Source organism: Prionailurus viverrinus, chromosome A2 (genome assembly GCF_022837055.1).
Source record: "Prionailurus viverrinus isolate Anna chromosome A2, UM_Priviv_1.0, whole genome shotgun sequence".
Lineage (NCBI taxonomy): Eukaryota > Metazoa > Chordata > Mammalia > Carnivora > Felidae > Prionailurus > Prionailurus viverrinus.
The window spans coordinates 72,999,981-73,072,069 of NC_062562.1; positions in this window are offsets into that span (position 1 = coordinate 72,999,981).

Consider the following 72,089-nt stretch of genomic DNA (forward strand, 5'->3'; position numbering starts at 1 on the left):
GAGTTTTGGATTCTGAGACCTCGAGATATGATAAAGTACTGTGTTTGAAATCTTCAAAAAGAAAAAGTAGAAAAAAGTGGGGATCCAAACAAGGGAGAGGGCACAGAGAGTGGGATAACAAAAAGCAAAACATGATACTTGTTCACTAGCCAGCTTCTAAGTATAGAGCTCCAAGTTAATTTCAGAAGCTAATTGCAAGCATAACTATTGTGATCTTTGTAGGGAAATCCAATAAAGCTGTCAAAGGGCTTCAGGATTAAGTGCTCTGTGGTTGAGGAGATATCAATTTGTTTGCTTTTGGATTCCTTTGTGCCTTCAGTCTTCCAGGTGCCCTTTTCGTCATGATAAGTTGGCTGTTTTGCATAAATATAGCCCTTTTCTCATTACTTAAGCAAAAGAAATAGTTATAGTTTCTACACCTTTGGGTAGATAGGATCTGCAGAGAAGAGTACACCCATTATCTTCCTTTAATTTTCTCCGCAGTCTGTAACTGTATCCTTTTAACTTCCCTCCAGAAGTATTTCAGGTTGGGAGCACAGCAACCAGTGTGTGTGTGTGTGTGTGTGTGTGTGTGTGTGTGTGTATGTGTGCGTGCACATGTGCATGCTTGGAGAGTGATGGATACTTCTTACAATAAGGTTCTCCTCCATCCCTGATTTAATTCTCACCCTGCGAGTACAATATGTTTTCCTAAAGTTGTAGCAGCCACACCAAAAATGGGGACAGGTGCCAGGTCAGAATGGCAGGGATCAAATCCCATGATGCCAACAAGCAAAGAAAGAAGAGATCTCAAAATCAAAGTCTTTATTTGGGGCCAACATTAAGGATTGTGGAAAAAGAAGGGAGTCCTTTTGGGAAAGCACTTTTCTTTTTTCTTTCTGCTTAGGAGAAAAGGGGACATGCCAGATCTTTCCATGTACGCAGAACATGTGGCTGCACGTGCTGGCCGCTCGAGAGGACAGCAGCAGGGTCTGCTGATATTCTTATTCCAGGCCAGCATTCCATTTGACTTTCTTTAGGGGTTTTCAAAACCGTTAAAGAGAAAAAAAATGGAATTCTGTTTTTCTATATTATTTATGTCAATTTCTACATGGACTCTACTTTTAAGTATTTGGCTTTGCCCTTGTGTTGTGGACACACCCTTTGAACACTGCCTCCAAAAATTTTCATTACGTATGTCCTATGTGATCATTATATACTGTATAAGTAGTCAGCTGTTGAATAGAAAACAAATGCTTTTTTCCTAGTGTATGAGATAGATCAGTGCTAGTTCAGATACTTAAACACTGTGCATGAGACTTACATTTTACTAGAAGGTGGAAATCACAGCCACTGGGATTAGACTATCCAGCCCAATGTCACAAGCAGCCAGACACTAATTATAATGTTGGTGAGTGAGTGCCCAGAGTATGTAAAATGATTTTGATTTAAATTTAAACTCCTAGAAATGAAACACCAATACTTTAAGGAAAAGCAATATTCAAGTACGTTTCAAAAAGAAACTCCTTTACTTTTCATCATTCAGTGGTTTCTTGGTTCACCACTCTAGTGGAAATCTCTTGTCCATTGCCCAGTATCCATTACGCTTCTTTTGGTAACACCCCCATTTCCTTGGGGGACTATCTACCCCCACAGCCCCCCCCACTCTCTCCACAGCCCTTTCCACCCCTAGCCACTGTGTGGTTTGAGGGTAACTGTCTCCCCCTCTGGCTGCCAAGATGGGCTTGTGACCCAGGATTGAGCAAAAAGAGTGTTTATCCCACTGGCCATAGTCATTGGTTCATGAATGAACGTAAAACCCAGTCAAAGCAAGTCAATCCCAGCACAGGGCTCTGCAGGAAAGACTAAAGTATGCTGAGGGAATTGACCATAGAATGGGTTTTGAGCTTTTGGAAGCCATCTTGCCATCAAAGTAGAAGGATGTAAAGAAGTGGAAAGTTTCAGGATATTTTTTGGAGGTGGAGCCAACACAACTTGCTGAGTTGACAGGATATTCTTGAGACTTGGATGTAGGTGAGGAGAGAAGGGAGGACTCTTGAATATGTCCTAGATGTTTGGCTGAAAAACTTGGGTAGATGGTGTTGCCATTTACTGAGCAGAGGAAAGATTGAATAAGACACAAGATCGAGGGGGAAAAAAATCAAGTGTTCTACTGCTGTCAAGTTAAGTTTGAAACGTCTTTTAGACGTTCCAATGGAGATGCCAATCTGGAAATCTGGGCAAGAGGCAGGTTTGAATAGATAGTTTCGGGGGCCGTCAGCACTTGGTCGGCATTTAAAGCCATTGACTTGGAATGAGATAGCTAGGCTGAGCTCTCGGATTGCCCACATTTGTGTCCAGGATGAGAAGGAGGATCTGACAGACAAACCGAGAAGTGGTTCCCGCTGAAATACTTTAATGGCTCCTGCTGGCTCTCAGAATAAAATCCAAACTTCTTTACATTTTAAACAATTCATGATCTGTTCCTTGGTATCTTTCCAACCTCTTCTCTCGCTACTGCCTCCCTGTAGCCTCCTTCCGCACGCTTCGACTCCTTGTAAGCCATGGACCGGGCTGGCTCGCATTTTCCCAGGATGCTGGATTACCCGCCTTGTCTGTTGGCAAGTGTCCTTCCATCTCACACAATGCACCCTGGGTGTCCCACAGCTTAACTTAGAAGTCACACCCCTTTTCATGACTCTCCCTGCGAATTTGGATTCGGTCTCACTTAGGTGTTCCTCTTGCTGGTCTGTTATTATTGTCAGTCTACTTGTCTGTCTCTTCTACTAGATCATATACTCGTTGGGATCAAGGGCTCTGTGATTTGTTCGTCCTCTCATCTCTGAAACCCTTAAGGATAACTATCTCCTAGTTTAGTGCTTGAACAGTATGGACCAGTCTGTGCATAACTGACCATTGATTTACTGCCATACTGATTTGTTTCACCTGAGGCAGCCCCATGCTATGGAAGAGATTTGTGTGGTTCTCAAACATTAGCATACCTCAGAACTACTTGGAAGATTTATTAAAATGCAGGCACCTGCACTCCACCCCTGGAGTTTTCTTTGAAGTTTATTTATTTATTTTGAGAAGAATAGAGAGAGGGAGCACAAGCAGGGGAGGGGCAGAGAGAGAAAGAGAAAATCCCAAGCAGGGTCCGCGCTGTCAGTGCAGAGCCCAATGGGGGGCTCGAACCCACAAACTGTGAGATCATGACCTGAGCTGAAACCAAGAGTAGGACGCTCAACTGACTGAACCACCCAGGCACCCCGCCCCTAGAATTTCTGATTCAGTAGGTCTGGGGTGGGAACAGATAATCTGCATTTTTTTAATGTTTATTTAGTTTTGAGAGACAGAGAGAGACAGAGAGAGAGAGACAGACAGAATTGAGTGGGGAAGGGGCAAAGAGAGGGAGACACAGAATCTGAAGCAGGCTCCAAGCTCTGAGTTGTCAGTATAGAGCCCTACGTGGAGCTCAAACTCATGACCCGAGCTGAAGTCAGACACCGAACTGACTGAGTTACCCAGGCGCCCGGAGAATTTGCATTTTTAACAAGTTACGCCTAAGTAAAATTTACCTCCTTTATGAAAAACTCTTTAATCCTCCCCCATGTAACACTGCTCCAGAGCATTCCTTTGGCCAAGACTGGATAAATACACAATTTTCCTATGTTGTGCAAAGAGGTACCCGGTGCTAAACCTTGGGTTGTTTGACTGGTCAGCATGTGAATCAGAGACTTCCAAAGACAAGTTCTCAGCAAATAAATGACCATGTCATAGATGGAAGTATTACTTGCTTGGAATTTAATGAGTATCTGATACCTCATGTACGCACCTTAAATCCCCTCAGCCCCACTTCTTGAGCCAGCCACTGCTGCAGTGACCATTTTGTGCAGGCTTCAACCAGCTTTGTGCAGACGCAATCTGAATGGGCCAGATCTCTGTTTCTCTGGAGCTTTGCTGACCCTATGGTGGGGGCACCCACAGGATGGGATTCTGTATTCATGCCTGGACAACCCTGAGGTTCAGAGATCCGATGGATAAACACACTCCCCCCTCTGTCCTGGGACACCCATTTCCTCAGGTTCCTTAGAAAGTCCCTTGAGACTGAGCACTAGCCGCAGGAAGTGTCAGCTTGCTCATGTATCCCTGAATTGGCCTTCCCTCCTTCCATTATCCTTTCTGAACCCTTATCCTGTTCCCTGAGATTACATCCTCAAATAAAATACTGTCAAGGAAATTAGTTGTCTCAAAGTTCAGCAGAAATCCAGGCTAAGTTATAACTTAAAGCAAAAAATTGTATTAAGAAGGTGGATAAGTTGGTTAAGTGTCCAACTCTCGATTTTGGCTCAGGTCATGATCTGACCATTAGGTTGGTGAGGTTGAGCCCTGCGTTGGCAGTGCAGAGCCTGCTTGGGATTCTCTCTCTCTCTCTCTCTCTCTCTCTCTCTCTCTGCCCCTCTCCTGCTGGCTGGTGCTCTCTCTTTCTTTCTCTCAAAATAAATAAATAAATAAACTTAAAAAAATTGTGGGGCACCTGGGTGGCTCAGTTGGTTGAGTGTCCGACTTTGGCTAAGGTCATGATCTCACTGTTCTCGGGTTTGAGCCCCACATTGGGCTCTGTGCTGACAGCTCAGAGCCTGGAGCCTGTTTCAGATTCTGTGACTCCCTGTCTCTCTGACCCTCCCCAACTCTCTCTCTCTCTCTCTCTCTCAAAAATAAATAAACATTAAGTCACCTTTAAAAAATTAATTAATTAATTAATTAATTAATTAATTAAAAGTTGTATTAAGAAATGAAGGTTTTGCACTCAGATACCACCTACGCCAGTCCAAGTGGCTAAAATGAACAAATCAAGAGACTATAGATGCTGGAGAGGATGTGGAGAAACAGGAACTCTCTTGCACTGTTGGTGGGAATGAAAACTGGTGCAGCCGCTCTGGAAAACAGTGTGGAGGTTCCTCAAAAAAGTTAAAATAGATCTACCCTATGACCCAGCAATAGCCCTGGTAGGAATTTACCCAAGGGATACAGAGTGCTGATGCATAGGGGCACTTGTACCCCAATGTTTATAGCAGCACTCTCAACAATAGCCAAATTATGGAAAGAGCTTAAATGTCCATCCACTGATGAATGAATAAAGAAATTGTGGCTCATATACACAATGGAATACTACGTGGCAATGAGAAAGAATGAAATATGGCCTTTTGTAGCAACGTGGATGGAACTGGAGAGTGTTATGCTAAGTGAAATAAGTCATACAGAGAAAGACAGATACCATATGTTTTCACTCTTATGCGGATCCTGAGAAACTTAACAGAAGACCATGGGGAAGGGGAAGGAAAAAAAAGTTAGAGAGGGAGGGAGCCAAACCATAAGAGACTGTTAAAAACTGAGAACAAACTGAGGGTTGATGGGGGGTGGGAGGGCGGGGAGGGTGGGTGATGGGTATTGAGGAGGGCACCTGTTGGGATGAGCACTGGGTACTGTCTGGAAATCAATTTGACAACAAATTTCATATTAAAAAAAAAAGAAATGAAGGTTTTGCTTCAGGAAATCTCTGTGCATCACAAAGCTGCACCACAGCGAAATGTAAGATAGAAGTAGATTAACTGCTTTTTACTTAACTACACAATTGGTATTCTCTGATATAAGGGGTTCGAAAGCTTTGCAAGTAATCCTCTGTGCAGCTTTAGAGCTCCGTTCAGGAAATTGTCTTGGTTTGAGAGGACATGCGACTAATTTTCTGGACAGAGAGAAAAGAAAATCATCCTTTTGTGAAATTGGGAACTTTGGGACAATAAAAAGTGTCCATATCTAGAAAATGTGGGCATTTTTAATGGTAATAAAAATAATATTATTTAGCGCTACATACTTTGGCTGAAGTTTGAAGGACTTTCTCACTTAAATCGTGAATAACAGTAATAATTATGATTTCGTTCATTCGTATAACAATCTGTACGACCCCAAACTTTCCGAAAGCGTGCTGAAGTTTTGGTTGACTTTCTCAGCCAGTTTGGGGGTTGGATACAGCAAGTCTTAGTTTTATAATCTAGAAAATGAAGTAGATAAATTTGAACGACCTTAACCACTCCATGACATACCTCCCAGCGAGGTTCCTTAGTTTCTAAAATTTTACGATTTTTTAAAAAATATTTTTTTCTCTTTTTTTTTTCCAATATATGAAATTTATTGTCAAGTTGGTTTCCATATTAAAAAATATTTTTCATGTTTATTTTTAGAGATAGAGACAGTGTGAGTGGGGAAAGGGTGAAAAGAGGGGGAGACACGGAATCCAAAGCAGGCTCCAGACTCTGAGCTGTCAGCGTAGAGCCTGACGCGGGGCTTGAGCTCACGAACCTGGGAGATCATGACCTGAGAGCCAAAGTCAGACAGTTAACCAACTGAGGCACCCAGGTGCTCCTAGATTTCTATGATTTTAAGAGTAAGGAAATTCAGAAGCTAAGAGCTTACCTAAAGTCACAGAGCCAGTTAAGGTGGAGAAGAACGAGAATCCGGGTCTTCTGTCTCCCAGGTTAGCCATCTTTTAAAACTACCACTCCAGGCAATAGGTTGACAACAGCCACGTTGCCCTTGGGCCACCGCCCAACAGTGAGGATTCCTGGGGCTCACTGCTTTCTCCAGGGCTTCAAGGGAACGTGTCTTGCCTCCACAAAATATTGGTGCAGTAATTGTAAATCAGCACAACAGATCGTCTAGAACTGCTAGATTAAATACTACTACTAATAAAGCAAGGAAGAAACATCCAAAAGTTTAGGTTAAATGTTTGCCTCTCTTGAAAATTATTTTACACGGGTGGAAGATTATTTATTTGGCTGTAATGAGTTTCTAAAGTAAACACAGCCTGTGAACGAGATTTATCACAATGCTCTTTTCTAATTGGCTTTATTTCCATGGCAGCCAGCTCTCCCACGTGTAGGACATGCCCTCCTGCTTACACTGGAGGGCACACAAAATACGGTTCCCACATGGGGTGACCAGATGTCCTGGATTAACCAGAATGACACAGGCGCTAGAGCCACTGTCTGCCCTGCCGGGTTGTGCGCAGACATTCTGGAGGGGAGTGTCCTTCAGAGCAAGGTTCTTGGAACCCTTTGAAGGGGAGACACTCATGCCTTTCACCATTCTGGTCTCAAGAGGATAAGGAATGAATCTCTCTGGCCCAGCCCTGGGGAGTACTTGATTGCTTTTGTTTGAAAGGAAATGTTTCCAGTTCTATAAAGAGCTTTCCTTTATTCCTAAGAAGAAAGGAATGATACAAGCTTACACATTTTGTGAGACTCCTAAAGGGGGCATTCCTGAAAGTTTGCCACTTCGGATAGATTACTGAGAGATTCCAGGGAAAGGAGGAGAGAGGGAGGCAGAGACAATAGGTGCTGGCCCAGAGGAGATATTGTCTTGCGCACATTAACGCAGGACAGAGTTCTCAGAAAGCAGGAGGGGAGATTTGGGACTGGGGCAGAAATTCCAGCGTATGGCTAGAGTGCCATCTACTTACACTTCCACAGGACTCAGAAGGTGCTCTTGAAGTCCTCATTAATCACTGCTTCTCTTTCCGAAGAACAAATGTGTTTTCTATAAGCCGGTTCTTATGAATAGGGCTGATTACAAAGCTGTAAAAGTCAGACATGAATTAGTGTACAGAGTCCCCAAAGTCCCTGAATGCCACACCAAGGCAGGGCTTTTAAGTGCAATTATAACTTCTGGAACCAGCATAACACGATGTTCTGCATTTGAAAATCTGGGAAAGTATCTGCATGAATTTCTTATTCCATTTGCTATTTGCATACTTGCAAAATGTAAAAACCTGCTTTGGCATATGTCAGAAAAAACTATAAAATCCCTTTCAGAATAATGGGAGTAAAAAAAACGTAAAAGGCAGTGTAAATATTTGTGTCAAAGCCTTGATCAGGGCAGTGACACCTTTGTTTTGCCTTTTTATAATAGTTTCTTGCTCTTCTCTGGACAGTCATTCCAATGGACAAGAATTGGGGAGAGAAAGTGTCAATTACCTTAACTTATTGGGGAGATACTGCCCTAATTAAACAGTAGGGACAAGACTTTGCTTTAGCCAATCAGATCTGAGCACTGGTTAAACTCCTATGGGGTTGCCATGCAACCCAGTTATTCCTCAACTGAAAAATCAAGTCCTGTCACTGCCCAACCCCCCACCCCCCACTGAAGACCCCAGCCCCTTTCCCCAGCAGCCCCTGAATTGCTGTGGGTGATTTCTTCCAGGTTTCTGTTTATGAAGGACAAGAGACCCCTTTTGCTTTTTTGTACTTTGAGGTCCCAGTGTTGGAGATTTGTCTACAACCCGTGACACACAGGAGCGCTTAAAGTGCCCTTGGGTAGCAAGCACAGTTAGCTGGATTTTGACCTTTGTGCTTCTTTTTGAATTAAATTTCCAGGCATATCCACGTAAACTCCCTGAGAACAAAGTCCAGGTCTCTTCTGTGCACCTAGAGAAGAGCGCCAAGCAATAACATTTGAATGGCTACCCCGGGATGAATGAATGCAGTGGAAGACTAGGAAGCCCCCTTGAGCAATGCCTCCTGGGACCTTTGCAGATGGTTCTTTACTGGGCGGATGGGTCTCACGGTGCCTCCTATCTGCCGGGCCCTGCATCGAGCACAGTGGATAAGAAGGTGAATCAAACACAGCTCCTGTATTTGAGAAGCTAAGTACCCCTTGAGGGCAAAAGACACAACATGGTTCCAATGCTGGCCATTGGGGACCGTAACGGAAGGGTGGGTGAGAAACATGGGGCCGTTCCTCAGGGCCCCAGCTCAGTGCTAAGCAGTTGGTCAGCAAGGAGGTTGGCTTCTAGCAATAGGGCTCTGGCTTCTGCTCTCAGGAAACACTGGCCTTTTTGAGGGACAAGGACTGACTTGTCGAGCTCCTGAATCCAGGACTTTCATAATAGGCAGGGTCATAGTCTACTCACACTATTTTTAAAATAACCTATTTTTAAAATAACCTTTCCCTTAATTACAAATGTAATGGCATACAGGTTCACTGTAGAGACCTTGAGGTCGCCCAGCTGGTACCACCTGACTGTGCTATTCCCACTAGTCCGCTTTATAAGCTTTAGCAATTATTATGAACAGGTCTGATTGGGCAAAGCATGTGCCCAATCTATGGACTAAGCCGTTGTCCTATGAGGTCTGGTGCCAAAGCTCAGCCCAGTTAGAGATGGTGATGATTAACTGGAGAGGAATTTGACCTGTAGAGGGTTGACTGGTGACAGCCAGGGCAGAGGCTGAGAAACACACAGGGAGAAGATGAGGCCAGAGATTAGCCGGGCCAGTATAATGGGAGAGCATAAAAAAAGGAATTAATAACATTTAGGAGAGTGGAAATTTATGGAATGTCTATTATATGATATGCCAGGCACCACTCTAAGTGTGCTCGATGTCAATTATCATGCTTAAATCTCACAGCAAATCTAACGGTTGGAATTATTTTCTCCATTTTCCCGATGAAGAGATGGAGGAACAGAGAGGTTAGTTAACTTGCCCAAAGTGACATGGATGGGAAGTGGCATAGCTGAGCTATAAACCCAAATTAGTCTGGCTCCAGAGGCTAAGCTCTTAGTATACCCAGTGCCCCACAGTGGAACACATGTATAGGTATGTATGTACGCACGTATATGTCTGCATATATGCGTGTGTGAAAGTATATGCATATATTGCCATTGATATAACAGGACTGGAGACTGGCTGTGGAGAGGGTGACCAGTTGGTCTCAGTCGGTAGATCCAGAAAACTCTTCAGGTTCCTCAGTCACGTCTCCTGGTCTGGGTAGCAGCTACTGTTCCCGCCCACGTCTTGGGTAGATGTGCAAGCATCCCGGTTGCTCAGGATGTTCCCAGTTTCACCACTTAATATCCCCTGTTTGGTTGGATTCTGGTCTTCCTCATTTCTCTTCACTCTCACAATAAGATCTTGCTATTTAGACCAGCCTGACCGTCTTCCTTCTTTGTAACCTTAAAACGCCCGACTAACATTTGTGCTTCTAGTTGCTGGGCTCCCTTTGCAAATCTTCTCGCCTCAGAATGTCACCTTGTCCTTCTGATGGTACTGGCCAGGTAAAAATGAGACTCCCCTCTCTCCACCTCCTCACTCTCTGAAGGATCCACTCAGGCTTTGTGACAACACTGTCACCACTTGGTGACAACACTGATTGACCGCACAGTGGCATAACGCTTTCTTCATAGGTCACCTCACCGATCCCCTTTGAGTCACTGAGAAAGGTGGGGGATGGGCACCCATTTGGAGAATAAACCTAAGGATGTGTTGATTTTCCCTTCCCACACAAAGCAGAAATTCCCTCATCTCCTGCTCCTCGCTTCCAGCCCTTATATGTTGAATTGTTCTTTTTATTTTCCACAGCTTTAATTTTTAGAAAGTTCTCCCTTCTGTTAATGTGAAATATGACAATTCCCAGTTTTTTTTTCTAAAGCCACTGAGAATAAAGCTTGTACCAGTCGAATAAAGGTCTCCTCTAAGGAAGCAGAGATCATACACTAGGATGAAGGATGAAGCTAGTGGCCCATGTGACCCACAGATGGATATGTAGAAATGGAGGGTGTGTTGTCAGAAGCAAGGTGGGAGCCTCAGAGAAAGCTATAGACAGCGGGGAAACATGCAAGAGGTCAACACTCAAGTTTGCACATGAGCTGTCTGAGGTCCAGGGAAAGAACAAGACTTACATCTAGCTCATGATGGCCCTAGTGGGGAGTAATGCACACGCAGCATGGAATGTGGGCAATGGATAAAGTGAGTTGGAGACTGAAGTCAGTTTGAACAATCACAGAGAACTGTTGAAAAGGCACTCATGACCAGAAGGCAGCGTTGTAATCTACACTTTCTATGAAACCAACTGGGGGTCAATTCCAACCTTCATAGCACCAGCAGGAGGGTGCCCATGTGATCGGGCAGCACACACTGGGGTGTGCCCAGTGGACAAAAAGGGAATTTTGAAATTGTCCCCAGACCCCTTTATACCTGCTTTGCAAAAATTACAATGGAGTAACAATTTTTAAAGTTTCTTTTTCAATTCACAGAAAAAGACATTTATTTTCAATCAAATGGATGATGTTTTCCTCTTGTCCCTTAATCCTCAATGTTTGCTTGAATCTTTTTTTTTAAGTTTATTTATCTGTTTTGAGAGAGAGAGAGAGGAGAAGGAGCAGAGAGAGAAGAGAGGGAATCCCAAGCAGGCTCGGCATTGTCAGCACAGAGCCTGGCATGGGGCTTGAACTCATAAACCGTGAGTTCAACCATGAGCCAAAATCAAGAGTTGGACGCTCAACCAACTGAGCCACCCAGGAGACAACCCCCCCTGATTTTTTTGTTTTGTTTTGTTTTGTTTTTTTAATTCTTCCACATACCCACTTCTTGCTACTTTGGTTCTTTCCTGCTCAGGTCCCTTCATTTGTACTTTACAGTTTTTCTCATGTAAATTTGTACAATGGATAATATTGTTCAGTTTGGATAGAAAGCATGGAGAATTAAAAAAAAGATAGCTGAAATTCAGATTGAAGAGATTTATTTCTGTGTAAAGTTATTTAAATCTCTGTATTATATAAAAGGCAAAAATTCTATGTACTTGATGTGAATATGCGAATACTGCTATAATAAAGATTGACTGCATGGAAAAAAAAAGCTTGTTTACTTTTGAAAAGAAAAAGTATATTTGTTCATTATTGTTTTGGTGCTTAAAAACTTTGAAAAATATTAAAATGTTGAGAGAAAAGTTACCTTTTCTACCCATTAACCCTTCATTTAAAATTGTCCAAGTGGTTTTCATGCCATGCATATTTTTTTAAAGTTGAGGTCACACTGCGCATGCAAGGTTTTGCCTTATTTTTTATCCTCAACTTTATAGTATTTGAATTTCCTCATATCCTTGAAAACTCTTCACAAACAATGTTAACAATCAGTATAGTATTGCATTATCTGGATAATCCACAATTTACTCATCATTCCTTTATTAGCATTTGTGTTGTTTCCAGTAATTAACTTGATGACGCTGAGATGAAAATAATTATACATTGATATTTATTTGCTGTTTGTGAATAATTTCCTTGGTATATATTCTAAAAATAGGATTACTGGGTCAGAGAATGTGATTGCTTTAAGTTTTTTTTTTTTAATAAAATTACAAAAAAAAAACTTCAGAAAAATTGTAAAAATTAACACTGCCATGGCACTGCACGTAAATATCCCTTTGGTATGACTTTTGCTTACAAAAGGCATTATCAGAGGGGCGCCTGGTGGCTCATTCGGTTGAGCATCCGACTTCAGCTCAGGTCATGATCTCGCAGTCCATGAGTTCGAGCCCTGCACCGTGCTCTGTGCTGGCAGCTCAGAGCCTGGGGCCTGCTTCAGATTCTGTTTCCCTTTCTCTCTGCCCCTGCCCCACTCATGCTCTGTCTCTCTCTCTGTCTCAAAAATAAATAAACATTAAAAAATAAAAAATAAACATTAAAGAATTTCAAAAGCCATTATCATATTAAAGATGTGCTAATTTTGTAGATGTGGCTCTTGCTGTAGTTTTCAGTTCATTATAAATGAAGTTGAAAATCACAATATGTAAAAACAAATGTCATGCGAGAAGTAGAAAGCCTAAGAAAACAATCACATAAACACGAGTTTGAAATTTTCCAAACTACTCAATTTCTCCTTCTGCTCTCAAAAGACTCTGTGTACCCATTACTCAGAAGGATAGGCAGGTTCTTTTAAATATTCACAGGAAAAATATTCTAATGCTTTGTCAATTGTGTAAGAGCACAAAATTTAAGGGAAGAGTCACATTATAACTCATTTTTTTTTAATTTTTTTTTCAACGTTTATTTATTTGTGGGACAGAGAGAGACAGAGCATGAACGGGGGAGGGGCAGAGAGAGAGGGAGACACAGAATCGGAAACAGGCTCCAGGCTCTGAGCCATCAGCCCAGAGCCTGACGCGGGGCTCGAACCCACAGACCGCGAGATTGTGACCTGGCTGAAGTCGGACGCTTAACCGACTGCGCCACCCAGGCGCCCCATAACTCATTTTTTTTTATACTAGCAGAGACATGATACAAACACCTGAAAAATATACCATGCACCAAAAGAAGAGAACTGAAGGTAATTTTACTTATCAACACAGACATTATGTGTATTATTAAAAAAAAATCCCAAGTGTAGCTACATTGCTTTTAATACATTTTAAAAGTAGAATGCTCCTAAATCAAATAGGATATATGCAAGAAGGCAAGGGAAATTAATAGTGAGAATTTTGTGAATTTAATTAGATTACTCAGCCAATAGAGAAGAGTCATATGATTATCTGAATTGATTCTGAGAAGGCATTTGGTTGAGTTGAACATCAATTTTTTTCAATCGTCAATTAGGAACATAAGAATACATTGATAGCATGACAAAGAATATGTATGTCAAATTCACATGCAATTAAAAAATTAGTGATGAGCGGAGCCCATTTCGGATCCTGTCTCCCTCTCTCTCTGCCCCTCCCCTGCACTCTCTCTCTCTCTCTCTCTCAAAAATAAATAAACATTAGGAGAATTAGTGACAAAATATTCAAAATGCGACCAGAAAGGGGAGAAAAGAAATTGTTCACTTACTACCTTTAATTTGACAACAAATGCAAATCAAATTGGAAGTACTAGAAAGAAGGCCACAAGTGTATTATGAGTCCTGGACAGCATGACTGTCTACATAGAAAATCTAATGGAATAATGTGAAAAAACAATGAACCAAACATTAACATGAGCAAGATACGTAAATGAGATGGCCGGGTTATTTTGCCTGTTAGGTTTCTTGAGGACCAGAAGAAGTCTCAGGTGGCCTGGGCTCTGGGTTTTGTGAAACTGTATCCGTGTGTATTGAAGAGTATCCAGTCCTCACCACCATGCCACTTTTTTTGTGGCTGTGACAATAGTTTAGTGGCTCAATAGCCACTCTACTGACTCATTGGTTCTTCTGGTGGTTGCCTCCTCGCAGTTTGCAACTATATAGATTTGCAGCCTATATAGATTTTGCTCCAGTTCCTTGACCAGTGAATAGCCTAGTGGGGACGAAACGGTCTTATTTACAACAGTGACAAAACATATAGAACACCAAAGCCTAAACTTAAGATATGTAAAGGGTGTATACATTTGAAACTTTAGTTAACATAGAGGGCTATGTTTTTTTTATTACGTATAGGGAAATCTTTTATTTGACAAAAACAAATGGTAAGGAGATGTAGAAAATGTTCTGAATATGACAATGGAAATGACAGAATTCTCCAGGGCTGAAATCTTTTAAGTAGGAGATCTTGATGACGAAATGTACAATGGAATTTCCAGTTCTGAAAATGGTATTAAGCTCGCACATTTGCCAAGCCCGCAATGGTCACACCACAACACCATGTGGGTGGTAAGGAGAGGGCTAGATATGCTTCAGTGTGGGCAAAGGGAAAGACATGAATTTAGATGAAAGTCATCTAAATTTGACTCATAAAGTAATAAATACCAAACTATCAAGTATAAACCAGAGAAAGAATGTAAGAATACTGGACTTCTTCCTACATTCAACGACTTGTGTGTTGAAGCCACACACAAAGGTCGGCACAATTCTGGGCATCTCTGGGAAGGGTGCAAGAAAATAAATGGAAAGTACACATTCACTGCACAAATATTCAGCAAACATCTAGTGAATGTCTACACTATGTTAGGTGAGCCTCTGTAGAAACAGGCCACTGGAGTAACAAACAGTAATAGAAGAATCAAATCAAAGAACACCCTTGGTTATCAGGAGAGACCAAAACAAATTAAGACTCATGGAGGAGAAAGTCAGTACATAAAACAAGTATGCTATGTGATTTATCATAAGCTATTCGGTGCTTGGCAGAAAAGTAGAGCAAAGAGAGGGAAATAAGTGAGGGGAAGAGCAGGATTGGAAGGCTGCAAAGAGGCTGGATTCTGGGAATATTTTAAAAAGTGGAATCAAAGGGATGTGCTGATGTTTTGATGTAAGGTGTGAAAGAAGAGAGGAATCAAGGATGACTAAACTTTTTGGTCTGAGCAACTAAGAATGGAACTGGCTGTGGGTGAGACGGAGAGGTCTGAGGAGGGAACAGGTTTGGGAGCAGATCAGGAGTTCCCTTTGGGGCATGTTGAGTTTGAAATGGAATTGAATAACCAACGGAGATACCAAGTAGGCAGTTGCATATATGAGTCTAGAATTCAGGGGGGAAGTCTGGGCTGAAGATATGAATGTTGGAGTAACTTGCACCAGAGTAGGTTACCAGAAGAAAGTGCAAAGTCCTGGGCGCTCCATCATGAAGATGTCAGAAGACAGGGAGGAACTGACAAGAGACTGGGAAGAAGGGGTTGTAGAGGAAGGAGGGAAAACAGGCAAATACACATTCTGTAGGCCAAACAAAGACAGTTTCAAGGAGGAGACAGTCATCCACTCTGTCAAATTCTGCTTGTAGGTCACCTAAGATGAGATGATAGAGGACAGTTGATTGGATTTAACAAACTGGAAGTCATCTGTCCTTCTGATAAAAGAAGTTTCAGAGGAGTGGTTGGGGTGATAGCCAAACTGGACTCGGTTTAAAAGAGAAAGGGAGGAGAAAAACTGGACCCATCAACAGACAACTCTTTCAAGGACTCTCGATGTGAAAGGAAGGCCAGAAATAGGGCAACAGATGGAGGGCGAAGTGGGGTCAAGGGAACATTTTCTTTAAGATGTAGAGAAACGAGAAGCAGTTTGTATGCTCCGGAATAGTCTGAAAGGGGAAGTCTGCTGACACAGGAGAGGCAGAAGAAATGCCTGGAGAGATGTCTTCGAGCAAGTAACGGAAGGGAAGGTGGCATCCAGTGCACCAATGGGAAAGATGGTTTAATCCAGGGACATGGACAGTTCATCTCTGCAAACAGAAGGGACAGGCAGAGCAAAGCTTCAACTAGTGTAGGGGAGCAGATACAAAGGAGCTCATAGAAGTTCTCTCTCCATTGCGTCTATTTCCCCAGTAGAGTAGAAAGCAAGATTCTCAGTGCAGAGTGAATATGGAGGAGGGTGCTAGAAGTCTGAGGGAAGGAGGAAATACAAAATAGAGGTCTAGTAAGTGGGAGAGGAAGTGTACTGGGAAGCAAGGTATGATAGGGAGAGTCAGGCTTCACATGAGGTTCATGGTCATGAATTACATGTTACCGTGGGGGTGTGTGCTCCTGCTCAGAGCACTCGGATGACTCCATCGTCTTCAAAAGCTATTAAAGATCCATAATATGACTGATGTGGGTCTTTAAGACCCTGCTGGGCATTCTCCTTAAGCACACCACCTCTCCACACTCTCCAGATCACACTATATTTTTCTAGCTGTTTTCCCAAGTGCTACTACTTGGTACTTGGATCACCCTCTCCCTCAACTACTTCTCATTCAAGATTTATTCTTCCATCATCTCCACAGCTAGGCTTCTCTAGAAATCTTTCAATGGGCTAGGTGTCACTCGTGAAACCTAATCACTGTTCCATCTTGTGAGCTAGGTATTATCACCATCATCTTCATTTTATGGATGACAAAGAGGAGGTACAGAAACATTGACTAGCTTGATGGTCTCCTACAAGTAGGACAAGTCAAGGCTGGGAATTGAATGGCAACAGATCAGATCCGGAGTTCATGCTCTTAACCATAGGCCATGCTATCTCTTTTGTTTTAGGTCATTGCAACAAAGGGAGACTGAGCCAGTTGAATCCATACTATGTAGCCAATGCAGATCGTCTACAAAAACATTGAATCTTATGTTATTTTATGTTATGTTATGTTATGAGAACCAACAAATCACCAATGAGTTTGGTACTCTTCTTTCTTGTTTCTTTTGAGATGGTGTTATGTTCACTGGAGGTGATGGGACCCATGAGATTTTAATGTGCTTTGGTGCCATTCTATTTACAAGTAAGAATTTGCCTGTTGATATTCTCTTGTAAGGTTATTGCAGAAATGTATATTCTGCCTACATGTTTTGATTAAGAAATGAGTATTCAAATCATGCATTCTGAGTAGTTCCCCATGAAAATTCCTGAGGATGGATGTTCAGACTCCTTCTGGCAGCGGCGACCTAATTTTCTAAGCTTATGTAGAAAGAAAAGTTTTTAAGGGCAAATAATATTCTCTCATAGTTAAAATCACAACGGCAGACAAGAGAGCCAGCATACTTGACACCGATACTTACAGGATTTACTTCTTGGAAAGGAGGAAGCTTTTCTTAAAAGCTTTATCCAAAGGCATGCCTGACAATAGTGAATATAAACTATTTGGCTTCCTCAGGCAACTTTTTCTTAACATATTGTCTAATGGCATTCCACTCTGTCTGCCCAGCCCCTGGGTTTTCAGCACAGCAAAAGCTGCATGTAGCACTGACTTGTTGTTCACAGCTGTGTCCTATTAGTAAGTTCACCTACAAAACTGCCATGCCTCCCCACAAGCCACAAGCCTGCCAGTGAGTATGTGACTCTAAAGTCATTGGAATCTCTAGGATGTATAATCAATGAAAGCACTGGCTTTCAGTTGAAGCCACTAGAAAGAGAAGAGCAAGATGGTTGGATCAGTATGCTTGTTGCATGGGATAGAAGGGCATGGGGCCAATGTTGTCGGTTTTTTAGGTACCATTTGCCATTTACTCCATGCCTTCCTTGTACTGGGTACAGTGCTTTACATGTATTATTCCAGGGGCTCCTGGGTGGCTCAGTCGGTTGGGCGTCTGACTTCGGCTCAGGTCATGATCTCGCGGTCTGTGAGTTCGAGCCCTGCGTCGGACTCTGGGCTGACAGCTCAGAGCCTGGAGCCTGCTTGGGATTCTGTCTCACCCTCCCCCCCTCCCCTGCTCATCCTCTGTTTCTCTCTCTGTCAAAAATAAACATTAAAAAAGCTTACATGTATTATTCCATTCTATCTTCACATCCCATTCAACTTCAGAGATTTTGTTTAAGATTTTGCTTCGTACATATTGAGAACAAATACATTCCAATGCACTGCTCCACTCTGTAGTGGATATGAACCCCAGTAAAAGGCGGTCCCTGCCTTCATAAAACTGCCAATCAAGAAAGAGTGCAGAGAGCCTTTCACTGGGTAATGTCTAATAGAGAGAAGTCCTTGAAGAACTGGAACTGGTGTGGGGAGTAGAGAAACTTTTAAGGATCCTGAAAAGTGGCTCTCTAGGGAGAAAATAAATCAAGTTTGTCAATGACGTCTGGGAAAAAAAAAAGTCATAAAGAAGAAAAGGAAAGGAAGCAACACCCAACAAAATAAATAAGGTTTCAATGATGTCAAGCCCAAGGTCAAAAGCCAATCTGGTTCCCAGAAGGCGGCCATGCTGAACATCATGAACAAGTTCCTCTGCTCTATGTGGTTGGATCCAAGGTTTTCTGCCCTCTGGATACTGAATCTTAGGACTCATGCTAGGAATGAGTGAGTACTCCAGCTGAATATGTGTCCAAAATAGGTCTCGGAGAGAAAGACAGTTCTGCAGTGGATGGAGTCCCACAGAACACTGGTTCTTGGATTTCAAGGTTAGAGGTATTTCATGGCTTTGTCAGTAAGTGTGACCGATACATTTGAAAGGCTAAATACTTTTTGTGGCATGCCCTCATGTTTGATGTGTGTGTTATCTACAGTGTAAGTCCTGACAGATTGTTGTTGTTGTTGTTTGTTTTGGTTTAGTTTTTTCTTTTTTTTGGGGGGGGGGGGTTGGGGGGGTATAATGCAAGTGCCTGACTAAAGCTTTGATTGCCAAGTCCTCCATTTCAAAGAGGCATCCACCTCAAAAATGGCTATCTACCTCTCCCATTGAGGCCCCTTGTTTTAGAGAGCTTGGTTAATTTTGATAATTGACCATTTGGGCCACTTGTCCTTTCCTGTGCTTTAAATTCCCACTGTCATGTTTTAAATTCACCAATAGATAGTGAGCCCATGAGACCTTAAGCCCCCATCCTTGACTCAAGCATGTGTACACTCTCTACCTGCAACCTTGTTGTGTGGCCCCAGGTGTGCTGTGTAATTTCCAGGCCTCGTAAGTAATAAACCTTTATGTTTTCAGAGGTTCCCGATGGTTGTTGCTGTAGGGAGTCTTGCAATCGTAATAAGAACCACAAGGGTTGGTCCAGTAATAACATTGGTTTGGAAAGGGGAGATGTCCGTGGGAAGCTCACCAGGGCCCAGGTGAGTACCCCCAGGCATTTCTAGCAGATAATAATACTATCACTAGGCTGAGGCCAGCATAAAACAATGGGCTTCCATAAAACCTCTTCTCGCATTGTTAGTGGAAGAGAAACTTATCCCACATTTCAGAATTTCCAGATATGCTGGGAAAGAAGAACAAGTCACCCAGAAATATTACTTTAACACGAGATTTATTCAGAGAAATTTATGGAGCAAACATGCTGATTTGGTTGTTACAGATGATGAGACAACTAGAGAAATATTTTTTTTTTATAAGGATAAGTGTGAAAGTCTCCCAGGAGAGGAACAAAAAAGCAGACACTGTAGAGAGAATTGCAGGAGAATGTTAAATTGGAGGAAATAATAAAGGCCTTACAGATGAGGTGTCTTTTGAAGGAGGTCCAAAAGGGTGGCTAAACTTTTGACTAGTAGAAATGAGGGACAACGTTCTTGTTATTCTAACGGTAGAAGCAAAGGTGCACTGGCAGGCAAGGCTGAGTTCAGTGTACATACAGGTAGGAAAACAATGAAATCAAGCCTGCAGATTTAGGTTGGGATCAGGCAGACAGAGAACCTGAAAGCCAGGTCAATGGTTTTAGTCTGAATTCCACTGACTACTCTCTTAGGAATGAACCAGCAAAACCTTACGTGAAGGGGGGAAACATGATAGGCCTTTGGGAAGACTCACTTGGCCAATGTCATCATTGGAAAAGAGTTGGAGAAAGGTACTCTTGATAAGGCTATGAATTGTTTAGATGGGAAGGTTGAGGGTTTGAATTAGATTAGTGGCAATGATAATGGAAAGGAGGGAATGGAGTGATGATATAGCAGTGGTCTTGGAACTTGCCTGGCTCTGAGGAAAGATTGAAAATTTCAAAGTGGATAGAGAACTCTAAGTTAGACAAGAGATAAGGCAGTATGCTGTGAGCTCTGGCAATGGCCTTGTCTGAGAACTGGAAGTATAACACCTGCCTAGAAGATTCAATCAGTGATAGCCTCTGTCCTGGAATAAATATTGTGTTTATCGAGATGGTGTGCAAGGCAAGTGTTTGAATCATTTCATCCGTAGGAAGCCTGATTCAACATGTTTCAATATGAATGGGTGAAATGGGAAGAACCAAGATTATTTGTGGATTGTATCAGTGGTTCTCAAGTTTTGTGCTCATTTGGATTGCCCAAGGAGCTAGAAAAAATCCTAGACAATCAAAAACAACCCTTCAAGGTTCTGATTCAGTAGATCCTGGGTGGATCCCAGGAATCAATAATAATCTGACCTATATCTGATGATGATGAACTAGGTGATCAGAAAAAGTAACCTTGAGAAACATTGGGTATGTGTACACAATAGTATTTTACACACACATAGAACATGAGGTAATCACAATGTATATTGTCTGTCCAATAGGGCCACAAATCTTCCCAAGAGGAGTAAAAAATTCTCCTCCATAGACAGCTCAAGGGCAAGTGTCTGACTCATCCTAATCTTTGTTCTCTTTTTTAAAACCATATTTAAACCATCCTCTCCTTGCATTCCACTTGTTTATTAACTTTGGGAGCTTTTATTCCCTTGAATGCTCTGTCTATAAGAATGTTGGCTGTAGGAACTCCTTAGACGCCATTTATGTACTGTTCAATCCATTTTAAAATAAACAATATATAAGACTTTGTGACTTTGCTGCTGCTGCCACTGGCAATAATGGGACCATGGGAAAGTGACCTAACCTCACTGAGTTCACATATTCTCATCTTTAAAATGAGAAGATCTGACTAGACCATTTTTATGATCCCCTCTCTGATTCTTTAGTCTCATGAGTAATAATCTGGATGAGTATCTATTTCAGGGTTGGAAGGGGTCTTTAGTGAGATCTTGCCAGCCCATCCTTTCAAATGTTGAATCTATCATGCCTCCTGTGTCCCTTTCAGTGTGGGGACCATGGTCTCCCTTGCCACCCATTCTCGGGGAGGCATAGCTGGAATGTGTCTGTGTTGATTCTCACATTTCAGAGACTGCCCACTTGAGGTGTTCTTTTTTGATCTTCAGGGTTTCATAATCTTAGCAAGCTTTCCCCTATAGTTTTAGAAAATAATACCTTCTCAGCACGTGCTAGGAAGACTGTCCCTATGGGAGCAACAGACTCCTTTTCTGGGGGAGAGGTGTTCCTTTATTCGGTGGTGAACCTCATGAACAGAAAACAGTCATCAACGGACCATGTCATCATTTTCTTAACAAAAGAAGTGAGTTAAGAGCATTAGTGTTCTGGTTCTGAATAGAGAATGGGGAGATATATAAACATATTTCTTTTTTTTCCTTTTGTAATTATCTTTTATAATGTCCCGATTTTATGAGGTAAATTTACATACTTTTTTTTAAAAATTTTTAAATATCTCCTGTAGACAGAGATAGAGTGAGTGTGCACTCATGTGAGCAGGGGAGGGGCAGAGGAAGAGAGAGAGACTCTCAAGCAGACTCCATGCTCAACACAGAGCCCTACATGGGGCTCCATCCCACAAACCATGAGATCATGGCCTGAGCTAAAATCAAGAGTCAGATGCTCAAACAACTGAGCCACCCAGGTGCCCCTTATATACTTATTTCTTATTATAAGGTAATAACAGTTCAACACAGACACTTCAGAAAACTATTATTATTAAATGATATGTATTAAAAAGAATAAAATTCTGCCTATATCCTTGAAATCAGGAATAACTACTTAGGTGTGTATCTTTGTCATTTCTGTCTTTGTCTCTGTTTCTGTGTGTGTGTGTGTGTGTGTGTGTGTGTGTCTGTGTGTCTGTGTGTGTGTGTGATTTTCTTTGAAAAAGGGTCAATCCCAGAGATGATAACCTGATTTTCCCCCCAGGTCTTTTTTTGTTTTGTTTTGTTTTTAATTATTTTTAGTGGCCATCTTGAATTCCATCTTATAAATATATCAGAATCCATTCATCTCATTTTCTTGATATTAGTGGAGTTCATTTTAGGTGACATAATAACTAATCTTTGCCTTCAATTTCAGCTGTTTGACCAAACCTGCCAGCAAAGGTGCTCAGGGCCACAACAGAGCAGTGGTTGGCCATTACCAATCTTGCCCAGTTGAATCAGACAATGAGCTTCCTCATGTGTTGCTAAATTATCTCAGTTAGGCACCAGTGGGCCCACAGGCCTCATGTGAGATGCCTGGGATTGGTATGCCTTTCCCCCTGGGAACCGAACAAGCGTCATGCCAGCTGAGTTTAATAACAAAATCTGTAGCTTTATTGAAACAGCCACTGTCCCCAGAGAAGCGGCCTTCCTCTCGTTATCCAATCCCAGGACATTTGGGCTATAGCCGTTTTGGGGGTTCCTAACTGTAAAGAGATTTGGTCCAAACCAAGAACTTACACCTTCCTTTTAGTTTTTGTAAGCCTCACTAGCACATATTTAAAACTGCTGGAAGAAACCTCTGCACTAACAGTTCCAGTTGGAGCAGGGGAAGTCGAGTTCTTTTAATGCCAATAAACCATTGGCAGGCTCCTCTGCATATACGTTTCTGCCTCCTGCCTCGTCCAACTGAGCTAGAGATTCTAGATCTTTACCGCCTTGCATGCTATGAACATCTCATGACAGCGTGAGGCTCCAGCCCTTCCAGAGACTCTCTTTGCGTTTAACCTTCACACAGGCGTGCTTATAAACCTTTCCATTACAGCCAGGCCACATTTGCTGATATCTCCCTACGGAGTATGTACCTGGCTGAAAACCACTTGCAATAACTTTTTGCTAAAGTGTAAAAATATATACATTGGCCAACCATAAGAACCATACCCTGTGGAAAAAGACTGAGGCCAGACAGAGCCATCTTGGTACCAGGCTGGACCAAACACAAGAAGCAGGTGTACCCTAGCCACCATCCCCTGGGCCAGGATGGCCACCAGGCCTGTGGTTTCTTCCTCTAAGAACATCTTAAACTCATTCGAGTCTGTTCATCTCCACTGCTGGAATCCAGCCCAGTTACTACCTTATCTTGTCTATAATATTTTAGAGGTCTCTTTACTGATCTCTCACAATTTCCTTGTCACTGTCCTATCTGCCCCGGCACAACAGCCAGAGCACTCTTTCTAAAATGTGAGGCTGACTGTGTCTTTCCCAGGGGACCAGAACAGCTGAACGGGAGCCAACAGGCCTTCCCTAATCTGGCCTCTGCCAAATCTCTAGCCTCATAGCCCGTCCCAATCCCAGACACCGAGAAGGCTCTCCCTCCCAATTTTAGGTTTCTTTCAAGTGTCACCTACTCAGTGAGGCATTCCCTGGACATCTCAGCTGAAGTCCCAACGTTCCTTCCTCCTCCTCTTGCTGACTTCCTGTCCCTCTCTCCTGTTCTGTTCCTCTAGACATATTTTACCTTCTAACATAATTCCCATTTTATTTTTTTGTCTTCTTCATTTTCAGTCTCCCCAACCTAGATGTTAGCTCCATGGGGTTTTGTATGTTTTGGTGATTGTGTCACCTCTAGCACCTAGAACAATCTCTGCCGTAGGAGATTTTAAACATATTTGTGGAGGGACACCGGGGTGGCTCAGTCCGTTAAGCGTCTGACTTCAGCTCAGGTCACAATCTTGCAGTTCATGAGTTCAAGCCCCACATTGGGTTCTGTGCTGTCAGCTCAAAGCCTGCTTCAGATCCTCTGTGCTACTCACCCCTCTCTCTACCTCCCTTGTTCATTCTCTCTCTCTCAAAAATAAATGAACATTAAAAAAAATATTTGTTGAATGAACTTCCTGCTTTGTAACCTACAACCAATGATACATATTTATAAGGTGTATTTTTATAGCATTCCTGAAAAGCAGGTGGATCCATTACCAAAATTTTGTAAGTCACAATGGGGGGAGAGGGAGGGCAGGGGTAAACATTTTCTTCTATTCCCCTCTACCATATCTCCTAAATTCAATCACACTGCCTAAAATTCTTATATTATGCTATACTTCCTTTTTGGACCTTTTATCACACTTATAATTTTAAAATATTTTTGTGTATTTTGTGATCGTTATCTATTTTCCTGATAGATGAGAAACATCATAGGGTAAAGACCATGTTTGTTTTGCTCAGACCCAAGGAATAAATGAATGAATAATGCACCCCTTTTCCAGCAGCCATAGATAAGGGGACTGGGAAATTTACCCATAAAGCAGGAAAAATCAGTTGTTAAAGAAAACCTAAAAAATGATCTTCCTGCCTAAAATGCATTAGATCCTTGGCTTCTGAGAGAAACAACCGAATTCTCTGTCTTTAGGTGTTCCCCCATTTTGCTAGATTCCCATGTCCTGGGTCTTGCTCGAATGAAAACAGAGGCAACCTTGCAAGATGGATGTTTGGCCTTGAGTGGCTGTTCTTTTTTTTTTTTTTTTTTTTAACGTTTATTTATTTTCGAGACAGAGACAGAGCATGAATGGGGGAGGGTCAGAGAGAGAGGGAGACACAGAATCTGAAACAGGCTCCAGGCTCTGAGCTGTCAGCACAGAGCCCGACGCGGGGCTCGAACTCACAGACCGCGAGATCATGACCTGAGCCGAAGTCGGCTGCTTAACCGACTGAGCCACCCAGGCGCCCCGAGTGGCTGTTCTTTAGGGGGTAAGAAACTAAACGGTTACGAGTTTTCACTTGTATTTTTTCAACCTCTTCGGACTGTATCCAACAACATTTGAGAAGCTGATTTAAGAAGTAATATCAGAAACTGCTGTGAAATCAAAGCAGTATACCCTTTACACGAACATCAGACTTAATCCTTTGGAGGATGTTCTGACTGATCTGGTGGGAGAGGGAGGTTTTCTTCTCTAATTATTCCTTTTTTTTTTTTTTTGCTCAAAAAACTGTTTTCATTCTACTGTGCCGAATGCCAGATGGTAGAAACTTATGAAGAAGAAAGTATTTGTGAATAATCGTGCAGCCTTTTGATTGCCAGCTTTGATAGTTATCAACTCAACTTCTTGCTTCCTTCTCCACCTACCACAACATGGCTGATAGCAAGAACGGAGGGGTGGCTGCAAATGAACTCAGCTTTGGAAATCTCCCTCCAGGGAAATGTGCCCAGACCAGGATGGGCTCCAAAGTAACGTGCAGGATACTTTTCAGGTGGTTAAAAATGCAAAATAAAGGGGCATGGTGCCTATGCAGTGTTCTTGGCAAGGATGTGCCACAAAATCTTCAAGCACTTTTAGCTAGAGTGGATCATGCTGACATTTTTCTTTTCACTGTTTCATGAGCTTTGAATATTGAGACAGATTTTTCTGGAGATAGTGGAAAGCAGACTTGAGAGACACTTTTCTTTTAAAAATCGAGATCAGATCTAGCTTTTGATGGAAGACCAACAATGAGGATATAATGGAGTAGGCAAGTGGGATTATACAAGTTGGTTTTGTTGATAGTATCTAAAAACATTTTACATCAGGCCATTTCCTTAAATATAGGATTTGCCTTTTAAAGGTCTACTCTCTGCCAAATGTTTCCCAGTAAAAAGTTTACCCATTATTTACATTATGGTTGCATTTTGATTTTCTGGTCATCTGAAGAATGCTCCATGACACCTATCATGTGGTGATCTTTCTTATTCCAACCAGAACAAAAAGAACAAGAATCACTGGAATGATAGCCAAACCTCGATGAAAAAGTGTGTTCCATTTGCTTATACCAAAGAAATATCCAGCTGCAAAAGGTCTATGATGGGCCAGGTATTCCTCCGAGCACCGGATATCCATCAACTAATTTAACAGGAGCCACATTACCTTGCGAAGGGGGACTGTATTATGAATCCCATTTTAAAGATCAAGTGACCGAGGTTCACTGTTCACTGTTCACAGGTTCACTGTTCACAGGTTCACTGTTAAGTAACAGTCCCGAGGTTATATGGCCAAGAAGTAGGGCAGGAGGTGAAACAGGCAGAATCCACACCCTTAACCACTGCCTCGAACGACCAAAACTACACACCAGAAAAACGGTTTTCCAAAGAGGGATCATGAAAGGGGGTGTGATTTCCTTGCTTCATGACATTTCTTGGATGCTTACCTGAGAACCACGGGGACGCTGTAACCCTCTCTGTGAGTTGGGTGAACGCGTGAAATGTAAATGCCTCCATCTTCTCCTTTATGAAATGAAGTCGTCACCGTAATAACTTCCAGGATCCTTTCCAGTTCCACAATCCACCCGGCTCAGTTCAGTGTGCGAGGGCCCTGGGTGTTTGTAGGTGCGGCTGGGAGTGTGCGCTGCCCGAGGGAGGTGGGCGTAAGATGAAGGGGGTGTGTGAAGACGGATATAGTTTTCAAAGAAAGAGGAATGGGATTAAATAACTCATTTAAATGACCGCGATAGCACATTTATGTCCCTTGTGAGCGGTGGGGCCTTCATAAGGGACTCAGAGCTTCATCACTTGGAAGTTTTATGCCATGTATTTACTGGTGGGAATTAGCTATTTCACCTCTGGCCATTTGCAAGTGGTTCAGATCCATGAATGTTTTTTTCACCTCGTCAGACCTACACATGGAAGTAATTAGATTCTTCCAGTTACAAGGAAATCCTGTTTGATATCATCACCTAATGTTTTCCCTAAGACGATCAGCAGAGGCTAACCTGCTTTCTATGGAAATAAAGGTATCTTGAGGACCGCAGTTATCCACTCTCCTTGGGGATGTTTAGAAATTCTTTTCACATGATTTGTAGGATTCATAAATAACAACAACAACAATTACAACAATAACAGTGCTATTTGGTGGGTGCCTGGTGGACACATAAATCAGTATAATGACCCTAACAGCCGTCCAAAGATAAAATTATTAGCCACAATCAGTAGATTGGAAACATGGGAAGCACTGGACCAGAAATAGCAGAAACAAGATTCACCCCCTGGACTATGTGGGTTTCAACTACACAGCGTGCAACGCAAATTCACTCCAGGAACACATAACAAACAGCTAATGTAGGAAAACCAACTGTTGTCATTTTTTTTTTTTTTTCAGTAATACTGAGATTTTCATCCTCTGGTCCTCTCAAACTTTCCTCTCTTTCCATTGTCACTATTAATTTAAGAGCATTCCTAACTCCTGACTAGCTTCTGCAACATTGGCCTAATTTTAACCACTCCGTGTGTCCTTGGCCCAGTAGCAATAGTTCTTACCTTGGGGGGGGGGGGTCTTCTTAGAAATACAGATTCCCAGGAGCACCTGGGTGGCTCAGTTGGTTAAGCAACCGACTTCGGCTCAGGTCATGATCTCAGTTTGTGAGTTTGAGCCCCGCATCGGGCTCTGTGCTGATGGCTCAGAGCCTGGAGCCTGCTTCGGATTCTGTCTCTCTCTGTCTCTCTCTCTCTCTCTCTCTCTCTGCCCCTCCATCACTCACACTCTGTCTCTCAAAAATAAATAAAAATTTAAAAAAATCTAAAAAAATAATGCAGACTCCTGGTCCTGCCTGCACCGTTCACTCAGAATCAGCATTTTAACAAGATGTCCAGGGGATTTCTCTTCTGTAATCCGAGAGTCCATGGTTTGACTGGTTCACCCAAAGGCTGAGAATCAGTAGAGCCCTTTAGAGTTAACCTGCTTCAGAACCTAGCCCTGTCTGCCCTTCCAACCTTTACTATCCCCCAGCGTCAACTCGGCCCTTCCACAGAACAAGCCTCTGTGCACACTTAAGGCCGCTTTTGCATTAAGTGACTTTTCACATGCTATTCCACCCTTCGTGAGGGTCCCTGCTCTTCTTTGCCACGTGATCAAATTCTGCTTTTCTAGGACTGCTTCATGATTCGAAAGGAATCCTAACACTGTATTTCTTCTGATACATGTTGCCTAAACCACACCATGGAGACATTTCTTTGGTGTTACTCTCTAGTGACCTCCCTTGTGCAAATTTGGCGTCGCAAATAAAATGGCCACTTCACCAAGAAGAGTGCAGTTATGTGCTCAACCACAGCAATTCACATTTTGAAAACCACTGGATGAGTTTACCTCTGTTGGTCCTTTTGCCTCTTACAGTATAGGATTTTACTTTTGAAAACCAGATACCCTCTAGCTGGATGGTTATGTTGCATTAATCAGTATCCTGCAAGGCCCTGTGCCTTATAGGTTGTAGAAAATGATCGGATTAGATTTGTCTCATGCAGCTTGTAATCTAATCAAGGAAAGCCCTAACTAAATGAATTTTGATTTCTGTTTTCTCCAAATCTGTACCACTATTTCGAATGGCTCTGCTTTAACCGAAGGTCAACAAGTAAGTAGAGAAACAGATCCTAAAAAATCAGAGCATTTGAAAATTTGGCTTAGAGCAAGGCATAAAAAGAAGACGGGAGGGATTAAATTATGTTCATTATTTTCATCATTTTAAATAATCTACTTTAAACAGTTCAACTCATTTCAATTGCTTATTTATGAATTATAGTTGCCCGATTAAGATTCAGGAAAGAGTAGGGGGCGTGCCTGGGTGGCTCAGTCAGTTGAGCACTGACTTCAGCTCAGGTCATGATCCCATGGTTTGTGGGTTAGAGCCCCGCGTGGGGCTCTGTACTGACAGTTCAGAGCCTGGAGCCTGCTTCCGATTCTGTGTCTCCCTCTCTGCTCCTCCCTCGCTTGTGCTCTCTCTGTCTCTCAAAAACGAGTAGATGTTAAAAAAAATTTTTTTTTTAAAGGGAAAGAATAGGAGTGAGGGATCCAAGAACTTGTCTTTGTTACACTAATTCGCATCTTTCTTTTATTTAAGAAAGATAAAACCAGCAATTGGACACATGCAAATGAGGAAAGGGTTAACACACACACAGAATCCTCCACTGTTCATTATTTATTTAAGATTAATTTTTAATTCCCAAGAAATCTCACAAGGCTGTTAACTACAAAAAGTAAAAACACAACTGTGGCCCCTGAGTGAACAATTTCATTGCAAGTATGTTCTAACATGTCTCATACCAATCCAAAAATTCTGAAATCGTAGTTTATGTGTTGTATTTAGTTGTAATGCATTTGACAGTGAGCAATAAAATATTCAACTAATCATTGCTTCAAAGATATGGGATTTGTTATTTCACTTGGCGAGATGTCTGGAGGCAGTTTGTTTCCAGAGTTGGTAAATTCAGAAGCCCAAGAATGTCGGGGTTCCAAGTCGGCTTCTCTGCAGTTCCCCTGTCCTTCCTCTCCTGGTTTCATGATGGCTATAGCAGGTCCAGGGACCACATCCTCTTAAATGACACCCCAAGGCAGGAAGAGTCCAATCATGTTTAAGAGTAAGGAAAATGTTGCAGATACTTGTCCTGTAGAACACGCTGGTCAGGTGCCCTTGCTCAAACTGGTCAGGGAAGAAATTTACATCACTGCTTAGCCTAATAAATCCCAACCCCTCACCCCAACCCACTCTCATCGCTGCCCAGCTTGGGAAGGAGGTGTCTGGACCACGTGGCTTCCCAATATCAGAATAGAATTGAGATTCAATTAGGAATGAATAATGGAGACTGTTGCATAGGCAGTCAGCATAGCCTGCCCCAGATATTACTGGGAAAATAAAACTTTATAGTTATATGGCAAAAAATATTTACACCAAAATCTCACAATAACTCTTACTAAAAAGCATGTTGATGATCTGTGCGAATGGCCTGAGGGGCACACGGATTACATTTCCCTTAAAATATACATGGGTTTGGATTGTCGGGCGGGGGGGGGGGGGATGTTCTTGGGAAAACATGTTCTGAGTTTTACCAAACCCAAAGTGTTGGGGGAAAGAAAATAGTCTCAGACAATTGACAGCTGAAGACATAGTGAGAGTCACCCACTGGGAATTCAATCCCACGTGTGGTTTGCTGAAACTTTTGAAACCCTGTGGTATGGACCCTGATGAGCTAGTGCCTCTGACCATCTACAGCTTGCTGAGATTGAGTCAACCTGGCCACCAAAGCTCAGACAGAAAAAGGCCAGGCTGAGTGAGTTTAAGTTGATTGGTTAATTAATCCATGTGCCCACTGATCTGTATCACATATATATATATATATATATATATGTGTGTGTGTGTGTGTGTGTGTGTGTATATATTTTTTTTTTTAACGTTTATGTATTTGAGAGACAGAGAGAGACAGAGCATGAGCAGAGGAGGGGCAGAGAGAGAGACAGAGGTACAGAATCCAAAGCAGGCTCCAGGCTCTGAGCTGTCAACACAGAGCATGACGTGGGGCTCGACCTCACAAATCACGAGATCATGACCTAAGCTGAAGTCGGATGCTTAACTGACTGAGCCTCCCAAGCACCCCTATATATTTTTTTGCTCTTCTGATTTTCAGGATGCACTATATTGTGCTATGGAGAGCCAGAGAGAAAAAGTCAGAGTCCTTGCCCTTGAGAAGTTTCTCATAGAGAAAAACAGTCTAGCTCTAAGCAATAACTAATTGCCATAATGAAGCATCTCCATGTGTAATGGAAGCTGAGAAGGAGTGCCTGCTTGGTGGTTTCCAGCATACTCTCCCTACCCAGCATGTTTAAAGCTACAAGTCAAATACACAAGACTGGATAAAACCCCCAAACACAGGTTTCCAAGGCATTTTTCCCCTTTAATATTTGAACCCACATGTATGTGAAAGGAAATTTAATCCATATGTTTCTGAATCATACATACTTAAATCGTAATAATTTGTTTTGTTAGAGCTGTTAAGGTCCAAGAAACCTTTGGGGCTTTTTTTTTTCTTTTTCGTCAACAGGAAGTTGATTGAACCAAGAGTGAGTGACCTCTGATAGCAAAGAAGTCATCGAAGGCCCAATACTATGAATCCATGAAATTCAAATGGCCTGTGAGCTTGGCAGACCCCGCAGCAAACTCAAACACGTTGACTCTGTTGCAATCACATGCCTCTTTTCCAGGTTATGGCCCTTCATAAAAAATCCTGCCAGGAGGTATTTGGATTATACGTGCCCCAATTACATCTTCTTTGTGTGCTCATATGATGCAACGGTCTAAAGGCCGAAAGAACCAAAATGCTGGTTCAATCTTGAACTATCCATCAGGCCTTTTTGAAACTGGAAAACTGGTCTTTCCCACTGCTTGTAAATGCTACCCCTAATGCCCCCGAACAACTGTTACAAAGTTTTCTTTGGGATTTAACTAAGATTCCTGGGGATTTAAGATACTGGCTGCCAGATTGTTAAAATGCATTAATGTTTATAGTGATTATGATTACGAGAACTAATAATAAATACTTGCATATACCTGGAACAGAGCCCAAATCCTACTGTTTCAAAAGAAAGACTCAGTGTAAAGCCATAGCCCTTTGGAAAGCTGCACACAGGAAAACCTGAGACCAGTCTAGACCCACAGAATGGCGGCAAAAATGCCAGAAGCACGGTAGTCAAATTCTCCCCAGACCCTTCCCAGTGCTTTAAAAAATTACAAAAGTAAAATGAAAATCTTAATTGTATGTTTTTATTGGTCAGTTTTGGTAGGCTGACTGTGAAAATAGCCTTTCTGATTACATCAAGTACAGTACCAACAAAAGAACTAGTTGCCCTCAGAACTAGTTACTGTCAGAAGTCTCCCATCAGGGCTACTGTCAATGACACGATTAGTTCCTTTGTCCTGTTACAACCTGAGTGCCTGAATTGTGGCCAATCTCATCATGCTTCATTCTGTCCATGGATGGTCAGCTCAAGTGGCAAGAGCCTGTTTCTTGCTGGGAAATGATGCTCAGGTCGAAGGTCCTGTTCCTCGTGGGCCCATGAGCCTCTCTTGAACGGCACAGGTCACATCTGGAATGGGGTCATATGCCAGGATGGACTCAATGGCCCTGAGGAGCCAAGTTCTTCCTACTGCTCAGAGAAGAGTTCCTGGCATGTTTGCTCTGATGGAAAGCCAGTGGCACTGCTGGTCTGTGCGAGGGCAAGCGTGATCACTGCTCTCACCCCTGAGTCTCTCTGACACACTCAATTCTAACAGCACATACTAGTCCACTGCAGAAGCCGCAGATTGTGCAGTTTTTTGTTCCCGGGGGGGAGGGGGGGCAGTTTTCACACCTTTCGATGCTAATCTTAATACTCAAGTACCATTCAGGGTATCATTTTTCCTTTAACAGTCCTTGAAAAGGTTTTCATTGTAAAATATATCACACCAGAGGAGAGGATAAGGAGAGTGAAAATTACATGAAATAGACAAATGTACTTTTCAGAGTCAACAGAAGGTAAAAAGCAAACTTCTTTAAAGAAACAGTTGCTGTACTTAAAAAAAAAAAAAGCAGCAGCGGCAGCAAACAACTGGGAAACTGATGAACTTTTAAAGCTGTTCTAATCTCAGGGGAATTGTGTGTCCCTTTTATAGGACAAAGGGGTAGCCTGTACCCCATGCATAATACCAGGGACTATATAAGGCAAGTGTTTACAAACTGTACCGGATTGTTTAATCCAAAACGTTTCCCTCCTGCCTCGGGATTGTGTGTCTACATGAAGTTTAAAAGGCTTTTAAAGATAAGGAGGGCCAGCAAGCACTTGAGAGCCAATCGGGCAGCTTTCTGCTCATTAACCTGATATGGACTGATCTACTGATAGCCAATCCATGGCTTGAAAAGTGATGAAAGGAACTCCAGTAGAGCAAAAGTGTTGGTGCAATCCCCAGGAAAGAGGGTGGGCTGAAGCCAAAGGGTAAGACACAAAGAACAGTGGGAGAAAAAGAGCCTCCTTTAGAATTTTATGCTTTACCCACCACATCTAAAAGACTTTCTAGAGTCATCCCTGGACTTGGGGTCACAGGATCCCAGCCCGAGTCTGGGCACCTGGGACAAGTCTCCCACCTTCTCAGATTTTCACTCACCTGTTTAAGGGTTATTCATGGCCTAAGGGGCAGAGAAAGCCACCTGCTTTTGGCTAAGATCTCTTCACACATCCTTTAATCAGATTCACCTCCTAAACTACTAGAATCTTCTTTAACTTATTTTTATTTTTAATTGCTTTATTATGGTATAATTGACCTAAAATAAATTACCCACATTTATAGTAGTAATTTCGTAAGTCTTGACATCTGTATATACTCATGAAGCCTTCACTACAATGAAGAAAATGAACACATCAGTAACCCCCAAAAGTCTTCCCATGCTTCTTTGTCATCTGTCCTTCCCACCCTTTCTCATCACCTCTTCTTTCAGGCTACCACTGATCTGGTTCCTATCACTGTGGATCATTTTACATTTTCTAGAATTGTATATAATTGGAATCATATGGTATATACTATTTTTTGGTATGGCATTTTTCACTGGGCATAATTATTTTGCAATTCATTTATGCTGTTGTGTGCCTCAATTGCTTATTCCTTTTTGAGCCCTAAGTAGTATTCCATTTTATGGGTATACCCCATTTATTTGTCAGTTCATTTGTCCATGAACATTTGGGTTTCCAATCTTGTTCCATTTCCAATAAATCTTCTGTAAGCATTCACATACAAGATTTTGAATAGACATGCTTTCATTTCTCTGGGGTAAGTATCAGTGGCTTGATTATATAGTAGGTATGTGTTTTGCTTTATGAGAAATTGCTGGACTATTTTCCAGTGTGGTTGTATCATTTTACATTCTCACCAGCAGGACATGAATGTTTGAGTTGCTCTATATCTTCACACTTTGGTATGATTAATTTTTAAAATTTTAGTCATTTTAACAGGTGTATAGTAGGATGTCACTTTGATGGTAATCACTGTTCCCTAATGATGAATGCTGCTGAGCATTTTTTATGTGCTTCTTTGCATCTACATATCTTCTTAGGTGAAATGTCAGTTCAAAACTTTTGCTCAGGGCACAGAGCCTGCTTGGGATTCTCTCTCGTTCTGTCTCTCTGCCCCTTCCCTGCTTGCTTTATCTCTCTCTCTCTCTCTCTCAAAATAAATAGGTAAACATTAAAAAAAAACTTTTGCTCATTTCTTGGAGGGGGATTATTTGTTCCTATCATTGAGTTTTGAAGGTTCTTTATATATTCTGGACATAAGTCCTTTATCAGACAAATAAATTGAAAATATTTCCTCTAAGTCTGTGGCTTATCCTTTCATTCTCTTAACAGTATGTTTTGCAGAGCAAAAAAAATGTTAATTTTGTTAGTCTAATTTATTAGTTTGTTATTTGATAAATAGTGATTTGGGTACTGTATCTAAGAAATCTTTGTATAACTCATAAAGATTTCTCCTCTATTTTCTTCTAGCAGTTTTATAGTTTTCTGTTTATGATCCATTTTGAGTATATTATTGTATGTGATGGGAGATATAACTTGAAGTTTTGGGGGGGCATAAGCAGGTAAAGTTTTTAATCAGATAAATGCAGATATAAATAATAAGAAAGAGTGAGAATTTTTAGCTGTATTGTGATAAGGTTGGAAGCAAAAGGAATAATCTACATGGAACTCATAATGGTACAAATCACATCCAAGGTCACCTTCTTCAGCTAAGTCTACCTAATCTGTATGCTTCTGAAGTAGCTTTGGGATTTGCAAATGCTTTATTTAATTGTATATAATTTGTAAAGTAAGTCAAGGACAAGTAATAGCAATACTGAAAAAATCAGCAGCTCAGAATTTATTAGACATGTTGGTTCTCATTGAATCAGTGTGGGTGACAAATGGAGGAAAGAAAATTCTGGGAGGATAGGTTATAAAAAGAGAAAGGAAGAAAGAAAGAAAGAAAGAAAGAAAGAAAGAAAGAAAGAAGAGAGAAAAGAAAGAAGAGAGAAAAGAAAAGAGAAAGAAGAGAAAAGAGGAGAAAAGAAAAAAAAAGAGAAAAGGAGAGAAAACAAAAGAAGAGAAGAGAAAGGAAAGGAAAGGAGAGAAAAGAAAAGAAGAGAAGAGAAGAGAGGAGAAGAGAAAAGAAGAAGAGAAGCAAGTGCTACGTCAGGCAGCAAGTGTCCAAAGCCTGGGGCAAGTCATCCCTTAGTGATTGTACTTGAAGCCTTGGCTGCTGAGTCATCATCAAGAGACAGTGATCCAGCCCTTGCAAAGTGTGAGATTTGGAAAAACAAAAGAGACTGTTGGGAACCACTGAGGGGTTCCTTACCAGGCAGAACAATAGCTTCTTTGCTTATCATTTGGACACTGCCCTTCCTGTGGCTCTTGGAGCCTGGCATGCCTGAAGACAAAGTTATGACTTGGCTGAAGCAAACTAACAAACACAGTAGGCAAACATGAATTGACTAATTTTAACGACTGCAAGGCACTGTGAAAGGCCCTATATTTATTCTCCTGCCTGAAAATCCCCAAAAAGTCCTCCCAATGCTGTTACGTCACTGTTGTGACAGAGTAATGAAGTTTCTTTCCTTTTTAACTTCAGAAATAAAGGTGGCTATTCATTTCTTAGGTTGCACATGGGAAAATAGAAAAGAGCAGAGGGAAAGGCTTCAGCCTGAATGATCCTGGCCCCTCTCCCTTGTCTTTACTCTGTTCCTCTGACCAGCTGTGATAGAACCTACTTTCAGACTTTGGGAAAAATTGTGAGTGTGTGTGTGTGTGTGTGTGTGTGTGCACGCGCATGTTATGTGTGTGTAAAGAGGTGCATGAGAACAGCTAATATATGATAAATTGTTCAAAGCTAGGAATTTCTTGGGACAAATCTTTCCTTTTTGTAAGTATGACCACATAGCTCGTTTCTACCAATCAAAAGTCACCAACATTCATTGAGCAGTTTCCTAAGCCTGTTGTTTATGTCATCTCAATTATTCTTCACAATAGCCTGAAAGTCGGACAACATGAACATTCTCATTTTATAAGGAAAGCCACAGAAACTCTAAGTGATTAAATAATTCAATCAAGATCACATTTATGACAGCAGAGACTTAAACTCAAGTTCTCCTGATTCCAAAGCCTTAGCTTTCAAGTATAAAAGCCCAGTGCAGGCCAAATTCTGGAAAAAACTTACAGCATAGGAAAGTCAAATTCTATCAGAGTAATGAAATTAAGCTTCCCATTTAAGTTAGTCAAACAACTCTGACAAATGGAAATATATTCATTATGTTAAAGTTTCCCGGGGCGCCTGGGTGGCGCAGTTGGTTAAGCGTCCGACTTCAGCCAGGTCACGATCTCGCGGTCCGTGAGTTCGAGCCCCGCGTCGGGCTCTGGGCTGATGGCTCAGAGCCTGGAGCCTGTTTCAGATTCTGTGTCTCCCTCTCTCTCTGCCCCTTCCCCATTCATGCTCTGTCTCTCTCTGTCCCAAAAATAAATAAACGTTGAAAAAAAAAAAAAAAAAAAAGTTTCCCTATATTATTTCATTTTGTCAGGATTCAAATTTATTCATAAAAGGACTACAAAGCCAAAGAGAAAAAGAAATCCAAAAGATTCTGAACTCCATCAATTTAATGATCCAATAAAATAAAATAAAATAAAATAAAATAAAGACTGTGCCAAAGGAGCTTTATATCCAAACTTGAGAATTAGATTGATCAATTATGGGTTAATCAAAAGCATTTAAAAATTCCTTGTGTCTAGATTACTGAAAAGAAGGCTGGAGTATGAACCAAAGTTCCTTTCTACCTTTGCATCTAAAGTTGGACAACTTCGAGCAGGTCACTTATTACCTCCAATTCTGTCTCCCACCTGTAAAAGGAGGGTTGGAGCAATCGAACCCTTAGGATCCCTTCCCGTTCAGATATTCTGTAACAAGGGACAGGCTTTTGTTAGGCTTAACATTCATGATTCATTGTTTTATATCTTTGCAGGAGATGGGGCAAATTTTGCATGTTGTTCTCCAACCTCTCCACTTCCAACAGTCTAAGATCTAATTTAAACCCTCTAGAGAAAAGTGGCAAACTCTGCCTGGAGGGCTCCTTTTTCTCCATCAACAGGTATCTGAGTTCCCAGGTAGTCTCAGCTGACACTTCCAGCTTGTGTGTCTTTGCCTTCGTGCAGCAATCCCCTTTCACACATGGGGAAGTCAGGGGAAGAATGTGCTGCATGCCAAGACACTTGGCCGGGCTAGGATCTGGACAGAGTGGTCAGTGCCTGGGTCTCTGCTGGAAAATAGCAACTCAGAATAGGATAGCTTGAGGCAGACACAGCTCCTCCTTTGTGTTCCCGTTGTGTCTTTATTTAGCAATGGCATATTCATTTCTTTGGGGCATTGTACTAAGAGTTTTGTGAACTGGTTTTTATTTCTCTCTGCCCATTTCAGTGATGATTTTATTAGAAAGGCTGCGAGTCACACCAGCCTGTGTTAGGAAACTAGGGTCAGCCACCCCTGACTCAGCAGCACGCATGGGGCACTTACTGCACAACCTGTTTTCCTAACTCCCTAAGCACAGAGGAGGTAAATGGATATTAACCTTCCGATCTCCCTCAGCTCTGGTTGTGTGCTTTCCTTGTGAGCTAGATCTGGACAAGCTGGATGTGCACATCCATGTCTAACAGAAGATTAGAGAGAATAAAGGTACATTGGGAATTAAGCAACACGACATTTACATAACAACCGTTTATGACTTCGGGGGATATAAGACAATGGAGAGAATTCTCAGCACAGGGCTGAGGTTTCCACAGCAGGATTCCCAGGACCTTTAATGAGAATCTTGTGGCTGAATCCTGAATCCTGTCACATCTGCTGAGAACTTAGCCTGAAGTGTTCTCATTATGCTAACTTTGGGAGTCCGCAAACAGCGGACTGAGCTGGCGTGCTCTTTTCCAGGTGCCATATGCTTGTTCATTTTCTTTTTGTTCCATCCATGGTAGCACGCACTTTTCCTTCTATCTTGCTTTGCTTCCTGAGGGTTCTTTCTGGGACACCAGTGGAAAGGACAAAGAGCAGAAGAGGAAAAGGAGTTAAGCTCCCGTGGATCCTCTGCCACTCATATGACGTTGTCTTTCACAGGTAGACCCATTTGAATTGGGCTTCACGTGGTATCGCGGAATTAAATTGCTATCATTTTCAGCATCTGAACTAGATTTGTCATGAGAACATAGCCCCCATCAAAGAGTTCATTGTCAGGAGGCATTACAGAGAGCCCGAGGGCGTGGCTCCACACTGCCCATCCACCTGCCAGCCTTCAATGGCAGACTGGGGATGGAGCAGGGAATCACCCTCCTCTGCCCACAGGATGGAGCTTATGAAATGGCTTATCTTGGTACCATGTGCTTTGAAAACAAAGAGCACCATTTAGCTCTTTCTCCTTCCCTTGAAGTCTGTATCTCTCATCATTCTGATGCCTCATGTTGCACTTCTCACGTGGGCACACCCAGGCCAGCGACAATGGGGAAGGGCCCCGCTCAATGGTGCACCAAGTTTCAGAGAATTTAATCGCATCACAAATGCTGGGATTGGCTCAAAAACAAGCAGAAAATGCCTTCTCAGGGTCGAAGTGCTTTTCATTTCCCCATCAAGTTCACCTGGGTTTCAGAAGTTATAGCCAAGGTTTTTCTCTGGTTTGGTTTTGCTTTTAGCATAAGTTAGGGCAACAGTCAAGCAATTCATTGTTCAAATTCAAAAGTGCGCTGTGATAATGGACCTTATTTTATTTGTTTCAAAACGCATCATTTTGGAAGCGATTCCTGAGATTCCGTTAATAAAAAAGACCAGTTGCTCCTTGTATTTCTCCTTCCCTTTAAGAATTTCTTGAATTCACGCTCTGTCTCACCAAATCAAAAAGGACAACACATGCAGGAAAGAGGTGAGGTTCTGGAAAGGAACAAATGATAGGCCTACACCTGAAAGAAAACCCATTCAACTGTCCAAGAGACACAAAGACGTTTACTGACTTGCCTCTTGAATTTAGCCTCCAGAGTGAAGTGTCAGATTCAAAAATCACATCTCCAGCTTTTGCGGTTTGAGCTGGGACTTCTAAATCCCCAACTACTGGTTCTGGTATTAAAAATTTCTTGAGGGGCGCCTGTGTGGCTCAGTCGGTTAAGCGTCGGACTTTGGCTCAGGTCATGATCTCACGGTTTGTGAGTTCAAGCCCCGCGTCGGGCTCTGTGCTGACAGCTCAGAGCCTGGATCCTGCTTCGGATTCTGTGTCTCCTCCTCTCTCTCTGTGCCTCCCATGCTCATGCTCTGTCTCTGTCTCTCAATAATAAATAAACATTAAAAAAAAATTTCTTGAAAAGAGAAGAAAAGAAAAAAGAAAAGAAAAGAAAGAAAAGAAAATTAGTAGCAGTGGTCCTTATTTTCCAAGACCTACAAAAACCTATTTAAAATATAGTTGCTTGGACTGCCTGGGTGGCTCAGTCAGATGAGTGTCCGACTTCAGCTCAGGTCATGATCTCACAAAGGCGCTCGAGTTCGAGCCCTGCATGGGGCTCTGTGCTGACCGCTCAGAGCCTAGAGCCTGCTTCAGACTCTGTGTCTCCCTTTCTCTCTGTGTCTACCCCACTCGCCCTTGCTCTCTCTCTCTCTCAACAATAAATAAACATTACAATAAATAAATAAATAAAATACAGTTTCTCAATTTATGTTTTATTGCAATGGAAGAGAATTGGGTGAAGGAAGTGGATTCTTACCTTTAAAAGAAGAATATTTGGGTCATCTCACTTTCAATATGATGATTCATAATAAAGAATTTATACTCTGTGCCACTGTCACCATATTCTTTATTTTTTTCCCTTTATTATTTATTTATTTATTTATTTATTTATTTATTTATTTATTTATTTTTCAATATATGAAATTTATTGTCAAATTTATTGTCAAATTGGTTTCCATACAACACCCAGTGCTCATCCCAAAAGGTGCCCTCCTCAATACCCATCACCCACCCTCCCCTCCCTCCCACCCCCCATCAACCCTCAGTTTGTTCTCAGTTTTTAAGAGTCTCTTATGCTTTGGCTCTCTCCCACTCTAACCTCTTTTTTTTTTTCCTTCCCCTCCCCCATGGGTTTCTGTTAAGTTTCTCAGGATCTACATAAGAGTGAAAACATATGGTATCTGTCTTTCTCTGTATGGCTTATTTCACTTAGCATCACACTCTCCAGTTCCATCCATGTTGCTACAAAGGGCCATATTTCATTCTTTCTCATTGCCATGTAGTACTCCATTGTGTATATAAACCACAATTTCTTTATCCATTCATCAGTTGATGGACATTTAGGCTCTTTCCATAATTTGGCTATTGTTGAGAGTGCTGCTATAAACATTGGGGTACAAGTGCCCTTATGCATCAGTACTCCTGTATCCCTTGGGTAAATTCCTAGCAGTGTTATTGCTGGGTCATAGGGTAGGTCTATTTTTAATTTTCTTTTTTTTTTTTAATTTTTTTAACGTTTATTCATTTTTGAGACAGAGAAAGACAGAGCATGTACGGGGGAAGGTCAGAGAGAGAGGGAGACACAGAATCTGAAACAGGCTCCAGGCTCTGAGCTGTCAGCACAGAGCCCGACGTGGGGCTCGAACTCATGGACCACGAGATCATGACCTGAGCTGAAGTTGGACGCTTAACCGACTGAGCCACCCAGGCGCCCCTATTTTTAATTTTCTGAGGAACCTCCACACTGTTTTCCAGAGTGGCTGCACCAATTTGCATTCCCACCAACAGTGCAAGAGGGTTCCCATTTCTCCACGTCCTCTCCAGCATCTATAGTCTCCTGAATTGTCATTTTGGCTACTCTGACTGGCGTGAGGTGATATCTGAGTGTGGTTTTGATTTGTGTTTCCCTGATGAGGAGCGACGTTGAGCATCTTTTCATGTGCCTGTTGGCCATCTGGATGTCTTCTTTAGAGAAGTGTCTATTCATGTTTTCTGCCCATTTCTTCACTGAGTTATTTGTTTTTCGGGTGTGGAGTTTGGTGAACTCTTTATAGATTTTGGATACTAGCCCTTTGTCCGATATGTCATTTGCAAATATCTTTTCCCATTCCGTTGGTTGCCTTTTAGTTTTGTTGGTTGTTTCCTTTACTGTGCAGAAGCTTTTTATCATTGTTTAAAAACAAATGATGCCACGTATAGCTGGGATAAACTGATCTATAGGAGACTTAATGTAGATTTACATCAGCTCCTAACTGATCAGCTACTTATTGCCCTGCTCTACTGTTTCATTCTTCATGTTGCCTCTGTACTCACTTTCCTACAATAAAAATCCCAGTGATCTTGCTTTTCTGACTAATGATCTCTACTGATCCTTTTCAATGAATGGCCCTTATAGTAGCTCTCCTATGGCTTTCTGCTGTAGTGACTCAGGGCCTTTCTCTGCTCCCTGAAAGCATCACAACTGGCACATCTTTGCCTGTGCTCTTCCCTCCAAGCAGAATATTCAACCTCGATGTCGCTCCTGGAGAAGTGCCTTCTCTCCTTTCAATTCAGCTCAGATGTGATTCTCTCCATGAACCTTGCTTGCTTCCTCAGGCAGAATTAGCCGCCCTGTCCTCTGTCCTGTAGGGTAGGTACTATTTGTAATATGACTTGTCATTAGTTGCTTTTCTAATTTTTTCCTTTGGAATATAAGCTGTTCAATTTCTGGGACAGTGTAGTCATCTGGTATCTCTGGCCCAGCACATAGTGGACGCTCAAATCTTTGTCGAGATGGTAAGTGAACCAATGAACATCAGTGTTTTGGAGGCCTGAACACTGATGTAAGAATTGCCTCCTTATCATACTTCAACCCTACGTCCATGCTTTGACATACTCTTGTAAATCATGCCTCATAATGAACTTTTAGATGCATGGTACAACTCTTTCCTCCATCTTTACCCTAATGGATCAAGACCATTCTCAGAAGCAAAAGGAAGGGGACACAAAACTTCCATGTAACTGAGGCCCTTGTTGACTCTGCACCTAGAAAGTGGCTGCTTTCTTATCGTGATGATTAGTACAATGGACTCTGGTACAAGCATATGAACAAGGAGTTTTTCTCTGCCAGTTTTTCACAAAACAAGGCCATTGGAACCTGGAGCTTTCTGACTGTGATGCACAGAAGCGCTGACTTTTTTTCTCACTGATACATGAACTGAGCAGCATTTGATATAGTAATAACTACCAGAATTACTAATCAATTTGTGCTAAGGTGACCTTTTAAAGAGAGAGGCTACATGCCAGGCCTTAGCAGGGAGTGTGACCTCTGAGTCCAACATGGCTGGTGTCAGACCCAACTGGAGGTGCACGGGAAGCTTGCACCTGCTGTAGCTGACGCTTTGTACGAGTCACCGACTCAGCGATGGCTCTCTTCTCTCTGGTTCCCGTTCAGCAAAATGATGAGAACAACTTGTAGCATATGGAAGCATTTCCACATTGCAAGTTATTCTGGGGGGGGGGGGATGTGATTTGCAAATTCTGTCAAAAGAAACAGGCATTTCCAAATGCTACTACGATGTTCAAACACATCCTTGTGTGTCAGCAGAGTCTTACAGATGTTGGCTTTCCTCTTTTTGTCTTTTTAAACATTCTCCGTGGCTAAAAATGATCAGGGTGAAGAAGTGCAAGGAGCTCATCCCAACAGTCATTGCTCCAGACAGACAGGGAGACCTTCAGCTGTGGCTTCTGGATCATCAGCCTCGTCACAAAGGGTTGCTCAATTGTCCCTCACATAACCACACGTTGCCAGCAGCTGTGTACCAGCAGACAAGGATTGCAGTAATGACATTTGTAGACAAGATGATACCTGAAGATCAGGACAAAACAACCTCTTGCAGGCGCCCCCACCCCCTGGGGCTTGTCTTTGTGGAGGCTGTCAGGGAACATTTCAACACCGAGGCAAGGAAGCAGGATTCCCCAAAGAGCACTGGGAGTGGGTCTCTGCGGGCATTTGGACACGAATGGCTGGTGGTGTGGGTGGAAGGGAGAATAAAGGCAGCACCGCTGTAAATGCCAGATTTATGGCCAGACAATGTCAGAGAGGAACGGAATTACACAATTCCGTTAAGAATGGATCCTTAACTCATTTTTTAATAAAAGAACAAAATAGGATATGGAAAATACACTACAGGGAATATCGGTCCACCAACAGAAGACAGAGGACAGAAAAAAATATCTGTCTGTTTACTGACGGTGGAATAGAATTAGTCACTGAGCAGTGAACAGGCAGCCACACTTCATTCTGCGGCAATGGAATCTTCTCCGGGATCTTAAAAGGGCTTTTTCCCCAACATGTCTATGGAGAAGAAAAAAGGGATCAGAAATGGATGAAATTTACTCTTGTAATAGCTGCCTCTTTTATGAAACAAGAAAAATATAATACAAAGTAAAAACAAATATAAGTGCATCTGTCCTCTGAACACAGGACAGGCCCCTGTAGGAGACATTCTTTACTAATAGCCTTAATAAAACCAATCGCCCATTTTTCTATGTGTTTGGTTGTTTTGGTATATCTTAATTTATGAGTGAGGACAACACCGAAACAAGATTATATTAAGAATTGGTAAGAAATTCTCTGTGAGCTCTCTCATATTATTAAATAGACTCAAAAGCAGAAATGCAAAGAAAGATAGCATTTTAATTTTAAAAAAAAAAAAAAACAGATGCAGAGTAAGAAGTCCACTTAACAACTGCACAGGAAAAGTTATTTCTATGTTCAAAATGGAGAGCCTCTCCAGGGGTGCAATATAAATTGGTCTGAGATTCTCCTGAGCATGTAACTATAAGAGCTAAAAAATGTGTCACACACCGGATGAGGCTTTAAGTGGATTATTTCAATTACATTCTCACAACATTATGAAATTCTCATGGTGTATTATTATTCTTACTGAACAGTTGAGGAAACTGTGGCTTCGAGAGACTGAATCACAGAGTAGGGAGGTAAATGGGGAATTCTCACCCAGGATCTACCCAGGATCCACACCTCCCACTCTTTTTTTGGTAAGTTTTTAAATTTATTTTGAGAGAGAGCAAAAGTCAGGAAGGGACAGAGAAAGAAGGAGAGAGAGAGAATCCCAAGCAGGCTTCCACAATGTCAGCACAGAGCCCGCTGGAGGGCTCAAAATCATGATTGGTGAAGTCATGACCCCAGCCGAGGTCTGACGCTTAACCGAATGAGCCACTGAGATGCTCCAACCACACCTCCCGCTCTTGAGCAGCCTTCAAAATGGCCAGCACAGGGCATTTTTGCTTCCTCCCCATGTAGGGTTATTTCTTACAACAGATGAGAGGACTTGATCTTCACCTACAAATAGTCACATAATATTTAAAAATAAGCTAACATATGAAAGAGAAGTAGCATCTAAATGAACTCTGACTTTTCAGAAGATTGCAAAGTTGGTACAAATGAAGCATCAGAAGATACTAGCAACTATTCAGCAGATAGGACTCATTTAGACAAGGTTGCACGTGCCCTAAGCTTTATCCTAGCTAATTCTTTGTTTCCCTTTCCTTTTCCCCCTAGATTCATTATGAAATCTATTGCTTTCTCTATCTGTTCGACGTGGTAGAGAACACTACAACCAGAAAACAAAATAACTTTCCTTGTGTTACTAATAATGCGGATGGTTTACTCTCCTCAATGTATGTCTGTTTCCCATAAATTGGTTTTGGAGAAATGAGTTTAGCAGCATGCGTGTCCATTTGTAAAACAATTAAAAACATATAAAAGCAAATTTACTGAGTACATTTTAAAATAGCTTCTGAATAAAAAAGGCTTTCAGATTTTACATGCAACAAATGCTCATGTATGAACAAATGAAGTCAGGTCTAATACACTTTGTTACACTAAAGTAAAGAGTTGAATTCAAACTTACAAAACTCCTAATTTCAATCGAACTCTTTTGCTTTTTAATAGTCTCTTACATTTATGTAATTTCAGAATTTCTAGAAATTTCTTTTACCTTTAATTAAGGTCTGATGACCTCACATCCAGCATATCATGTTAAACATTATCTTCTAATTTGATTCTCCACTTTATTCTCCTTTTCAAGTCCAGATGTTACCATGAGGGTCAAGATTTTTCTTTCCATTCCCTGGAAATGAAACCATGGCACTCCTTTGTCGAGTTTCTACAGAGCTCTCTCTAATCTATGAATTCAAGCCTCAATGAGTCTACTGCCTATTTTATTTATATATTTTATTTATTTTTTTCTGAGGATGATGATGCTTTTTGAAAAAAATGCATTATGAAAGTATAGCTGACATACAATGTTATATTAGTTTCAGGTGCACAATAGCGATTCTACAACTCTATACATTACGCAATGCTGAGTCTGCCTAATTTAAAGCCCCCAGCATTGCACCTGAAGCAATCCCAAATCCCCTTTCCCAAAATTATTTCAATATGCTCCCTAATATCAACTTTTTACTTCAGCCCAACCAACATCCTCCTGGTTGCCTAAGTAGACCATGCCTAGGCATGCTTTTGGGAGTATTTGTCAGCTCCCTTCTTAAGATATACTTTCTGTTTCTCCTCTCTGCAAGTTGTACTGATTTTTTAATGCCTTCTGGAATATCTGCCTTTTCCTGGAAAACATTTAAAGAACTCTGACCCGTGTCATCTCCCTCCTTCCTAAATTCCCATAGTATTCCAATGGTTGACAGGCATACCAGAAGGACCAATTATTTCACTGACTCAAATTAATTGACAGCTCCATCCCTCACCTTGAGGTTGCTATTCCTTCTTTCTCTCCACATTTTTTTGTCTTCACACTAGAGTTTTACGGTCGGAAATTTAGATATCTTGCCAATCTTTTGTGAAATTTAGGGGGGGGAATGTCAATATCATGTATTTTAGTAGTAATGACACTAATTGTAGTGATTTCATATTGATCCTTGAGTGATAGACACAGCATCTCAAAGGCCTGGGAAATCTGAGACTTCCTTTGATACTACTCAAAAAGGCCATGCTGATTGAATAAGAGCTTTGTTGAAGAAGAAAGAGTCATGTATTTTCTGAGGCAACTTCTGATGGCCGTAAAATGACATAGTCTGGCTTTTGACTTTCAGAATTTAGGAAAAATCATTCATCCATAGATATGCTTTTTAAAATAAGAAAAGAGTTGGTTAAAGTGGTATATTTATATATATCTATAAATACTGTGGGAAACCACATAGATCAAAATGAGAAACAGAAATACAAACTAAATTATGGATTGTTTTCAATGTGGTTATCTATTATTTACTAGCTTCTCTCAATATTCAACAGGTATGTACCGTTCAACAGATATGTGTACCACGCATTATTTATTTATTCTAGGCACTGGAGAAGGGATGAAAAATAGTGAAAAGAAACAAAAATCCCTTTCTGGGGCACCTGGGTGGCTCAGCTGGTTAAGCATCGGACTCTTGGTTTTGGCTCAAGCCATGATCTCACAGTTTGTGAGTTTGAGGTTCCACATCGGGCTCTGCGCTGATAGCTTGGGATTCTGTCTCCCTCTCTCTCTGCCCCTTTCCCCAGCCCCTCCCTCTTAAAAATAAATAAATAACCATTAAAATAAAATCCTGTTCTTTCTGGTGTCTACATTCCAGGGAGGCGGATGGTATTGAGGGAAGACAATTGCAATTCTAGATAGGATGCCAGGAAAGACCGTACTGAGAAGGTAACACAAGTGAAGACTGGAAACTGATGAAAAACAAAACTGGTTAATCCCTGAGAAAAAAAGCATTTCGATAGAAGGGCAAAGTAGGTGCAAAGGCTGTAATGCAAATGTCTGCCCCCCACCATAAGGGGAAAGTGGCAATGAGGACTGCCTGCCTGACTGGGGTAGAGGGAGTGACAGGGAAACTGATACCGAATGAAAACACAAAGTGAGAGGGACCAGAAGTGGAGGGCCTAGGAAGCCACGGTAAGTCAGCTTTCACTTGTATGAGATGGGCCACTAGAAGGTTCTTACAATCAGGTGCAGGTTTTACCAAGAGCAATCATCTGGCTACTATACTTAGAACACTAAATTAAAAATTAAATTTAAAAATTAAATTGATGTGAAATTTAAAGGCCACATTGGACAAAGCAGTGGGAGGAAGGATAGGGGGCAGGCAGACTTAGTGTAAGGGACTGCGAAATACATGAAAAGACAGCTGGAGTCAACAACTTGGGGCTATACCTTAATCCCACAAATGAGAATTCACCTCTGTCCATTCACCTCAAATTATTACTGTACTGGTCAAAACAAGAATTAGATTGCTTAGAATTCCAGATACTTAAACCACGAGGCAGGCTGCACTGGCTTTTTGTCTGTTGTTTTTGTTTTGTTTTTGTTTTTGTTTTTGTTTTGTTTTTGTTTTGTTTTGTTTTGTTTTTACCCCCGTGGTTGACTATTTGTATTTGAAATACAAAGTTCAAATCTTACTTATCTCACTTTCATCAAATTTCTATATCAAATGTAAATCTGGGAATGATTATGTTAAAAGTTCCCAATGGAGACGAAAAGGAAGCAATGATTGTTATACTGGTGTGCAGATCTGACAAGGCAGGACTTGGTGCTTTTCTTAGTGATAGATTTTTTAAAAATATTTTTATTGTGTAGCTACAAGTTATTTGTATCAGGCCCAACATTTTATTGTATTTTATTTTCAAGTTTATTTATTTTGAGAGAGAGAGAACAAGTAGGGGAGGGGCGGGGGGGTTGTGGACGGAAGATCCAGCAAAAAGCCCGATGCAGGGCTCAAATTCACCAACCATGAAATCATGACCTGAGCTGAAGTCAGACACTTAACCAACTGAGCCACCCAGGCGCCCCATAGGCCAAACGTTTTAATAGATGAGCCAGTTGTTTGAGAAGAAGCCAGTAAGGGTAGATTCCCAGCAGTCCAGCATTTCTGAGGAGGAAGTTTTGGAAGAATCACTGTTAAGCCTAGCATTCAGAGCCTCTGAACATGTGATGTGAGTTATCAGTGAGGGTGAAATGACTGTAAAGTTAGCTCAAGGGTCTATCAAGTTAAATAGAGACATTCATAGACTCTTTATGACTTGAGGATTGTGGTGCCAACTAGTTAATTGTTCTAATTTATTCTCCCTCAACTTTCCATCGAAATGTCCATGAAACATGTGGGGAGGTAGAAAGTTGCCAAAGCAGAGACCCTGAGAGAACTCATCTATAATTTTCCTTCATCTGAAAGTAATAGGAAGAGTTCCATGAGTGATGGGTGGGATTGAGAGACCTTCTGAAGCTGCCACATGTCCCCTTTGAAAGAGAAAACATACGAGGACATGATGTGAAGCAGACAGGAAAACTCTCACACCCGCATTCCTGTATCTCACATACATGAAACATTATTGGACAAAAGAGCCCCACAGAAACACTCTAATTTGTGAGAGAAATACATTCTGAGTCAGCCAGTGACAACCTCTTGTCCCCAGTCCACATCTACCATTGTACATCTTCCACAGCCCATTTGGAGATCATAGCCCCCATGAATGCAAATGGCAGAATGACGAAAGGCATTGGCAAATGGCACATTGCTTCCTGGAGTGAGAAGGTCATTGAGGTGTTGGGGACACAGGAAGAACCAGAGAGAAGCACAGGTAGAAGACTGTGGTTTTGTCTACCTTTTATGGCAAAGACTCATTTACTGCCCCATGGAGTGAAGGAATACATTCTTTAATCAAGGTGGCAAGGCCAAGCTACTTAGCCCTATTGCAACTTAAAAGTCATAGAGTCATGGTCCATGTGGCTCTGCGAAAATAACATTAGTCCTCTGGACTAACTAATAATAACAAATGTTATTTTCGCAGAGCCACATGGACCATGACTCTTTGACTTTTAAGTTGCAATAGGGCTATGGAGAAAGCAGGCTGCTTAATAAGGAATAAACATCAGGTCTGCCTTGGACTGCCCACAGATTGTCAAGAGGTTGGGGGGGAGAAGGTCTGCAGATTGGGAGGGGAAGGGACGAAATTGTCCATTTAAAAAAAAATTTTTTTACTGTTTATTTTTGTTAGAGAGAGACACAGAGCATGAATGGGGAAGGGGTAGAGAGAGAGGGAGACACAGAATGCAAAGCAGGCTCCAGGCTCTGAGCTGTCAGCACAGAGTCCAACTCAGGGCTTGAACTCATGAACTGCGAGGTCATGACCTGAGCTGAAATCAGAAGCTCAACCAACTGAGCCACCCAGGTGCCCCAAAAGTGTCCATTTTTTTTAATGAAAATAAAATCAGCGTGCTTAATAAAATTGATAAAATCGTTAACTTCTTGCATAGAATTACCCACTATTTAGAAAACAATTAAAATGAAAATAAAAACACTGCACATGAAATCATATTGGATCATACCAAAGCTCTTTTCAGAGGTGAGTTAATGCCCTTAGTAGTATCATTAACATAAATTAAAAAAATAAGTTAACTGAACATTAAATTTGTATGTTTAAAAATATATAACAAAATGAGCCTAATGTAAATCAGACCTAAAAAATAATACATACAACCTAGAAATAATGAAATAGCTAACAGAAAAATAGTCAACTGATAAACCTAGGAACCAGTTCTTCAAAAGAGAGAACCAGGGTGCCCGTGTCATTAAGAGTCTGACTCTAGATTTCGGCTCAGGTCATGATTTCAGTTTCTGAGTTCAAGCTCTGCATAGGGATCTGCACTCACAGTGCAGAGCCTGCTTGGGATTCTCTCTAGGCCCCTCCTCCTCCCTCTCTCTCTCTCTCTCTCAAAAATAAATAGACATTAAAAAAAAAAAGATTCTCTCACTCCCCCTGTCCCTCCCCCATTCACACTCTCCCTCTCTAAAAAAAAAAATAAGGAGCAAATTAAAACAAAAAAGAAACAAAGGACACATTTTGAGCAATTTTAATCAGGGGGAAAAAAAGAGAAAAAGGCACTGATGCACTCATAATAAGGAATAAATAAAAGAGTATACTCTATAGATATGGGTAATTTTTTAAAAATATAAAAGAAAATAATACAAAATTTATTACAATACATCTGAAAATTTTATTGAAAGGATAATTGTCTGGGAAAATATAAGTCAGTAAACAGAACATGAAGGAACAGAACACCAGTGGGGTCAATAATAATGTGAAAAAGAGACAAAAAGAGCTTGCCAAGAAATTATCTCCCAAAATAACTCCAGGTCCAGAGAATTTTACTGAAGTATTCTTTTGGACTTTCAAGGAAAAAACAATTCCCACACTTTTTAACTCTTCCATGAAAAAATGTGAAAAAGCTTTCCAAGTCATGGTGAACATAACACTAAAAGCTGATGCTGCACACTTGCAAAAAAAAAAAAAAAAAAGGAAAAAAATAACGGAACAATATCAACACAGATATAGAAGCATAGTAGTTAAGAAATGATCAGGAATAAAATTTAACAATGTACTAAACGAATATTATGTCAGAAAACCAGAATGTGTTTAATTGTTTAATAAGTTAATAAAATATATCACATCAATAGGCCAAAGTAGAAAAATCTCCTAACATGACGTTAAAAAGTTCATCAAAATCATATCTGCAATATGAAATGTCATGTTAGTAGTAATTGCAAGTCACAAAGAGGTGCTCATGAAGAATTTGTGTATTGGGGAAATAAGCATAAATTGAAACCACTAGATATGGTTTGCCTTTTAAGGAAGTAAAGCAAGGCGTTAGCTGCAAATAGGTGAATAAAGGTTGCGAGCACAGCCCTCACCCACAATCAACAAAGTGAAGGGTTTTGTGGTTTCTAGAGGGTATAGGTATGCCTGGGATACCTCTCCCACTCTACCCTTTGAACCATCTGGGCATGTGGCCCAGCCAGGAAGAAGACGCCTCTAGGAGTGTGGACCTTTTAGAAGGCCCTCTTAAATGATATTCCTAGAGGTTCTACCTGGCAAGGAGGAGCAGCGCTGAAAGGGAAGGACAGAAGACAGGGGTGAGGGGAGGAGTCCAACAGACTGGTGTTCTGGCTCTCCTTCTCCCCTTCACAATGGCTGCTTGGATTTCTTCTCTTTTATATGTTGGGGCCCAGTTTAAGACTTTGTTTGAAAAATGAGGTCCCAATGCTAATTGCAAACAAATAACTTTGAAACCCACTCCTTAAAACAACTAAGTGTAGGTACACAAATTAAAAAAAAAAATTTTTTTAATGAAGGAAAAAAACCCTTCTTTACAATATTTGAAAAAGTAGTTTTTTAAAAGAGAGAATTAGCAGGCACACATCCTGAAAAAAGTTACGTATACAGAATTATTTCATTGTCTTATATTTTAGCTGTCTGTAATTTCTATTTCTGTGTGTGTGTGTGTGTGTGTGTAACTCTTAGCCTTATTCTCTTATACATGCTCAGACACACAAAATGTTACATGGCTTATGAAACACCATGCTCTCTATCAGACCATTTGCAGTAATGATAAGGGGTACATGGGTGGCTCAGTTGGTTAAGTGTCTGACTCTTGGTTTTGGCTCAGGTCATGATCTCACAGTTCATGGGTTTGAGCCCCGCACTGGGCTCTTCACTGAGAGTATGGAATCTGCTTGGGATTCTCTCTCTCCCTCTCTTTACGCCCCTCCCCTGCTTGTGCATGCATTCTCTCTCAAAATAAATAAATAAACTTTTTTTTAAATGATAAAAATTGGGGCGCCTGGGTGGCTCAGTCGGTTGGGCGTCCGACTTCAGCTCAGGTCACGATCTCGCGGTCTGTGAGTTCGAGCCCCGTGTCAGGCTCTGGGCTGATGGCTCAGAGCCTGGAGCCTGCTTCTGATTCTGTGTCTCCCTCTCTCTCTGCCCCTCCCCCGTTCATGCTCTGTCTCTCTCTGTCCCCAAAATAAATAAACGTTAAAAAAATTTTTTTTAAATGATAAAAATTGATGAGTGTTTGCCATGGGCCAAAGGTGGTTGCTGAGATGGACTGGGAGAACTTGGGAGGGTGATGGAAATATTCTAAAACTGGATTGTGGAAATAGTTGCACCTATGTGTAAACTTATTAAAACTCACTGAACTGTATATATTCAAAGTATAGTTCAGATCGATAGTATAGATCTGAAGTATAGTTACACTTTGGCTCAGGTCATGATCTCACAATTATTGGGTTTAAGCCCCACTTGGGCTCTGCCCTGACAGCATGGAGCCTGCTTAGGATTCTCTCTCTCTCTCCCTATCTCTCTGTACCATTCCTGCACACACATGCAAGCGCAATCTCTCTCTCTCTCTCTCTCTCTCAAAAGAAAAAAATGGAAGCGTGTATGATTTGATAAATATCTCCCCATTTTTCCCATCTCCCAGCCCCCGGCAACCACCATTCTACTTTTAGTTTCCATGAGATAAAGTTTTTGTTTGTCTTGTTCATTTGTTTTTATGTTTTTAGTTTCCACATATAAATGAGATCATACAGTGTTTGTCTTTCTCTGACTTATTTCACTTAGCATGATATTTCCTTATTTTTTAGGGCCAATTAATGTCCCATTGTGCATATGTGTACCGATTGTGAATAATGCTTCAGTAACATGGAGGTGGAGATATCTTCTCAAGATAGTGATTCTGTTTCCTTTGGATACATATCCAGAAGTGGGATTGCTGGAAACTTTGGCAATTCTATTTTCAGTTTTTCTGAGGAACTTCTGTACTGTTTTCCATCATGGCTGCACCAATTTACATTCCCACCAACAGTGCACAGGTTAATTGACCTCTACACATCCTCACCAGTGGTTACCATCTCATGTCTTTTTGATAACAGCCATTCTAACAGGGTGAGGTGATAGCTCACTGTGATCCTGATTTGCATTTCCCTGGTGTTGTCTAATGTGGGGCACCTTTCCATATACCTGTTGGTCACTTGTATGTCTTCTTGGGAAAAATGTTTATTTAGGTCCTCTGTCCATTTTTTAACAGATTATTTGGTTTTTCTTTCTTTGGATTGTAAGAGTTTTTTATATTTTTTGAATATTAAACCCTTATCAGATGTAATGGTTTGCAAATATTTTTTCTTATTCTGCAGCTTGTCTCTTTGTTCTGTTGATTGCTTCTTTTGCTGTGCAGAAGCTTTTCAGTTTTGTGATCCCCCTACTGATTTTTGCTTTTGTTTGCTTGTGCTTTTAGTGTCATATCCAAAAAATCATTGCCAAGATCAACATCAAAAAGCTTTCCCCCTTGGTCTTCTTGTAGTAGTTTTATGGTTTCTGGTCTTACCAGTTAATTTTTGAAAATGGTATACGTGAGATAAAGGTTCAATTCCATTATTTAGCATGTGACTATCCAGTCTTCCAACAGGGCATTTCGGTGAACCATTCACACTCTCTAAGAGAGGACAGAAAATTAGTCAAAATCCTCATCTCTTTCTCTTCAGGTCATATGACACCTTAACTTACAACATCTCAACGGATATTTTAAAAGTTTCACTAAGATACTGTATCTTTTCACATTAACATGTGATCACAAAGCGTTAAAAGTCTTCTTAAGAAATGCCATGGGGGGGCGCCTGGGTGGCGCAGTCGGTTAAGCGTCCGACTTCAGCCAGGTCACGATCTCGTGGTCCGTGAGTTCGAGCCCCGTGTCAGGCTCTGGGCTGATGGCTCAGAGCCTGGAGCCTGCTTCAGATTCTGTGTCTCCCTCTCTCTCTGCCCCTCCCCCGTTCAGGCTCTGTCTCTCTCTGTCCCAAAAATAAATAAACGTTGAAAAAAAAATTAAAAAAAAAAAAAAAGAAATGCCATAGGGGACTGACAAAGACTCACAAATCTGATAAAATCAAACCCAAACGATGTGTTTTATATGATATATTTTATCTTATATATCTCCGAGCTCTATATTGCTTAAAATTGCTTTCTGTTGGAAGCCTTCAACAGCCTTTACTTGCTTAAATATATAATATAGACCATTTTACTCTGCCTTCTATCACTTTGTAGCCTTCTTAAAAAAATTTTTTTAATGTTTATTCATTTTTGAGAGAGAGAAAGACACAGAGTGTGAGCAAGGGAGGGACAGAGAGAGAGGCAGACACAGAGTCCGGAGCAGGCTCCAGGTTCTCAGCTGTCTGCACACAGCCCAGCGGAGGGCTCGAACCCACCAGCAGTGAGATCATGACCTGAGCAGAAGTGGGTCACTCAACTGACTGAGCCACACAGGCACCCCATGTAGTCTTTTTTTTTAACTACTCCACCCTGTATATTTTGTGCTCTAAATAAACCAAATTATTTACAGTTTCCTTTGGAAACCCTGCACTCATAAGAGAGATCTTAGAACGATGAGGAATCGTCAAGCTGGAAGTGACAGTGGAGGTCAATTCACCTCGCCTCCATGGGATGCAGGCCCCCTGAACATCCCCAGCTCTCTGGTGAATACTTTTGGTCATGTGGAGCCCACCGCTTCTCAGAGAATCCACGGGCCTACCCTTGTAAAGATCAAGAATGCGGGCAGACCAAAGGAAATAAAATACTAGTGTCTCACCATTGTATGAAAGAGCTCATTTCCCTTCTTGCCAAATGCAACATGTAGAGACTGGAAGTCGAGATTTAAAAGCCTTAAAAAATTCAGTAGTCCATGAAGCCGTGTGCGGTGACATGTTATATAAATAGTAATTTCTGCTTTCTTGATAACTTGAGGCTATTAATACCTTTAAATAATAACTTTGTGAAGCTCAGCACACAGATGAATTAGGAGATAATAGATTCTTTCATTATTCCATCTGAAAACCATTTGCATGGTCTCTCCTCAGTCTCAAGTATCTCTGTTGTGAAGAGTGTAAGAAAGCAGTTAGACAGTAAGATTATGTAAAATAAGGAACACGGGGAGATGTGAATTCAGTTTTATTTTACCTTAGATCTGGCTATGTGACTTACGTTTTCCCATCTGGAAAGCAGGCGTAGTAATTCCTTCCTGGAGCACTGCCATAAGGATTAGTGATGCACAGAAAGCAGGTACCATACTGCCCAGTTCATAGGCATCCAATAACTGACCCCATTACCTGAAATAATCCATCCCCTAACCTTACAGTTTCAGAGTACCGATGTCCTATTGGGAGAGATGCTAGTTTTCATAGCCTTCTGCAGTCCGGAAATCCAGGACCTAGGCAGTGTGATTTTCTACAACTTTCCCACTGAATCCTGGGCTCCTGTCACCTAAGGCTCACCATTGCAAGGTTGTTCTCTGCCCTCCATTCATGCACAACCCAGCACAGCACCAAGAACACCCAGGATGCTCTCCTACCCTCCCTGTCTTCCAAGGCTGCTTCAGGAAGTTGCGCTGGGCAGTCATCCTCACAAACAGGCCCTAAAAAAATAGGGCCCAGGCATTCAGAGGGGCACCCAGCAGGAGTCATAAAAGGGGAGGTGGGAGCCAGCATTCACTCATTCAATACATATTTGTGGAATCTTGCTCTTTGCCATGCACTGTTCTGGGGACCGGGGAGATGGCAGTGAATTAAACCAGCAAAACCCTGCTGCTGTGGCGTTACTTTCTTTCCCTACTCTTCTAAGGTGGCCAGAACAAGAAAATAATGAGATTGAAAAGTCAAATACAGGGGCGCCTGGGTGGCTCAGTCAGTTAAGCTTCCGATTTCCGCTCAGGTCATGATCTCACAGCTCGTGGGTTGGAGCCCCACATCAGACTCTGTGCTGACAGCTCAGGGCCTGGAGCCTGCTTCGGATTCTGTGTCTCCCTCTCTCTCTGCCCCTCCCCCACTCACACACACTCTCTCTCTCTCTTTCAAAAACAAATAAAAAAAACAATACAAATAATAGGAAAAAAAGTAAAATATATGCTTTGTTTAATGGCTATGGTCCACAGGAGGAAAATAAAGCTAGGAGAAGGTACAGGGATTAGGGAGGGTGGCGTTACAGTTCTGGACAGGAGCCAGGCAGGCACTGAGAAGGCAAGGTCAGTCGGAAGACGTGGGGGAGGAGAGGGAAGAGGTTGGAGGTGTCTGAGGGAGCACTCCCAGAGGCGGAGCCTGGCAAATTGCAGAGCTGGCGGGGCTCAGCGGGGCGCCCCCCCCCCCCCCCCCCCCCGCCCTCACAGCCCTCCCAACCGTGGTCGCCTGATTGGCTTTCTGCAGAAGCCAGCTTTCTAGAACTGAAGTCCTGCTTTGGAGCTCACCAAGGCCCTGCAGCTCTGGCATTGGCCGCTGCAGGAGCCCTGAGAGTTCATGTTAGGAGTAGGCTACCAGGTTAGAAACCCCACGTGAAAGACCATATGAAGAGGGGGAGGCCCTAAGATTATGCGACAGACCCGGCTGAGCACAGGGACCCCCGAGAGGCTGAGCCTGCTAAGGAGCCCACTCGGCCTGTGCTGGAAGCCATAGGGGATGGTCCCAGTGCCCGCCACCTGCTGCAGCCACATGACAGACCCGGAGGAAAACCATCTAGCTGAGTTCCAGGCCACCCCACTGAACCACGAGCAGTAATAATCAGAGCGTCTGGGGGGAGGCTGGTTACCTAAAAGCCGATCCCTGGAATAGGCAGCGAGCACAGAGATGGGGAGAAGCGTCAGACTCCTCACGTGTCTTCAGGTGGAGGATGTTCTGAGGCTTGGATATGAGGTGTGAGAGGGAGTCAGAGATGACTGGAAGCCCCCGGGTGTTGAGCCCAGGAGAGAATCTCTGGGTAGGGCAGCGTCCGGGTCCCATGTGAAGGCCTGACAACCTTCAGGAGGTCCCTGTGCAGAGCGCTGGGCAGGGAGGCGGAATCCCAGCCCCAGGCAGCGAGATAGGTGCTCACTCTCTATCTAGAAGATCAGAAACCAGAGCAGAAGGTGGTGGCCAGACCCCACAGGGATTCTCTGAGCCAAGCAGTCTGGTTCCCGGGTTTTATAAGGTGCCAGTGGCTTCAGACACAGGCCTTGAAGGTGGCCTCCAAGCTACTCATCTGGCCTGGCCACGCTCAATTCGCCATCAGCACACAGCTTACCCCGCAGTGCTCACTCCGCCTTTCCTAGAAACCTAATTTGTCTCTTCTCCAAGTCCCCACCACACCTACAAACGCACTGACACGTAACAGAACTGGAATAAGTCCTTCTCCCATTTATAAAGCCACTTCCTCCCACCACAAAAGCAGTGCAGATGCCGGGCCATTTTCCCCTTCATAGATCCACGGGTTGCTCAGAGATAAAAGATAGTATTTTTATGTGTGAAAACCCGCTTTACTAAATGCCCCACTTCCTTGGGAAGCAATGTATTATTTTCTCCATCTGGCGTATGCTAAGTGGTTGTGAAAATACAGGAAGTTCCTGTGAATTTCCTCAAGAAAATCTTGACAGGCTCTGCACTATTTTGGACTATTCTGATTTGTATTATGACATTCAGACTGCAATAAAATAATATAACATAATATAAAATAATAAAATAGAGTGAAACCTGGTCAGGCAGTAGGAAGCTTTCCTTACCTCCTGTGATAACAAGTAAGAACATTTATATAAACAAAAAAACAAGAGTGAAAACAAAAACGAGGGAAGATCTTGTTTTTGAAATGCATGGAATTGAAATTAACACAGTCAATTTAAGTTGTTTTATCAACATTTTAGGAACATTTGCTAAAATATTTGGTTTGTTTATACCATAGAATCATGGAGTATCTGAACTCTGGAAGTTTAGCATTATTCTCTTCTCTTTACAGATGAGCAGTCACGAGTCCAGAGAGGTTCTGATTTTCCAAAGGTCACACAGCTGGTTAGAGGCAGAGGAAATGCTAGCATCCAATTGTCAGAATTCTTGCTCCAGTTTTCGTCCTGGAGAACTCCTGAAATATTTCTGATGTAAGTATTTACACCTTGGCATCAAATAGCTGAACCCCCAGCCAAGGAGGGAGGAGGAGACAATGAGGAGGCGGGGTAGAGTCAGTCAGAGGAGGGTGGGGAGAAGACATTCTCTCACTTTCTTCTCTCCTTCTCCAAACAATGGAGCATCAGGGGGAAAGATCATCAAGTCCCATTCTAAAAGGACTGCCCCTCCCGATTACAACCAACCCCGCCTCCTGTCCACCAGACCTGGCACTTCACTGGGAAAAAGCCACAGGCGTTGGGTAAGCACCCAGATGGCATTGATTCCTTTCCTGGATCCATCAGTTAGAGCTGTGTGACCTTGGGCAAGTTACCTTACCTCTCTGTTCTTCAATTTCCTCAGCTGGAAAATGGGAATAATAATAACACCTACCTCACAGGTTTGTTGTAATGATTAAGGTTAATATTTTTAAGAGCTTAGAACAGCACCTGACACATGTTAAACACTATCAAAGTATCTGATCAATAAGTTCACCAAAGGATTAAACTTACAGTACCACATTCCTCTTCCGGAAACTGTTCCTATCATTTTAGGGCTCTTCATAAGACACTTCTGGTCCCGTGATCTTCTTTTTCTTGGGTAGCACCACCCTCCCAGCACCATGTGCTAAATTGGAAGGTCACAACAAACAGGTAAAACCCTCAGAATTGTGGACCGCAATCCTGGCTGGGGCTGTCACTGCTATCACAACCACTGAAGGGCTAGGTTCAGGGAAGGGTCATTCAACCCAGTGGAGGGGCTTCTCACACTGCGTAGAACCCTACGGCTCCCAGGTCTGATGGTGCTACCATTCAGCCAGCACCCGTGCCCCACCAGTCTGGGGGGTTCCCAGCTGGACCCATTAGCACAGTTTGCCCAGGACTTCATCCCCATGTACTGCTCTTGTGTGCGTGATCTATGAAGAGGTTCTTGGCTCTGTGCTATTAGAAAATCTGTTTTTGTTTTTTAACTCTGAATCCTTTCCACACTAGAGTTGTTTGGCTTTTTTTTTTTTCCTGCTGGATCTCTAGGTAGCATCAGAAATAACATGAGAATTTGATTACATTTTTCTTCTGGCTCTCACTAATCATAGAACATGAAGACATTTTATTTTCTAATTATGTGTGTGTGTGTGTGTGTGTGTATCCTAAAAGAATATTCCTTGGTGAATTCAATCCATTAACATACATTACATACTGTATGTGTGCCAAACACTGTGCTCTTTCCTTAGCTGGCATTTGCTAAGGCGCTAACTCACAGGGTCTCAGAGCAGGAAATGGAATGGCTTCAAGGACCAGAGGAATGCCAATGAGTGAGCCATGCCAGGTAAAGAAAAGGTATAAACAATGGGGAATAGCAAGACCTGTGGCACATTGGTAAGACATACCCTAGCTAATTAAGATGTAATGGAAAGACATTCAAATATATACATATACATATATATATATATACACACATATATATATATATATATTTTTTTTTTTAATTCAGAAGTCATCATCCATGCCTAAGAAGACAGAGTTCTCTCAGCTGTGACCGTCTGTATTTAAGTCTATTCAGGTGTACTTGGCCATTCCTGGAACTACTCTGCTGTCTTGACCCACAATCTTGCCTTGCAGGGAAGGTACTATTCTAAGAACTTTTCTAAGAAAACTATTCTAAGAGGTCACAGGTTCACAGCCATCTCTGGATCACTTCAGCAGAATTCCTAAAAGGGATTCAGGGGAGGTTCTGATGACTGACTGACTGACCACTGGAGAGGAGGGACAATCAGATGTTTGATTGACTTACAGTCCTGCCCTGTGAAAAGAGCAAGTCTCCATCAGAGACAGAGATGGGATGGGGGTGAAACGTTCTCCGTTGTTGTGTTGGTACTAGAATATGTGATAGTAGGTAAGGTTAGTCCCCTATTCATAGCTGTGATATTTGTAGCAAAACAAAATAGTGCCTAACAATAATGCAGGAGAAATGGAATTATATCATCACCAGAGTGCCCCGTGACCTCAAAATTCAGAGGGAAAGGGGCAGTGTGTTTCACTAGGAGACAATTTGTCTGGAGGTTCATGAAGAAAATAGTGGATACCAAGGGGTAGAAGAAATAGACCAGGATATTGTAGACATTCATCACGGTGTGTAAGAAATCTCATGGAGCCTTTAAAAAAAAAAAGTTTACTTAATTTTGAAAGAGATAGCAGTCACAGAGACAGAGAGAGAGAGAGAGCAGTCACTGGAGGGGCAGAGAGAGAGGGAAAGAGAATACTAAGCAGGCTCTGCACTGTCAGTGCAGAGCCTGATGCAGGGCTCTAGCCTACAAACCATGAGATCATTACCTGAGTCAAAATTAAGAGTCAGATGCTCAATTGATTAAGCCACCCAGGCACCTCTCTCACAGAGCCTTTTGATTCACAAGGGAAGGATCTCAAGAGTCCTCAGGCTAAAGAAATGTTGCTGAAGGAGATTAAACCACTTTAACCAGATCATTTCCAGTGTACCTTCAGTTCTGAGAAAGCTCAGGCTGTATACAGAATGTCTTCTTAGGTGGAGACTAAGGAGCAGCCCTTCTGGTCCCATGTCAGTGTCACAAAGTGAATAGTTTAGGAATCGGTTTTAAAATACTCAAATCTGTTTTTTCACATAAAGTTGGAAACAGCTAGAAAATTTTGAAACAGCATTTTTCCATAGCTGTGATTCAAGCCACTTGAGAGATCACATGGAAACCAACACTCACAGGAGAATGGTAAGGGGAGCCTCTCGGTGTCCCAGCCCCAGCACACACCTCACAGCTTCAATATGACATTTGTATAAATGTAAGTAGGCGTGAAATCAGATATTTTTAACCATGAAATTTGTTGATTTATAATTTCCACAGGGCACCCCCTTCAGACAAGAACATCAGAACGTGGCCCGAAGGCTTTTCTGCCTGCTCTTGTAAGGAACCAAATAATTGCTATTTTTCTCAGCGAGGCACGACTGGTTTTGATTTCACTGAAGACTGAGAATGCGTTTTGTCCGTTGGCTGATGACTGGCTCTTCTTTGGCATTTCTGTCCTCCACCAATGGGCACCCGTGTCTTGGTTGCCATTTCATCTGCAAACCTTCAGGCATGGTGTTTGGTGGCTTCCGGCATACCACGGAACTCCCCAAGTATAGCTGCCACTGCATCTGACCAATTATCAAAAACCACCGTGTGTTTGAAGAGGAAAGGCCTCCCTTGATGCTCTTAAAAGGGAAAGGTTGAGAGGCTCTTGGGTGGCTCAGTCCGTGAAGCGTACAACTCCGGCTCAGGTCAAGATCTTGTGGTTCGTGAGGTAGAGCCCTGCATCCGGCTCTGTGCTGGCAGCTCAGACCCTGGAGCGTACTTCCGATTCTGTGTCTGCCTCTCTCTCTGACCTTCCGCTGCTCATGCTCTGTCTCTGTCTCTCTCAAAAATAAACAAACATTCAAAAAAATTTAAAAAAAAAAGAAAGAAGAGGAAAATTGAGGGGCTCCTGGGTGGCTCAGTTGGTTAAGCATCAGACTCTTGGTTTCAGCTCAGGTCATGATCTCATGGTTTGTGGAATCAAGCCCTGCATCGGGCTCCACACTGACAGTGCGGAGCCTGCTTCGAATTTTCTCTCTTGTTCTTTCTGTCCCTCCCCTGTTCACATTCTCACTCTCAAAATAAATAAACTCTAATTTTTTTTTTAAAAAAGAGGAAGGTTGATATGGTTCAACAGTAAGCACTGTCCCCAGCTGCAGTGACCCTCCTCTCCTTGAACTATCTTTACATGGGAAAAGAAAAAAAAAAGAAACTAGACTTAACAGGATAAAGTAGGTTTTAAAGATGAGATAAACAGACAGATGTACACAAAACTTCAATCTCCCATTACAAATAATCCCCAAAAAAGAATAGACAAATTTGCATGATGCTGAAGAACATTCCATTTCTGTGCATTAATTACATCACCTTCAAGATCTTTCCAATTTTTAGAATCTATGATTTTATATTTTATATATTATATTATATATAAAATATATAAAATATAAAATATATAAATATATTATATATATTTTATATTCTAAAATTTATATTCTATAATTTTCATGATACCTGTGCTTTTTAAAAGATAAGACAGAAAAAATGTGATTTATGTTTTTAGCTTTTCTGTTTTATGGGCAACTGAACCCCATCCAAAGTGCAAGAGAAATGGGAAGCACAGCAGGAAGCTGAAGATGTGATGTCTTCTCTTCAACCCATGGCTTCTATTCATGCCCTCAAACAGCATATTTTACCAGGAACTGCTTTTGAACTCCATATTCCTGCCTGTTAATTTTCCCCAAAACAATGTCCTTGCTTACTTGTGGCAGAGTAGTATTGATTGATGAATGAATGCATGAATGAATGAATGAGAAAATTAATTTATCTCTTCGGAAATACATAGAATGCACTTATAAATTTGTTCCATCTTACATATCTAAAGGTCATATATTTTTAAATGTTTTTAATGTTTTATTTATTTCTGAGAGTGACAGAGCATGAGCGGGGGATGGGCAGAGAGAAAAGGAGACAGAATTTGAACAGACTCCAGGCTCTGAGCTGTCAGCACAGAGCCAGATATAGGGCTTGAACCCACAAACAGTGAGATGACGACTTGAGCTGAAGTCTGGTGCTTAACCCACTGAGCCACCCAGGTGCCCCAAGATCACATACTTTTAAGGATGAGAATTCGTTCTTCCCTGGGGTTACTGGTTTCATTTAGGGTAGAGAAATGTTTCACACTAATTTCAAAAGGGGGCTGAAGGTGGTCCTGCCTAATTGGAAATATTTATGCAGGTAAGGAAGAAAATGTCTTATCTTAAAGGATGCCTTGACAGTAGGCAGAATTAGAAATAAGAGATCAAGAATTAAGATTTTAAAAAGTCTGGGTTGGTGTGAACTCACTTTGAAATTTGTTTGCAGCATTGCTTATAGGTCTGGAGCAGGGTGGATGAAAGTCCATATTACAATTCCATGTTGGAAATGTTTACCAGATTCAAATAAAGACAAGTACGTATCATGGAGAGACTAATAGGCAACACCCACAGAAGAAGGCAGTGGAAGGTGTAGTTTTTATATGGAGACAAAGAATTGGCATAGAGGAAGGACTGAGTAGGGATGTAGAATCTCTCCCTCAGGACACCTGTACACATTGGTCTTGCAAAAGCCCAGCATCTGGCATGGCTTGGGTTTCTGAGCTTTTGTTTGCACCTGCTAATTGCTCCCTGGAACTCAGAGATGATGCTACAGAGGAGGGGATCAGAAGTGAGAAAGGGCATCCATGTATCTTGCAAATTTTGACTACAAGTGAGGATGAGATTGGCTATACTGAGACACGTATTTTAAGTTATAAAGAAGATTAAAAAGTAAAAGAGAGAAATAAGGGTTCCATAGTATGTGGTAGAAAGTAGCGGTGACTCAATTGTCAGAGCTGGCATCAGAGGCGTATTTTCTGCCAGGCATTTTTCTATAGCCTTTACCAAGATTGCCCCACTTAGTAGTTACAACAACCCTGTACTGTAGTTGCTACTGTTTTATGATTCTGTTCTCATGCGGAGACTCAGATTAAGCAACTTGCACAAGATCATCCAGGTGCTAAGCGGCAGGATTGGAATTTAAACACAAGCAGTCCGACTGAGGGTCTGTGCTTCCTAACCACTTCGGCAGGTTGCTGTCCATCCTGGTTAGGAGCTCTTGGAAGCATAATTCCGACTATCTGATTACAAATGATCCCAGTGAAGAAGAAACGTGAGGCGTGCCACAGGGTAGTGAGAATCTCAGCTCCGGTATCAGATTGGAACAAATTATTTAACAATTTGGTTCACTGATTTTCTGATTCGGATACTGGGAAAGATATTGATTTTCTAATAGGTTATAATATCTAAATTCAATAATGTTGTTCAGAATGACCCAAACATAAAATAGGGAGGTTATGTAAAAACAATTTAGTTTTCTTTCCAGGGAATTCCTTTAAATATTTTTACAGAAAAATGTATAACATATATACTCCAATATTCCTACAAATTAGTGCTAGCTCCATGAAATCAGTAGCAAATGAATTTTCACAGAAACGTTTGTAGATAGTGGGTCACACTTAATAAAATACCTTTTTCTGTGAGTACTTGTGTACATGACCTGATATTTCATATGCATAATATCTTATGTGTTTTATTGACAAATAATTTTGCTTTGTATTATGGAATTAAATATCTCACGGTGCCCTGTAAAGAACAACATAACTCTTCTGATTGTCTGCTCCCTAAATATGTAGAAAACAATTGATATATAGTAGACCTGTGTAACTAATACAATTTTTTGCACATGATTGTTGCTGTTACTACCCCAAGAAACCAATGGTGTTGACTGTGAATTAGCAGTTCTGTGGATGCAGATATTAGGAAATTTTGTTCTCAGTTGGGCTCAGGATAAAAAATAGAGTTTTATGTAATTCCTGATAGTTATGTTAGGAAGACCCACATAGAAAATAAATTTAGGCTTCCAAAAATCATTGAAACAACATGGGCAATTCTGAGATTTTTATTAAGATGAAGCTCAAATAATGGGTTATCATCCATATGAGGACATAGATGGGTAGGGCAAGAAGAAAACTTGAAGAATAGATGGTTGGCTTGACGCATAATTGCAATGGGAAAAGTATGAGAAGAAGAGGAGCAAGGTGTCTTCAATTTTATATATAGGAAAGGTGTACCAGTTCTGTGAAGTGACACAGTAAATAGATGGGTGAATTTCGGAAGCAACTTTAAGGGAAGTATCTCCTGGAGTGACCAATAGCTCTGTATTCAACATTATCTGCTTAGTGACTATACTATCAATTTCTCAGTTGTATATTACACATTTGTATAAGTTTCTTGGTTATATATAATATATCTGTTTAGTCAACAATGTTATCAACTACTTGGTTAAAGGAAACAGGCTTACAGAATTTTCAGAAGAAATCAAATGGGGGGGGGGTCAGAAAATAGAACCAAAGACAAAATTAGATTTTTAAGAGTCATCTGAATAAATTACAGAGAGTGACAAAATTGAATAATGTGAAATTTTAGGAAGTAAATATAATGTCTTCGCTTGCACCAAAAAATGAACACCTTGAGGTTTCAGGAAAAAGAAGTTGTGGAAAATCTTGGGAAGCCATTTTGTTCATTACCAGTCTCCTTAAACATTTCCAACTGGGTTGTCTACTCCCCATTTAAACACTTCCTATTGTGAAAGGTTTATGTCATAGAGCAGCTAAGGTTTTGAAATACTAATTGCTCAGAACTTTTCACTACCTCTTCCTAAAGGTATGGAACAACCAGATCATACTAAAGCTATAAGTTTTGAGTGGACCAAGCCATCCTGGTTTTTGCCGTTGAGACTTCCTCCACAATTTTCGTGACCTCTGTCTGACACCCAAAGCGTGAGGGCTGTATTCTGGCTACCCAGAACAACCTTATCCTTCACCTCTCCACCCAAACCATAATCCGAGATCCTGAGGTTCCCCATCTAATCCTCTAATAGAATTCATCTATGTTACAGCCATCCCTGCTTTCTTTGGAATTTTCTTTATTGATTAAATGACAGCTCACAAAGCTAATACACTAATATAACCAAGTATGTGAGTGGGCTACCTCTTCCAACAGTCTTTACATGATACTGTAATGCTCATGTAATAATGGAATATTCAAATTCCTCCTTGGCCGTCAAATCACACTAAATGCCCACTTCATGCAAGAGCCAAGCCATCAGCCTCACTTCAAACTCTTTGATGCAGCTGTCCCTCTCTTCTGGTCTGTTATGCATTTGCATTTGGTCAGCATGACTTCTGCGAGCCCAGGGCAGTCTGATCATGTCTGAACAGCACTCATGGCTCCTGTAAGAACTGGCTTCTATGTGTAGGTTCAGTAAAGACTCTTTTCTTTTCCTCTGCAAAATGATCAGCTGCTTTTAATTTTTTTAATTCCTGAAACAATTCCATTTAAATACATCAAACTAAATAGATGAATGAACAAGAGGTGGGACTGGAGCTATGACCCCTAATAGTCCCATAAGGATAAAGCCTCTATGACGCAAGGGACTAAATGTCGTTGAGCAATAATTAAGAGGAAATCATGCAACTGGAAGTCTACACACAGGGTGGCTATTTTAATAGATACGTATGGGGGACAGGTGACTACAGGCCCACCCATCAGGCTCCCAGGGACAGGACTCCACTGTCTCAGGGCTGTTCTTGGTGCTGCAGCCCCGATCTGACCAAACATTGTAGTTCGCCCTCCAGAGCAATGTCTATAGCCTCGCTAGGATGAAGGAGTCAACTTCACTATGGTGGAAGGTAGATGTGGAGTTTAAGAGTGATTTCTTTTGCTGCTCAAAAGTAGCTGTTAAGGGATGCCTGAGTGTCTCATCAGGTCATGATCTCATGATTGTGAGATTGAGCTCTGTGTTGGGCTCAGCTCTGCGTGTGGAGCTTGCTTAAGATTCTCTCTCCCTTTGCCCCTACCTCCGCCCCCTCATGCTCTCACATGCTGCTCTCTTTCTCTCTCTGTGAAGGAAAGAGGGAAGGAAGGAAGGAAGGAAGGAAAGAAGGAAGGAAGGAAGGAAGGAAGGAAGGAAGGAAGGAAGGAAGAGCGAGCACTGCATTCTAGTTTGGGGCTGTTCTTTTGAGGCTGTGCTGGGAATGGGGAGTTCCAGAAAGGATATTCAACAGAAACGATATTGCCAACCATGGAATTTAATTTATGCAGCGACTTTATACAACATGAGAGGAGAACATGAGCTATTCATGATATGAAAAGAGAATGTGATTTGATTAAACAAACTCTGTTCTCAATTCACCCACATGGGAAGCATCTCTGTGAAAGAACTGACCTTTGGTGGACTTAGCTGTTCAAAAGGATTAGGCCATTTTGAGCACCAGGATGGGTCAGGACTTAATAGGTATATGCTTCATGTGTTTGTGATAGATTCCTTGGGAGAATGAGAAACAGCACCCGCACTAATGGTGCAGCCTGGTGTTCTCACTCTGAGCTTCCCGTGTGTGAATCACAGTCATGGGAACCGCCTTGGATAGGTGATAAATGTCCATGAGCCAGAGTCCTCCTACCGACATCCTGAATCACCATCTCCAGGAATGGCTCTGGGAACACATATGTTAAACTAATGCCCCAGGTATATCTCACGTAAGAAGAATTTAATGTACAGTTGTTGACACAATCACCAAACCTACAGCTGGGCTTTTTGGATGTATGTATTTATTTGTTTGTTTATTTATTTTTTAAGTTTATTTATTTATTTTGAGAGAGAGAGAGAGAGAGAGAATGTGAGCAGTGGAGGGGAAGAGAGAGAGGGAGAGAGAGAATTCCAAGTAGGCTCCACACTGTCAGCACAGAACCCGAAGTGGGGCTCTAACTCATTCATGAACCTCGAGATCATGACCCGTGCTGAAATCAAGAGTTGGATGTGTAACTGACTGAGCCACCCAGATGCCCCTACAGCTGGCTTAAAACAAACAAACAAACAAACAAACAAAACTTAATCTACAGTTCCCTGTTTCCTTACTTCTGCAATACTACTATTTATTCTTTCATCTAACACGTTTGTTGAACTCCTGCATGTGCAGATAGCTAGATAGTGGGGTTATAAAAACAAGAAAAGAGTACTGCCTACCATTGGAAACTTGCACTCTAGTGAAGAGACAGGATATGCACACACATGCACACAATATGTAGTCTGTTCTGGTCAGAGGGAAGAATACAGTGATGCCCAGGTTGGACGGAGGGCAGCCAACTAGCCTTGCCCAAGTGGCTAAGGGAGGCTTTAGTGAGGAGGAAGAAGAGGAGTTAGCTCTCCAGAGGAGATGGAAATGGACGGAGAAGGAGGCTGGCCTGGGGTCGCTCAGCAATGGTGTGATTCAAAGGCAGCAGCCTAAGGGACGTTCAGAGGTATACCAACATGAAGAGCCTGTTCATCAGGAAATTTGTAACTCATAAGCAACGGAACAATTGGATTTCATCCTATTAGCAAGCAGAGGAATTACTTGATGGATTTGTGTTTTGAAAAGATTACACTAGCAACAGGGCAGAGAACATACAGGCAATAGTGGGCCAAGGAGAGCAGTGAAGACAATGTGATGGGGGCTGAGCAGAACGCGGTTGGGGGGTGGTGGCTGCAGGGGACCTTGTGAGATCTGGACCCTGTCTACTTCTTTGCTTCTAGATGATTGTTTCTCCTACCTGGCACATCAGAACCAACTTGAACGGTGAGAAGCTCCCGTTAGCAGAGTGTTTAGAAACATTTCCTTACTTAAGTTTTTAGTGAAAACACACACACACACACACACACACACACACACACACACACACAAATGGGCCTTTCTAGAAATCCAGAGCAAAGTACTTGGTACATTTGGCTTAGGGAAAAATAAAACAAAACAAAACAAACAAAGGCATTACCATCTGAGACAGTAAGCAATACTTTCAATGGCCCGCTCCTTTGGGCTGTCAATTCCACATCTCTGTTTCTAGCTTCTACTTAATCTCTGGGGGAAAAAATCCCAGAAGCTCACCCCTCTGCCACTGATGTGTGACGTGGCAATGCAGCCTAAATAAATGACATGCAATCTGTGGACACTCTGAAAAAATTTGCTACGGATTGATTTTGGGTGATAATGATGTGTCAGTGCAGATTCGTCATTTGTAACAAATGTACCACGCTGGGAGTGATGTTGATAATGGGGGGGGGGGGTTGTGCATGTGTGGGAGCGTGGGTCTTTGAGAAATCTCTGTCCGTTCCTCCTCACTCTGTAGGGAACCTAAAACTGTTCCAAAAAAATAAAGTCTATAAAGAGAAAAAAAAAAGTTGCAGGAAAGTTTATAAAGTATGGTCCTATGTTTAAAAACAACATATAAAAAAATAAAAAATAAAAATAAATAAATAAAAACAACATACACACACACACACACACACATATATATTCATCTAACTGGACTTTTTAGGATCTGTGCATTGACTATACGTAGTAAATGACTACTCAATAAAGGAAAAACAACACGTGTATGTTAAAATGTATATTAAATGCATAAAATGTACATTAAAATGCATAATATAGAGCATAGTATAGGTGGCTCAGTCGATTGAGCATCTGACTTTGGCTTAGGTTGTGATCTCACAGTTCATGAGTTCAAGCCCCGTATGGGGCTCTGTGCTGACAGCTTGGAGCCTGGAGCCTGCTTTGGATTCTGTGTCTCCCTCTCTCTCTGCCCCTCCCCTTCTCACACTCTGTCTCTCTTTCTCAAGAATAAGTAAACATTAAAAAAATTTTTTTAAGTATAATATATGTTATTTTTTAGGAGATGCTTGCCAATTTTTAGTTCCTTTATTAGCGTTGTAGAAGTCTGCAATGGAAATAGAAACACCCTCGAGTCAGTAACAGGACAGTTCTTGAGAGCAGGGGTCCCCCTTTCTACAGTCGTGAAACTCAATCTACTTTTATAAAAAGTGATAATGGGTTTAGTTTAAACAACCAGTGTAGATATAAAGGGATATTGGGTTCTTAAACAAACACCTTCTTAATGATGCCCTGACTTCCTTAATCCAGGGCAGAACCCATGTACTAACACACATAATCTTTTTTTCCTCAGAAAAATGATACATTTGGAATTTACAAACCATTTTTGAAAAAAAGAATAAAAAGAAAGTCTCTTTACTATCACGTCTCTTGCATGTACATTTCTCACACTCTGTTCATAGAGGGAAACGAAATGAAGCAAGACACTCTAAGACTGCCCTTTCTATTATATGAGCAAATGAACCTTTGGAAAATTTTAAAAACCAGACTTGCAACTGCATCTGTGGGCTGAATCCTCCGTCCTGTTGTTCTCTGATTGGAGCGTCTGTGGCCTCCCTCAGTCCACGGACTCCACGGGAATCCATGCCCCTGACAGCATGAATGGGACACAGCTTGTGTGCACTACTGCCTGTCCGTAGGCGTGTTACACATCACCTCCATCTGTATCTCCTTTCATAAACCACCTAAGCATTTGTATGCCCGGCTCGCGGTGTATGTGTGTGTGCGTGTGTGTGTGCGTGTGTGTTAACAAAAGATCTCTGTTCCCAAACAAGAAGGCCCCTGAGTCCTCCCGAGAAGGCACTTGGAGAGTGTCCAGGGCTGACACTTGACCCTCACTCCTCGGAGGTGAAAGGCGGCACGCACCGTGTCACCTGGCCCCTGACACCCTTCCCTTTACACTTAATCAGCCCCAGTCCTGATAAATGAGTTGGCCTGGAAGAATGCGGAGGGCCGCCTCTGTGTCTGCGCCTGCCCTTCACGTCCTCCCAGACTAAATAGCCAGGCTAGTGGGGAGAGCTGGCTGCCGCCATCACGACTGTTTTGGCCAGCTCAGAGGCACTGCTCTCTGCAATGACCTCTGCACCCTGGACACCTGCTCCTTCTGAGGGAAGGTCCCGCAGTCATGGCTTGTGTCACCGGGGTACAGACTCAACAGAGCCCCCGTGATAACCTTGGCCTGCTGAATTCCAAGAGCCGCTCTCTATCTAAAGAGCAGGAGATACTACCAGATGCCAAAAAGAAAAAACAACTATAGTTGCACAGAAATTATGGATCATAAGTTTTTACAAACACACACACACACACACACACACACACACACACACCAACCCTGAAACTAAGGGATTTGACTTTTAGCCTCAAACACAGAGCGACTGAACTGCCTCGTCTCAAACCCACTCTATTGTTTTGAAAAGCTGGTAACATCCATGGTTTATGAGCAGGGGTGAGTGGACTTGTGTTCTCTTTCTTGCACACTGATTGTGGGAACGTAGTCCACTTTCAGAAACGTACCCTGGAGACTCCATGTACATGTTCCCCAAGTCATGTGCTACGATATCCATTAACAAGGAGCTTTCTAGGGGCAGCTGGGTGCCTCAGTCGGTTAAGCGTCCAACTTTTGGCTTCAGCTCAGGTCATGATCTCTTGGTTTCGTGGGTTCAAGACCTGCAGCACAGAGCCTGCTTGGGATTCCCTCTCTCTCTCTCTCTCTCTCTCTCCCTGCTCCTCCCCCACTCGCATCTCTGTGTCTCTAAAAAATAAACTTAAAAAAAAACAAGGGGCTTTCTAAAACCATGTAAACATATTATTTAACACTTTGTGCTATGTGCTGACAAAACTTTGGCAAGGTACATTATGATGTAAAAACAAACCCCAAAGTCACAGAACAATACATTTATATAACATGATTCTATTATATAACAAGTAACAAATTAACAGACAACAATGTGTTTATGAAATTACACACAGGCCCACTAACTAGCAGAATGGAACCAAACTGGTTCTTAAGAGATTACCTGTGAAACAGACCCATAAGTGCAGAGAACAAACTGATGGTTGCTAGAGGGAAAGGTGGCGGAGGGATGGGGAAATGGGTGAAGGGGCTGGGGCAGGGGTACGGGCTTCCAGTTAGGGAATGAATAAACCACAGGGATGAAAGGCACGGCATAGGGAATGCAGTCAACGGTACTGTAACAGCACTGCATGGTGCCAGATGGTCGCTATACTTGTGGGGAGCACAACATAGCATACAGGCTTATCATGCTATATACCTGAAACGAAGGTAACATCATGTGTCCACTCTACTTCAATTTAAAAAGAGAGAGAGAGGGGCGCCTGGGTGGCTTGGTCGGTTGAGCATCCGACTTCGGCTCAGGTCATGATCTCACGGTCCATGGGTTCGAGCCCCGCGTCTGGCTCTGTGCTGACAGCTCAGAGCCTGGAGCCTGTTTCGGATTCTGTGTCTCCCTCTCTCTCTGCTCCTCCCCTGTTCATGCTCTGTCTTTCTCTGTCTCAAAAATAAATAAACGTTAAAAAAATTAAAAAATAAAATAAAAAAATAAAAAATAAAAAGAGAGAGAGAGAGAGAGAGAGAGAGAGAGAGCGATTACCTGTGGTAAGTGGAGTGGAATTAGGAGATGAGAAAGAAAACTCTCAACTTGAATTCAGTATATTTGTGTATTGTTTGAATTTTTATAATTAGCTATGATCGGGGACTGATTTCACTTACAAAAATAGAAATACCTGCCCCATCACATGTATTTAAAAAAATTTTTATGCTTATTTATTTTTGAAGCTGAGAGAGTGAACAGGGGAGTGGCAGAGAGAGAGGGAGACAGAGGATCCAAAGCAGGGCCTGCGCTGACAGCAGCCAGCCCTATGAGGGGCTCGAACCCACGAACCATGAGATCATGACCTAAGCTGAAGTGGATACCTAACCAACTGAGCCACCCAAGTGCCCTGCCATCACACATATTTTAAGATCAGCGAGACAATACAAAGAAATAGGCACAAAGCAGAGATTATGACACCGCTAACATCCACACCTCCATAGAAAGGCTGTAATCTGATGTGCTTCATA